General features: G+C 43.2%; 3 protein-coding genes across 3 annotated transcripts; all 3 read left to right on the forward strand.

The window, feature by feature from the left end:
• The first annotated feature begins 1330 nt into the window (after positions 1-1330).
• LOC115482061 (olfactory receptor class A-like protein 1) lies at positions 1331-2269 on the forward strand. The gene has a single exon (XM_030221623.1). The coding sequence runs from the start codon at positions 1331-1333 to the stop codon at positions 2267-2269; it is 939 nt and encodes a 312-aa protein (XP_030077483.1).
• A 20697-nt stretch (positions 2270-22966) lies between these two features.
• Positions 22967-23905, forward strand: LOC115482062 (olfactory receptor class A-like protein 1). Its single transcript, XM_030221624.1, has one exon. It carries the CDS (start codon positions 22967-22969, stop codon positions 23903-23905), a length of 939 nt encoding a protein of 312 aa, XP_030077484.1.
• Positions 23906-43541: 19636 nt separating this feature from the next.
• LOC115482063 (olfactory receptor class A-like protein 1) lies at positions 43542-44480 on the forward strand. Its single transcript, XM_030221625.1, has one exon. The coding sequence runs from the start codon at positions 43542-43544 to the stop codon at positions 44478-44480; it is 939 nt and encodes a 312-aa protein (XP_030077485.1).
• Positions 44481-72089: the final 27609 nt, after the last annotated feature.

Here is a 72089-nt window from a genome sequence, read left to right on the forward strand (position 1 = left end):
GTATGCAGGTTCCTGGAGCAGTTTTAGTGGGTGCAGTGCACTTCAGGCAGGTGGACCCAGCCCCATCCCCCCCTATCTGTTACGTTTGTGGAGGAAACAGCGAGCCCTCCAAAACCCACCACAAACTCACTGTACCCACATCTAGGTGCCCCCTTCACCTGTAAGGGCTATGGTAGTGGTGTACAGTTGTCGGTAGGGGTTTTTGGAGGGCTCAGTATACACGGTAAGGGAGCTATGAACCTGAGAGCTATTTCTGAAGTCCACTGCAGTGCCCCATAGGGTGTCTGGTTGGTGTCCTGGCATGTCAGGGGGACCAGTGCACTATGAATGCTGGCTCCTACCATGACCAAATGGCTTGGATTTGGTTATTTCTGAGATGGTCGTCCTTGGTTTTCATTATCTCCAAAAATCAGAAACGACCAAGTCTAGTGATGACTAAATTTCATGATTTGGACGTCCCTGACCGTATTATCAAAACAAAAGATGGACATCCATCTTGTTTCGATAATATGGGTTTCCACGCCCCTGGATGGGGACGTTCTGCGAGGACGTCCTCATGAAAACTTGGACGTCCCTTTCGATTATGCCCCTCTATATCTTTTTTAAGATGCAGTGACAAGAACTGTACACAGTATACAAAGCACAGTCACACCATGGAACGATACAAAGGCATTATGACATCTTCATTTTTGTTATCCGTTCCTTTCCTAATAATTCCTAACATTCTATTTGCTTTCTTAGCCACCACTGCACGGGGCAGAGGGTTTCAACATACCAACAATGATGAAACCTAGATCCTTTTCCTGGTCAGTTACTCATAATATGGAACCTTGCATCACGTAACTGTAGTTCGAGTTCCTCTTTTCAATATGCATCACTTTGCAGTTGCTCACCTGAAACATCATCTGCCATTTGGATGCCCAGTCTTCCAATCTCATAATGTTGTCCATGAACTAGCCCATTAGCGTGCAGTAATGTAGCTCCACTAACTAGTTGGCGCAGGACTAACACCTCTCCACTCCCCTTCCAAAACACCCCCTCAATAAGTATTTTTTAGCATGTGGATAGCGCATTCAGATTTGGAAGTTACTGCAGGACACCTGAGTGCTTCCTGCAATACTCCATATTAAGCTGCATTAGGCACACATGAACACTTAACATACCTTAGTAAAAAGGACCTCATAATTTACTAATTATCTTTATAAAAAGCTGGGAAAATAAACTTTTTTTCATTAGACAGGTCAGTTTTCTATGTTCTTTTTCTCTTTTAAAGGTATTTCTGCAGTCTAACTAATCGCTGTTACTCCTCAGTATCGGAGCTCAGCAGACCATGGATCTCAGCTCCACCGTCATGATCATCTTGTTCCTCTTACAGACCAGCATCGGTGCTCCAGCTAACATCTTCATCCTGATGGCTTATGCCCATATCAACCACACAGAAAAGACTCTCAAACCCGCAGATACAATTCTTTGTCACCTAGTCTTTGCCAACATGCTTGGACTCGTAACAAGGGTAATACCACAGATAATGAGTGATTTGGGGTTAAATAATATTCATAATGATGCCAGTTGTAAACTGATTATTTATATCTATAGGACTTCCCGTGGTGTTTCTATAGGTGTAACGAGTTTCCTCAGTGTACATCAGGCCATCACTCTTGCTCCATCTACTACTAAATGGCTGTCTCTTAAATCAAAAACAAAGAAATATCTTATCCCCTACATTATAAGTTTTTGGCTGTCTAACATGTTATTGAATCCATATGTTCTCATTCATATATATGCTCCAAGAAATGGGACCATTCCAGGAGCTCACTATAACCTGGGGTTCTGCTATTTCAAAACATCTGAATCCTCTCATGATCTATTTTACAAAATTATCATTAATGGTTATGATGTTTTCTTTGTGGGTCTCATGCTCACTAGTAGCGTTTATATCTTGTATGTTCTGAAGAGACACAGAGATCAGGTGCGGTACATTCACAGCACAAGACAGAACTCAAAAATGATGGCGGAGAGAACGGCAGCCAAGAACGTCACCACACTTGTCTCCCTCTATGTCTTCTGTTTCGGAGTCGACAGTGGCATCCTGGTTTACTCACAAACTCTGTTGATTGTTCCTCTCCTCCTCGACCACATCGGATTGTTTATCTCCTCCTGCTACGCCTTACTTAGTCCTTTTGTAATAATTAGTTTTAACAAGAAAATTCACAGAAGATTGAGATTTTCACACAAAGAGGAGAGGATAAAACATATTAATACTAACTGATGTTGCTCGGGAAATGCAAAATGTAATGACTAACATCAGGAAATGGTCAATCAAACTAAAATAAACCTTATAAATGAAAGATTTTGCTTTGTTTTGGTTTTTTTTTTAATTGAAATTTCTTTATTAATTTCAAATTAAACAAAGATACATCTCTTTGAATAGATACATCCATTTCAGACTTCAAAGAACATATAAAGATTATTATTACAAAGAAATTTTCTTAAGAAATGGAATTATAGTCCACTATTAGAAAATGGTGGATTCAAGACGGTATAAAGCCAAAGGAAGTTGGCATAAGAAATAAGTGAATTGAAGTATACTGATTTTGCTTTGTTTTTGAGTTGGGAGTAGACACGCATACACATTTTTTTGCAAGTCCTTCTTTTGAGGGTGCTACATAAAATTGCCCATGTAAACACAAGGGGTATTTTAATTAATACCTGCCAGTCTAAACAACCCTCTGTGCTTTATTGATGGGTGCAGTAGCCAGGCGATAGTTCCAATTAGGCAAGCCCTAGTAAAAGGGCCCCTGAATTTGGGAAGAGCAGGTAAAAACAACTCCACTTTTTCTGCAAGCAAGCATGGGAGCAGGAACACTTGCTCCCTAATTCTATTAACGTCACCAAACAATGAGTATACACCCAATTTGCGTGCACAATTTAATTAATGCCAATAATTGCCTTTTTAACAATCAATTATTGTCACTAATTAGATTTAATTGGCATTTATGTGCGCTTCTCCGGGGTCTTACTCCAGGGGCAGTGACGTCGAGGCGAGAGGAGGAGCTGCTGCAGAGACTGCATTTTAAGACTCGGGCATTTGCAAATGATTTGGGCTGGATTTAAAAACATTTATGGGTTTTTTTCTTTTTATACCGGCCGCTGCTGCTCAACAGGAGAAGCAGCAGCAGCCGGACAGCATTACCAGTGGCAGCTGCGGGTGGCAAGGGGGTTGATGTGCCCGAGGGGGGGGGGTGTTGATGTGCTTCAGGTGGGGAGGGGGTGTTTGATGTGCCGGGGGGTGGGTGATGCGCCGAAGGGGGGGGGGGGTTCTGTGGTGCCGCGTTTGTAGTATTTTGATGCGCCGCTCCCTGCCACTTGCCACTAAAAGGAGCGTGCAGGACACGAGGGGGAAGAGAGAGCAGAGCGGACAACACGGCGGCACTGAAGACCGGCGCTGGAGAATGCTTCAGGTGGCGTGAGTTGGGGGACCTCCACCAGTAAAACCAGGAGCCCAGAGGAAAGTTGTGTTTGTAATTATTGCCAATTAGTGCTGATGATTAGCTTGTTAAATCAATTAAATTACGCACGTTGTTATAGACTATGCTTGGATTTTGCTGCGAAACACAAGACATAATATATACTATATTATATACTACTACTACTACTTAACATTTCTAGAGCGCTACTAGGGTTACGCAGCGCTGTACAAATTAACAAATAAGGACGGTCCCTGCTCAGAAGAGCTTACAATCTAAAGGATGAAATGTCAAGTTGGGGTAGTTGAGTCCGGGGATAATCTACAGAACATCAGCATTATGGCAGCTGTAAATAATTATGCTTTAAATGTTAGGTGCGTTCAGGGGTGGACTGACCATTTAGGCAACCGAACAGTGCCAAGGGCCAGAGACTCTAGGGGTCCCAAAGGCTCTGCCCAGATTCCCGGTGCGCTGCTGGTGATCTAGTGGCCTCAGCATAGGGGAACATGCTCTTTCCTACCAGACGCTGGGCTGCTGCTATTCCGCCCTCCCCCCCAGGCGCCTGGCACCACCGTATTTAAAAATGGTGGCCGAGACCACCATGGGAAGTCTCAGCAACCATTTTGAAAACAAGTTGGCACCGGCAGGCAGGGGAAATAGTGGCAGCACAGCGGGCATGAAAGAACATGCCCCCCCTTCACCTGTAGTGGCCTCTTGACTACCAGGACCCCAAGGAGGGACTGGGGCAGCAGGGGCATCTGCTATGTGTGGCTGCCCTGTCTCTGTTTTCTTGGCTATTCATTGCCGCCAACATCAGAATGTAATCACTGCAAAAAATACATTTTATTTATCTATTAGGATTTGGGGAGGCAGCTATAAAGGCACAACAAAAGAGGAGCTTTTACCACACTTTGATGTACAAGGAAAGTCACTAATCTGCAGTAACTTTGTACTACAGGTGGTGAAACCCATGGCATAGTTGCAAGCAGTGTTAGTTCATCAGCCTAGGTGCATCAAGCCGCCAAGCCGCAGCCCAATGCTTCCAGGCCATCTAATCTTAAAGGGGCAGAACCTGTAGAAATAGTCCCCAGTGGAGGTTCCCTCCATCAACTTTCCCACCAATAGTGTCCCCTCAATAATGCTGCCAATACAACCCCCCCATATGCCCCTCACGAAGAAGGTTCACCCCCCCCCCCCCCCCCAGTTTATAAAGCTTCCTTCTCAAAGTGAAGATGGCAAGGGTTAATGATGTCACTGGAGTCAAACTCTGGTTATAAATATTTTTTTGTTGACCTGACACGACTGTGTTTCAGAAAATGCCAGCATCAAGGGTCCATGTTTTTCAATGTGAGCAAGAAACATGTGTTCACAAACCTCAGCCTCTCATATAATCAGTCTATCTAACAAAATACTGCTACGCCTTTCAAAAAAGAATTGAGACAGAAAATCCTCACTAATTCACTCCTTCATGGTCTGCCTAAACAAAGCAGACATTGGAAAAACAAGGCCCCCTGATGAGGCACTGGCTGAAACATGGCCATGTTGGGTCAACAGTAAAGTTTATAACCAGAGTGTGGTTCCAGTACATCATTATCGACCTAGTAGTCTCCACTTTTGGCTGATTATTGGGCTCATTTTCGAAAGAGAAGGATGCCCATCTTTCGACATAAATCTGAAGATGGACGTTCTTCTCTCAGAAACGTCCAAATTGGTATAGTCAAAACTCGATTTAGCACGTCTACAACTGCAGTCCGTCGCAAGGATGTCCAAAGTTCAAGGGGGTGTGTCGGAGGCATAGCAAAAGCGGGATTTGGGCGTGCCTAACACTTGGATGTCCTTGACCCATAATCGAAAAAAGCAAGGACGTCTCTGACAAACAATTGGACATTTTCACCTGGACGTGTTTTTCTTAAGAATAAAGCACGAAAAGGTGTCAGAAATGACCAGATGACCACCGGAGAGAATCAGGGATGACTTCCCGTTACTCCCCCAGTGGTCACTAACCCCCTCCCATCCTCAGAAAACATCTTTAAAAATATGTTGTGCCAGCCTCTATGCCAGCCTCAGATGTCATACTCAGGTCCATCACAGTAGTATGCAGGTCACTGGAGCAGTTTTAGTGGGTGCAGTGCACTTCAGACAGGCGGACACAGCCCCCATCCCCCCTACCTGATACATTTGTGGAGGAAACAGCGAGCACTCCAAAACCCACAACAAATCCACTGTACCCACATCTAGGTGCCCCCCTTCACTCGTAAGGGCTATGGTAGTGGTGTACAGTTGGGGGTAGTGGGTTTTGGAAGGGGTTTTGGGGGGCTCAGCACACAAGGTAAGGGAGCTATGTAGCTGGGAGCATTTTATGAAGTCCACTGCTGTGCCCCCTAGCGTGCCCGGTTGGTGACCTGGCATGTCAGGGGGACCTGTACACTACAAATGCTGGCTCCTCCCACAACCAATTGGCTTGCATTTGGTCATTTTTGACATGGACGTCTTTGGTTTCGAAAATTGCCGAAAGTCAAAAACATCCATATTTAGGGACGGCCAAATTTAAGGGTTTGGACGTCTCTGATGGTATGTTCGAAACGAAAAATGGGCATCCATCTTGTTTCGAAAATATGGGCTTCCCCACCCCTTGATTGGGACGTTTTGCAAGGGAGTCCAAAACAAAACTTGGACGTCCCTTTCGAAAATGCCCCTCCACATCAACCTGCCCATCCATATTGTTATATATTTTTGTATGTGAATTATAATAACGCCGGTCTATTGATCATCATAATACATGAACCAAAGAAAAGAAATGTGCGCCAGGGACATAACAGATGTTTCACAGATATAGATTATTTATGAAGACTCTCAGGAATTTCAGTAAAGTGCAATTAATGAAATAAAACTTCAGCACGTACCATGACACAAACCTGAGCTCTCCAGGGAAAACTCCCTAAAGTATAAATATAGTTCTAAGTTTGTGTATTACTAACAGAGAATCTAAAGTGCCTGAAGGTTCATTTTATGGAGCTGATGATCCGATTTCAGGTAAGGCTGGACCCTCTCACTTCTCTCTTCTACGGTCTTCTCAGAGGGGCAGTGGGAGTGGAATCCTTTGTGGGGGAGGACATTAATGGTGACTCAGCTCAGCCTCTAGTACTGATCGGGCCGATATGGGACTTGCAGTTCCTTAGACTTTTGTGGGGGTTTTTGACGTATCAAAATTGAAATGTAAAATATTGGCTTTCTGCAGCCAGAAGTGGCTTCAAATGATGTTAGATGTTGTCATGAGCTTTATGGGATGGTGGGTTACCATTTTATTTTTTTCATGAATAAGAATTTGGATTTCTCTCAAAGTGGAACAATAGTATGTCAGAAATACAGATGCAGCCACCTCTTGAGTGGAGATTTTAGAAGCTGTTCTCTAGTATTTAAAATTGTATTTGTTGCATTTGCATCCCACATTTTCCCACCTATTTGCAGGCTCAATGTGGCTTACATAGTACCGTAAAGGCGTTCGCCAATTCCGGTATAAACAAATCCACAGTGATGTTGAGGTAGAATGAAGTTCGTGTGGAACAGACTTATAGGGAATCGTAGAGAGGAAGAGTTATGCTATGTCCGTTACGTGCTTTGATATCGTAGTGTTGCCGGGTTCAGGCATTTAAGTTGGGGCGGGAGGGTATACCTTTATGAAGAAGTATGTTTTTAATGATTTCTGGAAGTTTAGGTGGTTATACGTTGTTTTCACAGCTTTTGGTAGCGTGTTCCATAGCTGTGTGCTTATGTAGGAAAAGCTGGATGCATAAGTTGATTTGTATTTGAGTCCTTTGCAGGAAAGTTTCTAAAAGACAGAAGACACAGGGAAGAGTTGAAATGTTACCCAGGAGAGGCAGAGGGGATGAAAACCTATGATAACAGTTTTAGAAAGTGATTTAAAACAGTATTGGAATTAATTGTTTATTTATTTAAAATACTTATACGCCCTGCCGGAAACCAAGTTATTGTTCTTTATCATCTGTACTGTTATCTTGAATTTATTTCATGATATCCAGCAACTGTTTATAAGCAGTGCCTTAGGAACTCACATGCTGCAGCTACGAAAGTTATTCTAAAGTTAATGGTAAATTGCTCAGGGTCCCTTTTACAAATGCGCGTAAGACACTACATCCAGCGTGCGCCAAATCAGCATTACCACCTGGCTACTGCATGCCCCGGGTGATAATTCTGAATTTGGCAAACGTCAAAAACACGCTGTAGAAAATATTTTCTATTTTCCACCGTGTGGCACTTACCCGTCAGGAAATGGTAGTGTGCATGAGCTGCACGCCTACTGCCTGGGTAGCGTATGAGACCTTACCGCTAAGTCAATAGGTGATGGTAAGGTCTCAGGCTGAATATGGACACACGCTGGTTTTTATTTTGCTGCACATCCATTTTACGGCCTCATAAAAAAATCAACAACTGGCCCGGCGCACACCCAAAAGATGTGCTCGCACTGTTGCAGGCCACTTCTGCTGCGGCTCAGTAAAAGGGACCCTCAGTGTACCAAACTGGGAGAGCAGAGAGAGATCTGAGAGTGTCACTGCCACCTTTCAGACATTATCCATTTACTGATCTCTCTGATAATATCTTTGCTCGGCTGTTCTACTTCTATGCAAAGACTTTGAAAGACGGTGAATATTATTGCTGCTCAGTTGCACATAGGGCTGATTTTTACAATCTCAGAAGGATGATAAATGCAACTGGTCATGTGAAAATATAAAACGCAGATTCTCCAGAGATCTTTATATCTATATTCAGGGCCGGTCTTAGGCAGGGACGACAGGGGCGGCTGTAGAGGGCCTCGCATTCCCAGGGGCCCCGCGTCCACAGCCTCAGCATTGGTCAGAGTCTTGTTTCGCAACCTCAGAACACCCACCACCACGCAGTGTTCTCCAGCCTCGCCTCGCCTAAGGTTTTACTTTAGATGCAGGGAGCCTGCCTCTGTCTTGCGCCTAAAAGGGCTCTTCTAATTGGCTGGGAGTGATGCCGCACCATAAATTAGTACTTTGCTGGACCACGGATGTCCATCTTGGGTGTGTTTCTTTTCAAAAGAGTTGCGGTTCTCCGACCCTTATGTCAGTGATTCTGCTGTAAGAAGTACCATTTGCTCTTTGCTGCTGTCTTAATCTGAGAACTGGACTAGGCAGCAGGGACAGTCCTTGTTCTCTTCCAACTGTCCAGGAGCTAATCTTGGGTATAATACAAAATCCAACTTCCACATTTAGGCCTAAGTGCACTAAAGGGTTTTTCTCATTTCGTGTTTATGAGGAAAAAAAGTTTGGTACAGTAACTTAGTAACATAGAGGGGCATAATCGACCAGAAACGCCTATCTCCATGGGCGTTTATCTCCGAGAACGGGTCCGTGAAGGGGCGGAGTGAACCGTATTTTCAAAAAAAATAGACGCCCATGTGTTATTCGCCAAGGTGTGAGCTGGGCGTTTTTGCTTTTCAGCGATAATGGAAAATGAAATCGCCCAGCTCAAAAACGAATAAATCCAAGGCATTTGTTCGTGGGAGGGGCCAGGATTCATAGTGCACTGGTCCCCCTCACATGCCAGGACACCAACCGGGCACCCTAGGGGGCACTTTTACAAAAACAAAAAAAAAGGTAAAAGAGCTCCCAGGTGCATAGCACCCTTCCCTTGGGTGTTGAGCCCCCCAAATCCCCCTCAAAACCTACTGCCCACAAGTTTACACCATTACTATAGCCCTAAGAGGTGAAGGGGGGCACCTACATGTGGGTACAGTGAGTTTGGGGGGGTTGGACGACTAAGCATTAAGCAGCACAATTGTAACAGGTAGGGGGGGGATGGGCCTGGGTCCACCTGCCTGACGTCCACTGCACCCCCTAACAACTGCTCCAGGGACCTGCATACTGCTGCTTGGGAGGAGGGTATGACATTTGAGGGTGAAAGTAAAAAGTTGTGAAACATCATTTTTTTGTGGTGGGAGGGGGTTAGTGACCACTGGGGGAGTCAGGGGAGGTCATCCCCGACTCCCTCTGGGGGTCATCTGGTCATTTAGGGCACTTTTTGGGGCCTTATTCGTGAAAAAACAGGGTCCAGGAAAAGTGCCCTAAATTCTAGCTACAAACGTATCCATTATCGGCGAAAGGCGCCCATCTCTGTTCGGGTGATAACCACGCCCCAGTTCCGCCTTCACCACGCCTCCGACACGCCCCCGTCAACTTTGTCCGCATCCGCGACGGAGTGCAGTTGAAAGCGTCCAAAGTTCGGCTTTCGATTATACCGCTTTATTTGTTTTTGTGAGAAAAACGCCCATCTCCCGATTTAGGTCGGAACTTGGGCGTTTTTCTCGTTCGATTATAAGCAGGATAGTAACATAGTAGATGAAGGCAGAACAAGACCTGCATAGTCCATCCAGTCTGCCCAACAAGATAAACTTCCCCAGCTGTAAAGGACTAAAATACAAGCTGATGCATGATACCACCTTCTCGTACATGAGCACGCAGTTATGGAATGCACTTCTTACAGACCTGAAAACAATCAACGAAATAACTATCTTTCGCAAATCTCTAAAGACATATTTCTTCAACAAGGTCTACAATGAGAACCGATAACCTCACTAACCCACCTCACCAACCCACTCAGTTATGAAAGCCCACCTTCTACACCTACCCTAATCACTCCCTTCTTTCTTCACTCCTCCCTTACTTAATCTCTACACCATACTAACTGTATCCGATATCCTGGTTTGACAATGCTAACAAAAATATGTAAGCCACATTGAGCCTGCAAATAGGTGGCAAAAATGTGGGATACAAATGCAATAAATAAATAAAAAGAGAAATAACTAAAGACCTAGGTTTGATGTTTGTGGAAACTAAATGGGATGAGTCTGGTGTTACATGGTTGATGCATTAAACTTAGGGAAAGTCTCAGAGGTGAGAAGAAAAATTGAGGAATATTATCCAATTATTTCAGGTAAAGTGTAATCTCTGATCAGTTACAGCAGCTAAACCTGTTTCCTGTGCTCTCATTTGTACTTCAGTGTGTTTGATCTGGGAATGAGTCCCTCTACTGAATTTGTGAATAAATTATGACTTACTAGTGGAGCCATGCCTGTTGCCTCAACAGGCTTTCCTGTAAGCTTTTTTTTTTCTGTCTCCCCTGCCCTCCTCTCCATGTCCAGTGATTCTTCCCTCCCTGTGGAGTGGTGGAGTATCCTAGTGGTTAGTGCAGTGGACTTTGATCCTGGGGAACTGTATCGGGCAATCAAGCCATTGTGACATCACTGATGAGGTTGGCTCTTATTGGTGGAATGAGTGGAGGAGTAGCCTAGTGGTTAGTGCAGTGGACTTTGATCCTGGGGAACTGTATCGGGCAATCAAGCCATTGTGACATCACTGATGAGGTTGGCTCTTATTGGTGGAATGAGTGGAGGAGTAGCCTAGTGGTTAGTGCAGTGGACTTTGATCCTGGGGAACTGAGTTTGATTCCCACAGCAGCTCCTTGTGACTCTGGGCAAGTCACTTAACCCTCCATTGCCCCTGGTACAAAAATAAGTACCTGAATCCCCTTTCCCTTCTCCTCCCCTCCATGTCCAACAATTCTTCTCTTCCCTGCCCTCCCATCCGTGTCCCACAATTCTCTCCTCCACTGTCCTCCCATCCCATCAATTCTGCCCTGCCCTGCCCTCCCCTTCCTTCCTCCCTCCCTCCCCTTGATGTCCAGCGATTCTCTCCTCCCCTCGATTTGTACCTGAACATTCTCTGGGTGGCTGGCGCTGGCTTCTGTTCCGTTTGTAACATCCCTCCTGACGTCAGCTCGCCTCCAGCATTTCCTTCCCTCTCATTGTTCCGCCCTGTGACATCATTACATTTTGATGCGAGGGTGGGGCAATGAGTGGGAATGGATGTTACGCACCCATCCATCCAGACATAGAATGTTGGAGGTGCAAATTATTATATAGGATAGGGTAGGGATTCTATTCTTGGCCTTTTACAGCTAATTGTATCTTTTTTGGTGGGGGCTGAGAACACAAAATAAATCTGTATTTATGGGTGTTTTTATGGCATAAATACTATTGATGGCTATCATTTCTGGTAGACCCCTGTCATTTACCCTGTGTTGTCCCCTGTTCTTACCCCTCTTGTCACTTTCTGATTCAGGGCCATCATTGTCTTGTTTTGTATCCGCTTGATTTATTGTAAGCCACATTGCGCCTGCTCATGTGGGGTAGAAATGTACTAAATAAATAAAATGTTTGAGTCACTTTATTTAGTTTTTTTTAGTTTAATGAATAATTTGCCATGCTGCCTTTTGGTAAGTTTTATGGAAAGGAGGACTCACCATAGATCTTAAATAAAAAAAAATTGGGGGGGGGGGGGAATCCTTGTTGTTGGGGTGGGGCTAGGTGGGGGACGTGGTTATGGTAATGGGCGGGGCTAGGCAAGGGGTCAGGGGAGCCCCACCGAACTGATCTGCACAGGGCCCCGCAATTGCTAATACCAGCCCTGTCTATATTCCTCCCTCTGTATATTTCCCCTTTTTAACCCACAAGCCCCGGTGACCCCTCTAACCTTACCTGCCTCTTGTGCTCAGCAGAGGTTTCTGCAGTCCTGGCAGCCACCTGCCCTCCATGCTCAATGGGGACAGTCACCTCCACTGTGCATATGGACCACGCTGGAACGTATGGGTTTAGGGATGTCTACAACCTCCATGGATAAAGAAGTGTGATGATCATCTTAGTCAACTTTGAAGGTTAATAAATAAAACTGAAACAGAAAATGGAAGTTAAGGTGATATTAAATTTGCAGAGGACACAAAGCTAGTCAAAGTTGTTAAAACACATGAAGGTTGAGGAGGGATCCAAGATGGCGGTGTAGTGTGTTAACTGCTCCAGACGCGCCAAGATGTTTGACCCGAGTCCTGCTGAGGAAGGCTCCAGGTCACCGTGGAAATGGGGAAAAGGAGAGGAAAGGTTTGGGAGAGTCCCTCAACCCCTACCGGGGCCAACCTTCAACATCAGGCTACTCTGGATCAATTCGGGGTATCGTCTGGTCCCAGACAGGCTTCTACCCTGGCTATTGGTGCTGGCGCATCAGCGTTAGCAGGCAGTGTAGACGGGGTTTCTCTGAGCCCCGTCGAATGTGCGGCTCCCCCTCAACCAGGAAGTAGCAGCGTGGAAACAAGTCCAGCGGTTCAGGCTCCGAAGGGAGGGGACCTGAACGTGCAGGGAGGGAACTTGCCCACGCCGGGAGAAACAACTAGCAATAACAGGCTGGAGGAATGGCTTGCAATACATACTTTACCATTGCAGATTGTGAGTACCCTGGAACAGTCTATGAATGCTCCTCTTCCTGTTTTTTTTCTGTGGGATCTATGATAAAACCTGCCGTAGTGGGACTTGACGTTCAATATACAGGTCTTCTTTACAAGTGTTGATAAATAAAAATGCTAAAGATATTAAAGCTATTGTCTGAGGCAGTCCTTATCCAGGCACAGGCCACTGCACAACAATCCTCAGAAGTGGAACGTTTAAAAGGAATTGGAACTTGAAAATTACCTTCTTTAGATCAAAAGATGGAAACTTTGAGTAAAGACAATGAAAATAACTCTAAAGCGATACAAAGTTGCCAACAGTTACAAATTAATTTGATCAAGGAAAATTTGTATTTACAAAATAAGGTTATCAATAGAAATCAAACAAAATAAAACATGGAAAAGAAAATAAGATGATACCTTTTTTATTGGACATAACTTAATACATTTCTTGATTAGCTTTCGAAGGTTGCCCTTCTTCGTCAGATCGGAAATAAGCAAATGTGCTAGCTGACAGTGTATATAAGTGAAAACATTCAAGCATTACTATGACAGTAAAATAGATACTATTGGAGATTCTACATGGAATGTTGCTATTCCACATTCCTGCGCAGGCTTCTGTTTCTGTGAGTCTGACGTCCTGCACGTACGTGCAGGACGTCAGACTCACAGAAGCAGAAGCCTGCGCGGCCACATTGGTGATCTGCAAGGGCCGACTTCTACATGGAATGTTGCTAGTGGAATAGCAACATTCCATGTAGAATCTATAGAAATCAAACAAAATAAAACATGGAAAAGAAAATAAGATGATACCTTTTTTATTGCACATAACTTAATACATTTCTTGATTAGCTTTCGAAGGTTGCCCTTCTTCCTCAGATCGGAAATAAGCAAATGTGCTAGCTGACAGTGTATATAAGTGAAAACATTCAAGCATTACTATGACAGTAAAATAGATACCATTGGAGATTCTACATGGAATGTTGCTACTATTGGAGATTCTACATGGAATGTTGCTATTCCACTAGCAACATTCCATGTAGAAGGCTGCGCAGGCTTCTGTTTCTGTGAGTCTGACGTCCTGCACGTACGTGCAGGACGTCAGACTCACAGAAGCAGAAGCCTGCGCGGCCACATTGCTGATCTACAAGGGCCGACTTCTACATGGAATGTTGCTAGTGGAATAGCAACATTCCATGTAGAATCTTAAGTAGAGGAGTGTGGTAGCCGTGTTAGTCCACTCTTAAGGTTATCAATAGAAATCAAACAAAATAAAACATGGAAAAGAAAATAAGATGATACCTTTTTTATTGGACATAACTTAATACATTTCTTGATTAGCTTTCGAAGGTTGCCCTTCTTCCTCAGATCGGAAATAAGCAAATGTGCTAGCTGACAGTGTATATAAGTGAAAACATTCAAGCATTACTATGACAGTCTGACAGGGTGGGAGGATGGGGGTGGGTCGGAGGTATGCATGGGGACATCAAAGCATATAAGGTTGAAATGCTTGAAAATTATCAACGTTCAAACACGCTTAGACTGTTGAATTTCCCAAAGCAGCCGTTAATACCACCTCTTATTACCTTTAAAAAGTATCTTACAGAAATATTGAAAGTACCTGAACAGTCATATCTTCCTATTTCAAAGATATTCTACATAACACCTTTCCTGAAAAGAGATCTTGAACAAGGAGAAAGAGTAATGCCCCCAGTAGAGACTGGAGACATAAATCTGACACAAATGATACGGCAGGCCTTACAGCAGCAACACTCAAAGTTACATTTATTCTGCATTTCCTACATAGAGAACAGGATTTCCTAGGTTATAAAATAAGAATGTACCCAGATGTCTCGAAGGCAACGCAGAAAAAAAGACAAGAATTTCTTAAACTTCGCCCCAAAGCATTGCAATTGGGCGCGTTGTTTTGGCTAAACTTTCCATGCAAATGTGTTATAAAATTAAATTCTGTTAAATATGTATTTTTTGATTCTAAACAACTGACCTCCTTTTTGGAATCTAAGTTAGCTGGCTCATCCGTTTCGCTACCAAGACCTGTGATAACTTCTACGCCGTAAAAGTTTAACACTTGGATCGTCTGCTTTGCCACCTTTTTCCTTAGCAAATATTAAGATCATTTCCTGTGGTATAGTTTTGTATTGCCTCCATATTGTGGACTAAAGATGAGCAATAGATCATGATGTGATTGAATTTAGATTGTTCTTTGTATTTCCTGTATACTGTTATGACTAATAGTCATCTTTACTGATCTCAAGATTGTACTTGATTTAAACTGTAAAAGTGATAAATAAATAAAATAAAATAAAAAAAAGGAATTGGAACTTGTGGGACAAACTTCAATTAAAGAGAAAAATTTTACTTGTCGGCGTCTGGAATACCTAGAAAATCAATCTAGGAGACTTAATTTGAGGATGACAAATTTTCCTAGGTCTCCTTTAATTTCACCGATACAGATGGTTAAAAAGTACTTGGTTGAAGTTTTAGGTATGTCAGGGGATTCATTGCCTCCTATAACAGAGTAATGTTAAAATGTTGCCTGGTTTTTCTCAACCCTAAGGAAAAGAAGCTATGAATCAATCTAACTTCTTTTTTGGAATCCTCATTAGAGGTGATCACCCAGAGAACCACTGTGGTGGTCTCTTTTGCACTGGAGATGGACCGAGATGCAGTACTAAAACTTTCCTTTCGTCATTTGGATTCTTTATTCTTGTGATCTAAAATAAGAATTTACCCAGACTTGTCTAGAGAGACACAGAAACGGCGTACAGCCTTTTTGCCCCTACGCCCAAGGACTTTGGCATTAGGTGCAAATTTTTTACTTAAATTTCCTTGTATATGTAGGATATTATTTCAATCTAAACAATTTCAATTCTTTGACCCCCAAGCATTTAGAAGATTTTTTGTTATCGAAAGAAGAGGATAATGTAATAGTCCAGTCACAGATGTAACACTGCATGATAGCTTGGAGCAGGGCTTTTTCTGAGGGGGCACTTGGAGGTACTGAGTACCGACACCTTTTCCATTGTCTGCTAAAATGGATCCATGGTCCACAAGTTTTAATGAAAGAGCTCAGGCTCTGCACAACAATTCTGCCTTGTCATAGATTGAGACTGACTGTAGGGGGCCTGGCTATTGTGGGGTGTCCCCCCGGGCTTCCTGATTACCCAATCTCAGATTGTTACAGAGAAAATGTTTGTTTCCCTTGACCCAGTGCATGTTCTTCTGAAGCACTTTAATCAGAGTATTCTTCATAGGTCCCCTTCTACCCGAACCTAGTTGTCCAACTACATGTATTATGCCACAGCTCAGGTTAAGAACATTTTGAGTCAGCTGCAGAAGGTGATGGTTCAGCCCTTACAAACCCAGAATTCTAGATCTAAACATTTTATACGTTTTGCTGCTCGTGGTATTATTTTTTTCTGTCCTTGGGTCACTTTTCTACAACCGGTGAGAGACCTTATTAAGGATTTATTTAATTAATTGTATACTAGTGTCAGTAATCTTATGTAAGCTCATATACCTACCTATTGTTTTCCCTATGATGTCTTTCGTGATGCTTTTGCTATAATTACCCATCTGCCAACTGAACCCTTTTAGATTCAGATTGCTTTTCATTTAGGTATTGCCATTTCATTATTTCAGTATCTAGAGCATATGGAAATTGCCTTTGTCCTAAATTTGCCTTTTATTTTGCCCGAGAATGTGTACCAGCTGAAACAAGTTATAAACATATGTACTTGGAATGGCAATTTGTACCTTAATGTTGAGACTCCCAAGTTTGTTGCTTTCCAATAGGATGATCCTCAACATGATCTGGTCCCTAATTTAGAACTTTGTCAAAAAAACAAGGATATTTATTTCTAATTCCGTGGAAAACCCTTTTTGAAAGATACCACTGAAGCTCTTTGTGGGTTGACCACCGAAAATGTTCAAGAGAAATGTAAGCTTACCATGACTATGTATGATGGTTTTTCAGATACTACTGTGGCTGTTGTTAATACTATGTGGTTAATTAGTACAGCCCTTACTGAACTCACTGTCACTTTCCATAAACATCATGTTATTAATTGTTTCTCTCTCCCTTGCAATGACTGTTTGATAGCTGTTTCCAAGAATTCAGTTGTTAATGTGGGTGGGGTTTCTCTGTTTTATCTTGACACAGATCCAGTTGTTACTGACATTGAAGCTCTGGATGTGTTTCGTGTTCCTATTGACTTTGCTGAGGACATTATGCCATTCTTACAGTTTAAAGCCTCTCACACAATTGAACTGGCTGTTAAACCAAGATGCACTTCAAAGTTGCAGACTACAAGCAGAATTACTCGTCTCATGTTTCAGTTAGTGACTTTAACACCCTTGTTGTCATCATTTGCAAGAGGTCTACTCCTGTGACCAAGAGATTGCAAGATTTTGTGGAGACCCATCATCAGTGGCGTACCAAGGGCGGTGCGGTGGGGACGGTCCACTCAGGATGCAAACCAAAGGGGGGTGCTCCGCTCCCGCTGCTCCAGTCCCATCGTTCTGGCTGTCATCCCTGACTCACTTCTTTCTAGTTCTGCGCCTTCCTTCTGCTCTACCCTTGCCAGACTGCTGCCGCTAATGCTTCTCCTCTGGCTGGATGGTCCTGTGCCTTCCTCCAACAGCCTCCAGCCCTGCCAAGCTGTCACCACTGCCACTGCTGCTTCTCATCCAGCAGACCAGCAGCTGTAGCAGTAAGCAAAAGCAGGAAGACTGCAGGAAGTATTTTTTCACCGAGAGAGTAGTGGATGTTTGGAATGCCCTCCCGCGGGAGGTGGTGAAAATGAAAACGGTAACGGAATTCAAACATGCGTGGGATAAGCATAAAGGAATCCTGTGCCGAAGGAATGGATCCTCAGGAGCTTAGTCAAGATCGGGAGGCGGGGCTGGTGGTTGGGAGGCGAGGATAGTGCTGGGCAGACTTATACGGTCTGTGCCAGAGCCGGTGGTTGGGAGGAGGGGCTGGTGGTTGGGAGGCGGGGATAGTGCTGGGCAGACTTATACGGTCTGTGCCCTGAAGAGCACAGGTACAAATCAAAGTAGGGTATACACAAAAAGCAGCAAATATGAGTTATCTTGTTGGGCAGACTGGATGGACCATGCAGGTCTTTTTCTGCCGTCATCTACTACAGGAAGACTGCAGGGTCTAAGCTATACGTGGCTGCCGATCCCCCCATTTGATGTCACTTCCAGTTCTGGAGTAGAGTCGGCAGCCACGAGTAGGTAAGGCCCCGCAAACTTGTTTTTTTTTTCTGATGATAGTTTGATGCGGGAGCAGCAGCATTGGGGAGGGGGGGGTGGTGAATGGATCCAGTAAAAAGCATAGAAAGGGAAGACATGGAAGAGGGGAGAGGGCAGACAGTGGACTGAAGAAGGGGCAGAGATAGAGAGGGCAGACAGTGGATGGAAGATGGGACAGAGAGAGGGGGAGAGAGGGAGGGCAGAACCTGGATGGTTGGAAGAGAGAAAGGGCAGATGGTGGATGGAAAGGGCAGAGAGAGAGAGAGTAGGCACTGGATGGAAGGGAAAGAGGGCAGACACTGGATGGAGGGGGCAGAAGGAGAGAGGGCAGACACTGGATTGAAGGGGCAGATGGTGGATGGAAGGGAGAGAGTGAAGAGAAAATGAGGAAAGCAGGAACCAGTGACAGCAAAGGTAGATAAAAGATTTTTTTTTATTTTTTCTGCTTTAGGCTAAAGTACTATTGTAGCTCTGTTAATAAATGTTTATAAATAGAAAATGGAAATAAGGTAATTTTTTATTGGACTAATTTTAATACATTTTGACTAAGGTTCAGAGACCAAAACCCCCTTCCTCAGGTAAGGATAGGATACTGTAATAGCAGTATACTGCGTTGACCTGAGGAAGGAGGTTTTGGCCTCTGAAAGCTAAAAGTATTAGTCTAATAAAATGGTATTATTTTATTTTCTATATTTGTTTTATTTCTATTTGTTAATTTGTAAAGTGGTGATTGGTATTTGTTAGTTTTTTCAAATTTACATCTGCTGTCTTTATATTTTGCACAGTACTAGGGGACATTTTCTGTTTCTGTGGTGTTGCATTGTATGCAGACTCTGGCTTCTTGGGGGTTCAGTTTAATTTTTGTCTAAATATTTCTATTGTTAGTTTATAGTTTATTTAAAATTTGCTATACTAGCAGGTCTTAGCAGGTTTCAGTGTTCACAATGATTAAAACCAGTTTGTAGTTACTTATTCTATAGTGAATTAGGGTGTATTTGTGTCTGTGAGAAAGACACGGTTTTCTGTTGGCATTGGCTGTGAAGGATCGACAATCTGTACTATTCTGGCTGGTTTAGTTTTACAATAGGTGTTTGATGTTCTACTACTCACTGCAATGTTTAAGATGCTGCCTTTTCCTAGGTACACTCTTGTGTGACTCGTACAAGTTCCTGCTTAAGATATGGTAGAATTGCTCTGTAGGACCTGAATGACATTTGTTGTGTTTCGTATTCTCAGTATGTATAATACTGGATTATGGAGGGGTGTGTTAAAAAATGATCAGCCCCGGGTGTCAAATACCCTAGGTACGCCACTGCCAACCATGGGTAATTCTCCACTGAGCTGTCTTTTTGTTTTCAGTATCACATTATGTACTCATTTTTGCTGATGCTTTTGCCAGGCATTACGTAGTATTATATGATTTGATTTTGATTATAGTTTCATGTGTTGACATTTTACTAACAGCCTATTATTTGTTCTAGTATTCAGTTATTTGCTGTTATTAGCATTCTTTGATGTGTTATATGATTGAATGCAATATTTGCTTCTAGTATTGTAACCAGGCGCCTCTCTTGTGCAGCCAGGGATAGAACAATCTCCTCTAACTACAGGCTCCCGCTACAATGAAGAAACAGATATCCACCAGTAACTTCAAACTCAAGGACTTTATTCCATGCAGGTTTCTAGTACACAGTTCCAACAGCAGCAATCACCTTCAATCCTAAGCACCTATAAGCCACCTGAAAGTGTGTGGCCAGTAGTCCCCTTTAAGCAGAAGGCTCTTAGCACAAGTCAGGATTCAATATAGGCTACAGTCAGCTTCAGTCTAGGCTCTTTATCCAGTGCACCATAAACATTAGTTCAATTCCAAACAGCAGCAGTCCATTCAATTCATCATCGTAGTTAAATCATAAAGCAGCAGTTATACTTTCTATTCTCTTCACCCTCATAATGAGCTCCATATTTTAGGGACTTCTCACACCCAAGGGATTCCCCCTGCAACACCTTCACTAGTAAGGTAGGGACTTCTTCTTACCCAAGGATTTTCAGCCTGCAAATACTTCCAAGACTTCAGTACTTTAGGGACCTCCCTGCCCAAGGGTTTTCAGCCTGCAAATACTTCTCAGACTTCAGTACTTTAGGGACCTTCCTGCCCAAGGGTTTTCCGCCTGCAACTGCCTCTCAGACTTCAGTACTTTAGGGACCTCCCTGCCCAAGGGTTTTCAGCCTGCAAATACTTCCAAGACTTCAGTACTTTAGGGACCTCCCTGCCCAAGGGTTTTCAGCCTGCAAATACTTCTCAGACTTCAGTACTTTAGGGACCTCCCTGCCCAAGGGTTTTCAGCCTGCAACTGCTTCTCGCCTTCCTTGCTGCTCTTCCTGAACTGAACTCCACTCCTTCCCACCTGCCTAATCAATCCCTGGCTCCTGCCTTCACAACCAATCATTCTCCACTCATTAGCTTCTCTACACACCCATACCAGCTGAGTTGAGCATTAGCCTAACGAGGAGCTCCTGCACACAGGGTTTCCTAGCTCTCTTTCCCCCTAGTGGCAGCCAATCTACACCTCCTGTTAGCTTACCCCCATGTCCTCCCTTAGTGCAGCTAGGAGTCCAGTCCGGGTTTTCCATCTCACCCCCTGGCTCCTTGCCTGCAATGCCTTCTGGGACTTGTAGTTCAGACTGAAACTGCCTTAACCCAACTATCCTGGATGTGACTTTATCACAGTATTCATTTTTCAAGTGTGTTAGTTATGGGTTTGACGATTTTTTTTTACATTTTTATGCATCTCTATTGTCTTGACCATGAGTTCTGGTTCTAACCTGTCTAGTTGTATTGTTAGGTAGGAGAAGGCATTTACCTGAGCGCTTCCTGCAATACTCCATATTAAGCTACATCAGACACACATGAGCACCTAACATACCCTAGTAAAAGGTCCTCATAATTTACTAATTATCCTTTTTATTTATAAAAAGCTGGGAAAATAAACTTGTTTCATTAGACAGGTCAGTTTTCTTTTTTATTTTATTTATTCAGTTTTTACATTTACATCAAGAATACATCTTGAATTCAGAAAAAGATGATTATAGTTAACACAGAAGAGAAAAAAAGGAAAAACATTTAATGCTTAATGAAAATTGTTATACTAATTATTCATCTTTAGACCACTATAACGGGGGTTTTCACAATGATTAAAGAAATTAAGTATTTTTTTTTATTGTTACATTTCTACCCCGTGCTTTTTCCCACTTATGGCAGGCTCAATGCGGCAGGCAATGGAGGGTTAAGTGACTTACCCAGAGTCACAAGGAGCTGCCTGTGCTGGGAATCGAACTTAGTTCCTCAGGACCAAAGTCCACCACTCTAACCACTAGGCCACTCCTCCACTGTTGCTACTATTTGAGATTCTACATGGAATGTTGCTATTCCACTAGCAACATTCCATGTAGAAGTCAGCCCTTGCAGATCACCAATGTGGCCGCTGCGCAGGCTTCTGCGAGTCTGACGTCCTGCAGGACGTCAGACTCACAGAAACAGAAGCCTGCGCAGCCTTCTACATGGAATAGCAACATTCCATGTAGAATCTCCAATAGTAGCAACATTCCATGTAGAATCTCCAATAGTATCTATTTTATTTTTGTTACATTTCTACCCTGCGCTTTCCCACTCATGGCAGGCTCAATGCGGCTTACATGGGGCAATGGAGGGTTAAGTGACTTGCCCGGAGTCACAAGGAGCTGCCTGTGCCTGAAGTGGGAATTGAACTCAGTTGTTCAGTTCCCCAGGACCAAAGTCCACCACCCTAACCACTAGGCCACTCCTCCAGTATATTAAATCACAATCAAATTTCTAATTCTAGAATATGACAGCTGATAGGAGCAATATAGACAAGAAAAAGCAACACTGGGCCTTCAAGAAAGAGACAATGGCAGTCCTTTATTGTGAAAAAGACCCGACCAGGGCCGTGTTGCGGCGCACAAGCGCCTGCCTCAGGGGTCTAACATAAAAACACAAAGATAATTATAAATACACATTTCACAAAAATTAACATCCATATCATAAAGTGATAAACAATTAAAATGTAAAAACATAAAAATAATAAGATATAAAATGCAATATTAAAAATAAATATATGAGGATCAAGATCTTGTCAGTGATAACCCAAAGTGTTTAAAATAAACTTCCATGAACCATTATGTACAATCATATACACATTAATAACACCATTTACAAAATCATAGAATGAATTAAAATAATATGATATATTAACCTATTGTGATATGACTCACTCTGTAAATATTATAGTATCATGAGTGTTATGGGGAATTGTATGTTGTGAGCAAGCAGTGATTTTGTAAATGATGTTATTAATGTGTATATGATTGTACATAATGGTTCATGGAAGTTTATTTTAGTTATTTCATTTTATTTTTCTTGTCTATATTGTATGCTTGTAAGCTGTATTACCCTCTGTTTTGTGATTATGTGAGCTGATAGGAGCAAGCCAGGTGACTATTTACTAATTACGGTGTTAAAGTTATTATATTCCTTGATGGTGGCAGCTGTGAGTCACTCAGTTTGGCTTCCAAGAAAGTGTTGAGTTGTTTCGCCTCAAAAAATACATATTTGATGGAATTTAAATTTATTACACACTTGCAGGGAAAGTTCAGCCAAAATAGTGCACCAAGTTGTAAAACTTTTGACCTCAATTTAAGAAATTCTTGTCTCTTCCTTTGAGTGGTTTTAGAGACATCAGGATACATCCTTATTTTGCAACTAAGGAAATTCAGGAAATATTGCTTGAATATGACAGGTCAGTTTTCCATGTTCTTTATCTCTGTTAAAGGTATTTCTACGTTCTAACTAATCGCTGTTACCCCTCAGTATCGGAGCTCAGCAGACCATGGATCTCAGCTCCACCGTCATGATCATCTTGTTCCTCTTACAGACCAGCATCGGTGCTCCAGCTAACATCTTCATCCTGATGGCTTACGCCCATATCAACCACAATGAAAAGGATCTCAAACCCACAGACGTAATTCTGTGCCACCTGGTCTTTGGCAACATGCTTGGACTCGTAACAAGGGTAGTACCACAGATAATGAGTGGCTTGGGGTTAAATAATATTCATAATGATGCCAGCTGTAAACTGTTGATTTATACCTATAGGATTTCCCGTGGTGTTTCTATAGGTGTAACGAGTTTCCTCAGTGTACATCAGGCCATCACTCTCGCTCCTTCTACTACTCAATGGCTGTTTCTTAAATCAAGAACAAAGAAATATCTTATCCCCTACATTATAAGCTTTTGGCTGTTTAACATGTTATTGAATCCATCTGTTCTCATTCATATGTATGCTCCAAGAAATGGGACCATTCCAGGAGTTCACTATAACCTGGGGTTCTGCTATTCAAAAAAGTCTGAATCCTCTCATAATCTATTTTACAAAATTATCATTAATGGTTATGATGTTTTCTTTGTGGGTCTCATGTTCGGTTGTAGTGTTTATATCTTGTATGTTCTGAAGAGACACAGAGATCAGGTGCGGTACATCCACAGCACAAGACAGAACTCAAAAATGATGGCTGAGAGAACGGCAGCCAAGAACGTCATCACACTTGTCTCCCTCTATGTCTTCTGTTTCGGAGTCGACAGTGGCATCTTGGTTTACTCACAAACTCTGTTGATTGTTCCTCTCCTCCTCGACCACATCGGATTGTTCATCTCCTCCTGCTATGCCTTACTTAGTCCTTTTGTAATAATTAGTTTTAACAAGAAAATTCACAGAAGATTGAGATTTTCACACAAAGAGGAGAGGATACAACATATTAATACTAACTGATGTTGCTCGGGAAATGCAAAATGTAATGACTAACATATCAGGAAATGGTCAATCAAACTGAAATAAACCTTATAAATGAAAGATTTTGCTTTGTTTTTGAGTTGGGAGTAGACACACATACACATTTTTTTGCAAGTCCTTCTTTTGAGGGTGCTACATAAAATTGCCCATGTAAATACAAGGGGTATTTTAATTAATACCTGCCAGTCTAAACAACTCTCTGTGCTCTATTGATGGACAATCACAGAGAGAGTGTATCTGTTCTCTACGTGTGTGTGTGTGTGTGTGTGTGTGTGTGTGTGTGTGTGTGTGTGTGTGTATTTCTCATAGAAAGGCAGAGATTGCATATTTGATTTCCTCACAGGAAAAGACAGAGTGTATGTTTATCAAAGAAACAGTCAAGTTGAAGCTTCTAGATCAGAGGAGACTGAACTTTTTCTGTCAAAAAGTTACCCCTGATCATCCTCTGGATAAAAGTCATCCTATATCACATTTGGTTGCATTTCCTTGAACAGTGTCAAAAATATTTTTAGAATTTTTTGAAAAAATATAGATTGGTATTGTGTGTGTTATCCAAAAGGTGATTTCCTCTTTAATTAAATATTATCTTACATAGGTATTAAGTCCTGTTTATTAAAATATTCTTCCTCACTGATTTATCTACTGCAAGCAGATCCTAACCCTTTCATCAATCTTCTTACAATGAACATTTCTTATATGTTATCGCTTGGTCTTTTCCCTCAGAGGGGAAAGGTTCTATTACGCTCTCACCCCAAAAAACTCACTGGCTTCAAGATGCGATGTGACTAATTACAGACCAGTTGCCTCCATCCCCTTATTGTTGAAGTTAATGGAAGGTTTAGTTGGGCATCAACTAACGGAATATCTTTCCACCTTTTCCCTTTTACACAGCTCACAATCAGGATTCAGACCATGTTACAGTACTGAATGTTTTTAACCCCTGTTGTGGCAAATTTGAGGAAAGTAATTAGCATAGAGGGAAGGACTTTTTTGACATGTCAAGTGCTTTTCATGTAGTTGACCATGCCATACTACTTCATTTGCTAGTTCGCTTCGGAATCTGTGGTGACGTCCTTAAGTGGTCCCAGGGTTTCCAAATGCTAGGTCCTTTCAGGTAAAATTCTCTGGTTCTATCTCATCTCTCTGGACTCCCTGACTGTGGAGTACCTGAGGGTTCCCCTCTGTCTCCCAATTTATTTAATGTCTTAATGGCACCTCTAGGTAGGCTGTTGGAGGTACAAGACCTAGATTAATCTATTGAACCCATCTACCTTACATATACCGAAGAGAAAACGGACATGACCCAGACTCTATCTCCCACCTTACCTTCCTCTCTATCACCTATCTCTACCTACCCATCCATCCTATTACTATGTTATACTTAATTTCCTACTTTACATAACAAAATTCTGTGTTACCTATTGAGCCTGCTTTTAGTGGGATACAAATGTAATAAATAAATTTATACAAATGATGTCATAATTCTCATCCCTTTTATATGAAATTTTCAAGACATTCTGTTAGTGGTTAGATCAGGTTTAGACCTGTTAGCATCTTGGGCATCTGAATAACAAAATTCCTGGCCCTACTAATCCTTTTCATCATACAACTTTAGACAGTTTTACAGTTTATTTATTTATTTCTTGGGATTTTGCCTTTTTGAACAGATTCACCCAAGGCGCTGTATTGTAGGCTCAGTTTTAAATCAAATTTACAACTTTCTTAACAGCATAATAACAGTAAAATAAACAAGTATAAACATAAATAGGATAAATGAGGTAAACTTGAAAACAGCAACATGAAAATAATAATAGGACTAACATTAAACAGGATCACAAATATACAGAATTAGCAGCACTGAAATTCAAATACTAGAGATATAATATGATGTAAGCATAATAGTGATGGAATATCTAATAAGCCCACGATTAGAGCATTCAAATAACATTGCCATGATACTAATGGTTTTTTACAATACAGCTTACCATACAGCCGAGGGATCAATAGCGGATATATAGATGGGAATAAGATGGTAGTAAAGAGTCAGTTGGGATAAATAGACGGGTGGCTAAACTCAACGCAAATTCTTTGTACAGTTAAACAAGATTTAAGGAACTGGTCTAAGTTACAGTGTGTGTAGCAAGCTAACCCAGGTGCAGAATGAGTGTATGTCAGTCACCCATCGTATTAAAGGCTTGGGAGAGGAGCCAGTCTTTCACCTGCTTCTTGATGTAGACGTAGTCTCCAGTTAGGCGTAGCCCCTCTGGGAGCAAATTCCAGAGTGTGGGGGCTAGTCCTCCTGAGAAGGTTCACTGGTGGGTATCACATCATACAATTTCCTTTGTTGAGGGAACAGATAATGATACTCCTTGAGAGGATCTTAGAAGTGTCAAAAGTGTTTAAAGAGCTACCACACTGCTTATCCGTTGGTGTCTACACTAACAGTATTAGGAGTGCCCCCCCCCCCCTTCAATCTCATTTCATGTCCTCTAGTTCTACCGCCTTCCCATCTCCGGAAAAGGTTAGTTTGCGGATTAATACCTTTCAAATATTTGAACCTCTGTATCATATCACCCCTGTTCCTCCTTTCCTCCAGGGTATACATGTTCGAGTCAGCAAGTCTCTCCTCATACGTCTTGTAGCGCAAATCCCATACCATTCTCGTAGCTTTTCTTTGCACCGCTTCAATTCTTTTTACATCCTTAGCAAGATGGCCTCCAAAACTGAACACCAGACTCCAGGTGGGGCCACACTAACGACTTATACAGGGGCATTAAAACCAGGCCCCCATAGCCCCTCGTATCTACGCCACTGCACCAAGGAAAACATAGCATAAATGCTGGCTCGTAGAATTAACACGGGGTATATTCTATAACAGTGAGAGTAAATTTTGGAAGCCTATGAAACACCCCTTTCTCCGCCTACAACCACACCCCTTCCACACCCCTTTTGGGCGTTCACACTGCATTTCAGAATATGCTTAGCAAGTTGTGTTTGAAAATTCTAACTATTGCCAATTAGTGCTCATTATTGTTCGTTAAGACCTGCTATCAAATGCTGATTAGCTTGTTAAATAAATTAAGTTACGTGCGTTGTTATTGACTATGCTTGCATTTTGGTGCAAAACACTATGCCTGATATATAGAGTTCAGGTATAATCTACAGAATAATGGAATTTACTTGCATTCTTTCAACACTTAGGTGCTAATACATCAGCATTATGGCAGCTGTAAGTAATTATGCTTTAAAATTATAGGTGCATTCAGGGGTGATCCAGTGGCCTCAGCGTTGAGGAACATGTTCTTTCTTGCCCAGCCCGCTGGGCTGCTGCTATTCCCCCACCTGGTACCACCGTATTTTAAAAATGGTGGCTGAGACTCCCTGCGGAAGTCTCGTGAGACTACGGTGGGAAGTCTCAGACGCCATATTTTAAAACATGGCAGCACCAGCCGACAGGAGAAAAGCAGCAGCGCAGCAGGCAGGAAAGAACATGCTCCCAAATCCTCCCCCCCCCCCCCCCCCCCCCGGCAGAGGCCACCAGACTACCAGGACCCCTCATGTAGGACTGGAGAAGCGGGGGCTTTGGCTGTGATAGCAGGGGCAGCAGGGTGGGTGTCAGGCAGAGGCTGGGCGGGGGGCTCAGACCACCCTCAACCCTCAGTCCATCCCTGGTGCGATAATAACTGATTACATTATAATGAATAAATTCACTCCTTCGTGGTCTGCCAAAACAAAGCACACATTGAAAAACAAGGACCCCTGATGAGGCGCTGGCTGAAACACAGCTGTGATGGGTCAACAATAAAGTTTATAACCAGAGTGTGGTTACAGTGACATCATTATCACCCTGTAGTGTCCACTTTTGGCTGATTATATCAAGCTGCCTATCCATACATTTTTGTATGTGAACTATATTAATGTCGGTCTCTTGATCATCATAATACATGAACCAAAGAAAGCAAATCTGCCCCAGGGACATAACAGATGTTTTACAGGTATAGATTATTTATGTAGACTCCCAGGAATTTCAGTAAAGTGTAATTAATGAAATAAAACTTCAGCACGTACCATGACACAATCCTGAGCTCTCCAGGGAAAACTCCCTAAAGTATAAATATACTTCTAAGTTTGTGTATTACTAACAGAGAATCTAAAGTGCCTGAAGGTTCATTTTATGGAGCTGATGATCCGATTTCAGGTAAGGCTGGACCCTCTCACTTCTCTCTTCTACGGTCTTCTCAGAGGGGCAGTGGAGGTGGAATTCTTTGTTGGGGAAGACATTGGACATTAATGGAGACTCAGATCAGCCTCTAGTACTGATTCTACCTAGTACATTGAATGTACATTGAGCCTGCAAATAGGTGGGAAAATGTGGGATACAAATGTTATAAATAAATAAATAAATAAATCTGACTGATATGGGACCTGCTGCTCCTAAGACCTTTGTTTGGATCGTTGACGTCTCAAAATTGAAAGGTCAAATATTGGCTTTCTGCAGCCAGAAGTGGCTTCAAATGATGTCAGAGATTGTCATGAGCTTTATGGAATGCTGGGTTATCATTTTATTTTTTCATGAATAAGAATTTGGATTTTTCGCTAAGTTGTGCTACCAGACGGTAAAAGGCATTCTACGCACATAGACCATTACCGCCTGATTAACACATGAAACCTTATAGCTAAGTCAATGGGTGGCGGTAAGGTCTCAGACCCAAAATGGGCGCGCACCCATTTAAATTTTGCCGCACGTCCATTTTCAGTCAAAATAAAAGGCATTTTTACAGGCGCACTGAAAAACGGATCTGCACGCATCCAAAACATGCGCTTACACTTGCACAGGCCATTTTTCAGCGCACCTTAGTAAAAAGACCCCTTAGTAAAAGTGGATTTGAAAATAATGTAGAGAAAAGAGTTAAGGATAGTGGGTGGCAGGTAAATTCAATACATTTCTTGAAATTTTAAGATTACCCTCTCAGATAGTGAAAGGAAACGTTTGTATAAACTATTGAGAATTTAATATAGAGTGCTCAAAGTTTTATCAGAGGTTAAAGAGTGATTGAAAACCCATTATTTGGAAATTGTTGATGTGAGAGAGAAATGTAATTGACTTTTTATTAATAGTCTCTCTCATAAAACTCTAAAAGATATTTCAGGATTCTAATACCTATAAGAAGAATCTATTTCTTGAAGAAAATGTGACATCTGTTTAAAATACTTCAGACATTTAGAAGACAATTTATTTAAAGTAGAGAAAGTGATATCTCTACCTTTTTTAAATGCACTTAAGAGACAAACGCCTGTGTTTACAAAGACGCACTATAGGCACGTTAGAGTTTTTAACATGCGTAAAACGCTAACACATGTCAAACGCTAACGCGCCAATAGGAATGTATTGGCATATTAATTTTAAAGGTGATAATTAAAGTGGTCTCTCAAATAAATATAACTATTATTTCTAGTTGTGGATATTGAAATTTTTCTGCTGACTGAAAAGAAGAAATTCTTTGAAGGATCCAAGGTCCAACAGAAGACAGATAGGGATTTTAAGTAAAAGATTAATTAGGAAAAATAGTTAAGGATCATAAAGTTACTTCACACACAGAGGGGTCCTTTTACAAAGGCGCGCTGAAAATGGCCTGCGGTAGTGTAGGCATGGGTTTTGGGTGCGCACAAAATCATTTTTCAGCTCACTTGTATAAAAGGCCTTTTTTTTTGCCGAAAATGGACATGCGTCAGATGCCACTTGGTGCTCGTCCGCTGCATGCGTCCGAAAATAAAAAATATTTTTCAGACACACGTAGTAGACGCACCCCAAAATTAAAATTACCACAAGGGCCATGCGGTAACTTCAATTTGGCATGCATTGGGCGTGTGTTGGCGCCTACGCCGCTTAGTAAAAGGGGCCCATAGTTAAGAAGATAGTTTTTTTCCTTTTATTTTATTTAAGAATACGTTTAGGTACAGAGCGTCATCTGAATATCATCCAGTGGTTTATCAAGGGCGGGGCGGTGGGGGCGTTCCGTCCCGGGAGCACACTGCAGGAGAAGTGCAGGCAACAGCCGCATGGCTGTCGGCTCCACTGGTTCCCTGCTCCCTCTGCTGTTACTTCCTGTTCAGCGAAGTCAATAGTTGGCGGTAAGGTCTCAGACTGAAAATGGACGCACGCTGGTTTTTACTTTGCTGCACATCCATTTTCCGGCCACTATAAAAAAGCACTTTTTCCAGGGCGCAGCAAAAACTGGCCCGGACACACCCAAAAGACGTGCTCGCACTGCAGCTTAGTAAAAGGGCCCCTCCGTGTGCTGATCTGGGGGAGCAGAGAGAGATCTGAGAGTGTCACTGCAGTGGCCTAGTGGTTAGGGTGGTGGACTTTGGTCCTGAGGAACTGAGTTCAATTCCCACTTCAGGCACAGGCAGCTCCTTGTGACTCTGGGCAAGTCACTTAACCCTCCATTGCCCCATGTAAGCCGCATTGAGCCTGCCATGAGTGGGAAAGCGCAGGGTACAAATGTAACAAAAACCTTTTGTAAGCCGCATTGAGCCTGCCATGAGTGGGAAAGCGCAGGGTACAAATATAACAAAAAACAAAACCTTTCAGACAACTCCAGACTGGGAAAGGATGGGTTTAGGGATGTCCACAAACTCCACGGATAAAGTACTGTGATAATCATCTTAGTCAACATCGAAGGTTAATAAATAAAACTGGAACAGAAAATGGAAGTTAAGGTGATATTAAATTTGCAGACGAAACAAAGCTATTCAAAGTGGTTAAAACACATGAAGTACTTTACTTGCCGCCCGGCTATTTCGTGCAGTAAAAGGGGACATCGGCGCACGTGTAAAACATGTGCTGACGCCAACGCAGGCCCCCTTTTTCTGCAACTTTTTTTTTTTTATTTGTACCCCGCGCTTTTCCCACTCATGGCAGGCTCAATGCGGCTGGGGCATAAATTTGCAGTAGACACAAAGCTAATCAAACTTGTTAAAACACATGAAGGTTGTTTAAAATTGCAGGAAGACTTCAGGTTATCAATAGAAATCAAACAAAATAAAACATGGAAAAGAAAATAAGATGATACCTTTTTTATTGGACATAATTTAAGACTTCAGGAAATTGGAAGACTGAGCATCCAATGGCAAATGAGATTTCATGTGCATAAGTTCAAACTGATGCACATTGGGAAGAATAATCCGAATCATAGTTACCTGAAGCTAAGGTCTACCCTAGGACTTAGCAATCAAGAAAAAGATCTAGATGTCAAAGTAGACAAGACGCCAAAATCTTCTGTTCAGTGTGTTTTGGCAGCCAAAACAGCAAACAGGTTGCTAGGAATGATTAGGAAAGGGATAGAAAATAAGACAAAGAATATTATGATGCCTCTGTATGTCTCCATGGTGTGACCACACCTTGAATATTGTCTGCAATTCTGGTTCCCATATCTTTAAAAAGATATAGCAGATGTAGAAAAGGTTCAAAGAAAGGTGACCAAAATTAAACTCTGGAATTCTTTGCCAGAGAATATGGTAAAAGCAGTTAGCTTAGCGGGCTTTAAAAAAAGTTTGCATAACTTCCTAAAAGAAAAGTCCTTAAGGGAAAGGGACTTGATATACCGCCTTTCTGTGGTTTTTCCAACTACATTCAAGTCATTATTAAGCTGAACTTGGGAAAAATCCACTGCTTATTTCTGGGATAAACAGCATAAAATGTACTATATTGTTTTGGGATTTGCCAGGTACTTGTGACCTGGATTGGCCACTGTTGGAAACAGGGTACTGGGCTTGATGGACCTTCGGTCTGTCCAATTATGGAAACAATTAGGGGTCCTTTTACTAGGGTGTGCTGAAAAATGGTCTGCAGTAGTGTAGGTGCGTGTTTTGGGCGCACGCAGAATAATTTTTCAGCGCACCTGCAAAAAATGCCTTTTTTTTTCATTTTTGCCGAAAATGGATCTGCGGCAAAATGAAAATTGCCATGCGTCCATTTTGAGTCTGAGATCTTACCACCAGCCATTGACCTAGCGGTAAAGTCTCACGTTGTAACTGGCCAGTAATGACCTACGCGCATCAAGTGCCACTTGTTTAGTTAAGGGATATGGAAAAACTTTATACTTATTCAGAAACATTTGAAAACTAGCTTCTTTTCTGATCTGTATTTTAAGAAGGATAAGTTTACACTACTGCTCCTTATTCTATTTTAGATGTATTGTTTTTGTATAATTATTTGTATAAATGCTGTAATCTGCTTATTGTCTACTAGGTTAATAACTTTCTAATGATTAACTAATTAGATGCAATGTAGATCAGTCTTTATTATGTATCAATCTCAAAAATAAAGTCTCAGCAATATACATGTAGGAGATCTTGTACTAAGCTGTGATAAAAAGTGTCCTCAGCGTGCCGTTACACTGATCTCTCCTGCTTACTAAGGCTACTTTTAACTGCAGCCATAAAAATAGTTTTTCCTATTTTTGTTTTGTATAAATGATCATGCACTAATGTTAAAAAACATAAGAACATAAATATTGCCATACTGGGACAGACTAAAGGTCCATCAAGCCCAGTATCCTGTTTCTAACAGGTCACAAATACCTGGCAAGATCCCAGAAAAGTGCAATACATTTTATGTTGCTTATCCTAGAAATAAGCAGTGGATATTCCAAAGTCCATCTTAATAATGACTTATGGACTTTTCTTTTAGGAAGTTAGCAAAACCTTTTTAAAACTCTGCTAAGCTAACTGCTTTTACCACATTCTCTGGCAACAAATTCCAGAGTTGATTACTTGTTGAGTGAAGAAATACTTAGTAGTTTAAGTGCATGCCCCATAGTCCTAGTATTTTTGGAAAGCGTAAGCAGTTAGCTTAGCTGGGTTTAAAAAACGGTTTGGATGGAATCCTAAAAGAAAAGTCCATAAGCCATTGTTAAGATGGACTTGGGAAAATTCACTGCTTATTTCTTGGATAAACATCATAAAATGTATGGTACTGTTTTGAGATCTTGCTAGGTACTTGTGACCTGGATTGGCCACTGTTGGAAACAGGATGCTGGGCATGATGGACCTTCGGTCTGTCCCAGTATGGCAATATTTATGTACCTATATATGTGATTCACATCTACCTGTTTCAATCCACTGAGTATTTTATAAACCTCTATAATATCTCCCCTCAGCCATCTCTTCTCCAAGCTGAAGAGCACTAACCACTTTAGCCTTTCCTCATAGGGAAGTTATCCCATCCCTTTTATCATTTTTTGTCACCCTTTTCTGTACCTTTTCTAGTTCCAAAGAGAATCCACAAATGTGGATTACTCAAGAGATCCCACTATATCTTCTTTGAGATGCGATGACCAGAACTGCACATGGTATTCGAGCCACAGTCATACCATGGAACGATAGAAAGGCATTATAACGTCTTCATTTTTGTTATCCGTTCCTTTCCTAATAATACCTATATTCTATTTGCTTTATTAGCCACTGCTGCACTGAGCAGACAGTTTCAACAACGATGAAACCTAGATCCCTTTCCTGATCGGTGACTCAGGCAATGCTGAGTGTACAGACACAGGAGATGGCTAAGTTTCAGTCCCTTTACAAAGAACTGAAACACAGGTCTGAGGGTTGATACCCGTGCTTCTTATGAAAGAGATTCTTGCTGCAAGGCCTTGCGTAATTATAAGGGGGAGCTTAATGCTGTAAGCAATGAATTATTCAGTGTACTTCAGGAACACCTATGGACTCTAATGACAGTTCTGGTTCCCGGTCACCTAGCCCTCCTCCTCCTAGGGACTTTCCTTTCACTGGGGCCTCAGCTCCACAGGCTTCTGCCTCAGAGGGTTTGCATTTTCAGCACTCTCGGCCTGTCCCCTCTGAATGGGTTTCTGCTCACCAGCAGCTCAGATTTTCTGATCTTTGCCGGAGACAAGAGCAGTTTTAAGTTACCTTCTAGGGATTATACAGCATCAGCACCTCTATAACCCTCTGTCCAGCCCAGCTCTGTAGTTCCTGATGACATCAGCAGTAAACCTGATCATATGCACCGCCCATTCAGGCCTCAGTTCCCTGCACCATCTGATGATGTCAGCAGTAAACTTGGTCATCTGCTCCGCCCATGCAGGTCTCAGCCCTCTGCACTCCCTGATGACATCGGCAGCACTCAAGCACCACTGCTTTCTTCTCCTGCTGGTGAGCAGCGGTATTCCACCCAGACACACAAAGGAACTTCACTCTCAATGGAAAACCAATCACAAAGAATGAAGTTACTTTGCACTATGATTGTGCAATTCAGAGAGTCTTCAAAGTGTCCTTTCAAGTTCACCTCGATTCAGTGCATGACCTCTTTCAGTCCCTACAAGTCCATTCTGATACAAAGGGCTTTACTTAATTGGACGTTTCATGAAGATTGCCAAAGTTCTTAAAAGGCTATCATGGCAGATAACCTTGACCTGTTTACTATGGAACAGGCTTTAAAGAAACATAGAAACATGACAGCAGATAAGGGCCATATGACCCATCCAGTCTGCCCATCCTCTGTAACCCCTAATTCTTCCTGTTCCTAAGCGATCCCACATGCTTATCCAATGCCTTTTTAAATTCTGGAACAGTCATCGACTCCACCACCTCCACCGGGAGGCCATTCCACGCCTCCACCACCCTTTCTGTAAAATAATACTTCCTTAGGTTACTCCTAAGTAGGGTTACCATATGGCTCCAGAAAAAGGAGGACGGATTGAGCCAGCCGGGTTTTACTTCCATTGCTTTCAATGGAAGTAATTGAGCCAGCCGGGCTTTACTTCCATTGTAGCAATGGAAGTAAAACCCGGCTGGCTCAATCCGTCTTCCTTTTTCTGGAGCCATATGGTAACCCTACTCCTAAGCCTATTCTCTCTTAACTAGAAGCAGTATGGTCTCTTTGCAGATTCCACGGAAGCTAAACATGCAGCATATAATATGTGAGTGGTCCAAATGAGAGTCCCCGTGAATGGTCCTACTGCCTGAAGCAAGCATTCTACTAGGGGAAAGACAGCCCCAGTGCTGGTGAAGAATTTTTGATTAGAAATGATCTTTTCAAGAGATGTCAACCTATTTTGGATTATGTCCAGGAAGTTGTCTGGTCCCAAGACAACCGCCCATTTCCTTATGGGAGAGTGAAGCACTTGAGCAGAGTTGGTGAGTCCAGCTCCAACGAGCTTAGGGACACTTCTAATTTCCAGCATTCAGCAGACCCTCACATCCTGGAGCTCTGGTTGAATGATACTCCGAAGGGGTGGGGGAGGAGCATGGTGAAGTAATCAGAGTCCAGAAAGCTCAGATAGCTGACATTGTTCTACATGCTGACAACTTAGAGATTATTTTGCATGACTCGCCTGTTGCATGTGACTCGCCAGATATTGCTGCTGACATACCCCAGGCATGGAGGAGTAGCTCAATAATAGTCCAGTGGACTTTGATCCTGGGGAACTGGGTTCAATTCCCACTGCAGATCCTTGTGACTGTAGGTAAGTCACTTAACCCTCCATTGTCCCAGGTACAAAAACTTAGATTGAGAGCCCTCTAGGGACAGAGAAAGTACCTATATACAGTATAATGTGTACAGTGCTGCATACATCTAGTAGCACTATAGAAATGAGTAGTAGTAGCCTCTTCTACTTCCAGTCCCAATACTCTGCATCCTTGCATGTTGACTGCCATTCAACAGAAGGATGATGCCTTCACAGTCCAGATAGTTGGCACTTTATTGTTGCCTAGGGATGTTTCCTTCATCAGTGACACCCTTTATAGCCATCTTCTCAAGTCTGTGCAACTACATGCAGCTAAACTGACTCTTGCAAATGGACAATGGTGCAGGAAATCGCTGAATTACCTAGGGTACGAAATTTCTGCTGAGGGTCTGTGACCTTAAAAGAAAAGAGTACAGGCCTTGCAACAACTGAAATGACCCACCAATCTCACAGAATTTCGTTCATAGATGAGTATGTAAAGATCACCCAACCCTTGGTCAAGTTATTGAAGAAAGATGTGCCCTGAGCTTGGGGTCCAGAACAGGAAACTGCTATGCAGGAGCTGAAGGATCAGCTCAGTCACTTTCCATGTCTTGCGTACCCTGAAAGGGGTCATGAGTTCTACGTAAACTTAGGATACTCCAAGCACTCCATGAGCGCTGTTTTATATCAGATATATGATTCTAATAAGCAGGTCGTGGCCTATGCCAGTAAAGGCCTGTCCAATGTGGAAAAGAAGTATTCAGACTGTTAGAAAGCACTTTTGTCTACTGTTTGGGCTCTGCAACATTTTAGGAGTTATATCAAAAGTGAGAAGCTGATTGTGGAGACCTGTCATCAACCTATCAGTTTCTTGGCTAGCAACCGAATCAAGTCCGGTCTTGTGTCCAACAGCAGGATAGTCTCCTGGACTTTGGCTCTCCAATGATGACCTCTAGAGGTAAAGTATGCTCAAAAACATCATAATGCTTTAGCCCAAGGGATGACTGACGTCCTGACTGTGCAGAAAATGATTCCCTTGCAGGTATTCCTGAAACAGATGTGACACCACAAGAGGAGGAACCCCATCGTCACCATCTTTATGATGAGAAGATCTGTGCTACAATGCCTAAGGTCTACGTGGATGGTTGCACCTTCCACCGTGACACAGACCATGAGTTGGTTGCAAGTGTTGGAGTGTTATGGAATCCAACTATTCCTGAAGAGACTTTGAAGCACAGTTTGGGTTCCAAGACTAATCAATATGCTGAGATAGTTGCAGCTTTGGTGCAATGATGTCCTATCATTTGATCTTGTAACTGCTCAGAAAGAACATCCAACTGTCTGAATATTTCATGATTACATCCGGAACCCTCAGGAGCATCCTGTGTCAGAAGAAGAGTGTCAAGCTGAAGAAGAGCTGAGCCAATTCTATGCATTCCGAGAGAAATTTAAGCTCCATCAGGACCTGCTTACTCGGACAAGTAAGCATGGCATTGAGAAATAGGTAGTGCCTCAGGCATATCGTGGCATTATGTTACAACATGCTCACGATGAACCATGTGCAGGTCATCGAGGTGAAGAAGTCACCTATGAGACCTTGAAGCAAGTGGCTTTTTGGCCCCACATGCATCAGAATGTGCAGTTGTACACTCAAGGTTGTTTAACCTATTGTTGATTCCAGCCATCTTCACCATCACATCGAGCAGCACTAAGGAAAAGGGGTATCGCAATGTCCTGGTCAGATATACAGATTGATTGGATTGGCCCTGTGGTCCAATCTGCCCGTGGCAATACGTATATGCTTACTGTCAACTGCTTGTTTACCAAGTGGGTGTAGTGCGTACCTGCACCCAATTGCACAGCAGAAACCACGTCTACTTCACTACTGAATCATGTGTTCAATCTTTCTCCTCTCCAATCTGTCCAGAATTCTGCAGCTCAACTTATTTTCTGCCAGAATTGTTATGCCCACACTAGCCCACTTTTTAAGTCTCTTCACTGGCTACCTGTCCGCTTCCGTATACAATTCAAACTTCTCTTACTGACCTTTGAATGCATCCACTCTATGACCCCTCATTATCTCTCCTCTCTCATTTCTCCCTACATTCCTCCCCGTGAACTCCGCTCTCTGAGCAAGTCTCTCTTGTCGTCCCCCTTCTCCTCCACCGCTAACTCTAGACTTTGTTCCTTTTATCTTGCTGCACCTTATGCCTGGAACCGTCTTCCCGAGCCCATACGTCTAGCTCCATCTCTACCTGTTTTCTTAAACCTATGCTGAAGGCTCACCTTTTCACTGCTGCCTTTGGCTCCTAGCCACTACTCATTGCCCTCCTCCTCCCCTGTTCCTCTTTACCCTGTAATTCCCTTGCCCGTAATGTCTTGTCTGTCTGTTTTACCTGTCTCTCTATGTCAAATGTTCAGCGCTGCATGCGACTGGTAGCGCGTATATAAATGCTATTAGTAGTAGTAGTAGTAGTGGAGTCAGACCAAGGATCCCAGTTCACTACAAAAGTAATCCAACACATCTGGAATGTGCTCGGAGTGAACTGCACAATGCCTACAGGCCTCAGTCTTCAGGACAATTGGAAAGAGCCAATCGCACCATCATTACAATTCTGAATAAGAATGTGTCAACTTCGGATAAGAATTGGGACAGAAGTTACCATTGGTCCTCATGGCTATTCACATCACACCAGAGATGATGTTAACAATTCATTTCCTGTACAGGACTAATGATGTGAACTTGTCCAGTGCTACTACCTCCCATGAATATGTCACCCATTTACACCAGCATTTACAAAGTGCATTTCCCTTTGCCCAAAAGAACTTGGAAAGTAACACTAGAAGTAGAAAGGCCTAATATGATCAAGAGACTCCTCCAAGGAATACCAAATTTATGACAACGTATTCTATTTCAATTTTGCCAGTAACAATGCTAAAGAAAATAATTTTTTGCCCAGTTGACATGGTCCATTCCCTATTGTGGAAAAGGCTTCACCTGTGGCTTACTAAATTTGCCTCAAGAAAAATTCTCAAGGTGAAGATGCCCTTAAATGGGTCCACATCAATCAGGTGAGACCGCGCCATCCCAGTTATTTTGCCTTGGATGCGTGCATTGCTGATATGAACTGAACTAACCCAATGACAGTGTAGTCTGTTCTCTTTTTGTTTTTCAGATGCAGAAATGAACGTTGAAGACTTTGTTCCTGATTTCTTTGCTGATCAGATCTGTGGCCAAGATGATTGAACCTGGTACCATGTCTAGAGTTTTCCTACAAGATACACTGGGCTTCCTGGTTAGCCAATCTCAGATTGTTACACAGAAAATTTTTGTTTCCCTTGACCCAAAGCACTTTAATCAGAGTATTCTTCATAGGTCCCCTTCTACCCTAACCTGGTTGTCCAACTACATGCATTATGCCACTGCTCAGGTTAAGAACATTTTAGATGATGGTTCAATCCTTACAACCCAAGAATTCTAGATTTAAACATTTTATATGTCTTGCTGTTCGTGGTATCATTTTTTTCTGTCCTTGGTTCACTTTTGTACAACCTGTGAGAGACCTTATTCGGGATTTTGTTAGGGAATTGTATACTAGTGTTAATAATCTTATGCAAGATCATATATCTACAGTTTGGTTCAATTTGATGCCATCTGTGATGCTTTTACTATAATTACCCATCTGCCAATTGAACACTGTCATATTCAGACTGCTTTTTATTTAGGTATTGCCATTCCATTATTTTTGGATCTAGAGCATATGGAAGTTGCCTTTGAAATGAATTTGCCTTTTATTTTGCCCGAGAATGTGTCCCTGCGGAAACAAGTTATAAACATGAGTACTTGACATGACAATTTGTACTTTCATGTTGAGATTCCCAAGTATGTTGCTTTCTAACAGGAAGATCCTGAACATTATCAGGTCCCTAATTTAGAGCTTTGTCAAAAAAACAAGGATATTCATTGATTATACCACTGAAGCTTTTTGTGGGTTGTCCACCGAAAATGTTCAAGAAAAATGTAAGCTTACCTGGACTAAGTATAATGATGAATTTTCAGATACTGCTGTGGTCGTTGTCAATACTATGTGGTTAATTAGTACAGCCCTTACTGAACTCACTGTCACTTTCCATAAGCATGATGTTACTAATCGTTTCTCTCTCCCTTGCAATGACTGTTTGATAGGTGTTTCAAAGAATTCAGTTGGTGGAGTTTCTCTGTTTTATCTTGACACAGATCCAGTTGTTACTGACATTGAAGTTCTGGATGTGTTTCGTGGGCATTCTATTGACTTTGCTGAGGACATTATGCCATTCTTACAATTTAAAGACTCTCACACAATTGAACTGGCTGTTAACCAAGATGCACTTCAAAGTTGCCGACTACAAGCAGCATTCCTCATCTGATGTTTCAATTAGCGACTTTAACACCCTTCTTGTCCTCCCACTATTCACCACCTTGTAAACAATCAGATTCCTGATTACTGTACTTTTGTTGTGAGAAGTTCCTGTGAGCATGAGATTGCAAGATTTTGTGGAGACTAACCATGAGTAATTTTCCACTGAGCTATCTTTTTTTTTCAGTATCACATTATGTAATAATTTTTCCTGATGCTTTTGCCATGCATTACGTAGTATTATTATTTTGATTATAGTTTCATGTATTGACATTTTACTAACCTCATATTCTTCTAGTATTCAGTTATTTGCTGTATTAGCATTATTGAATTGTTATATGATTGAATGCAGTATTTGCTTCTAGTTTTCATTTTTCAAGTGTGTTAGTTATGAGTTTGTTGGCATTTACATGGTTCTAACCTGTCTAGCTGTATTGTTACTTAGGTTGGAGAAGGCATTTACTCCCTTGTAGTAATTTCCATCTCCAAGGGGGGGAGCTGTAGGAATATTTTCCTGCTATCTCACCTTTTCTGGTCTGGGGCCTATACAAGCCTGAACGGTTCTTTTATAATCAACTAGTAAAAAAGCCCCGTTTCTGATGCAAATGAAACGGGGGCTAGCAAGGTTTTCTTCAGAGTGTGCATGTGGGAGTGTGTGTCCCTGCCCTCTGCCCTCTCTCCCTCCCCCTCCCCCCTCCGAGTCCAGTCCTTCAGTGTTAAGTTTCCTGCTGTTCTGTGTTTGTGTTAGAGAGAGAGTGAGGGCATCTGTCTCCCCTCCCCCTCTGAGTCCTTCACTGTTACAGAGAGAGGGATTTCCTGCTGTGCTGTTTTCCTTCACTCATGGGGAAACCGGATATCTCTGGAGCTTCACACTTCCGGCTGGAGGCTTCATAGAACGTTGGTGGTGCCTTTTATATATAGAGATATGGATTTTACAGCCTGTGCCCTGAATAGATCAGTAACCATCAGAAACCAACTTTTCACAAAGGAAAAGCTGGGCATCCCATGATGACCTCATCCAGAGACACGTTGTTTACTGCAAACTAGCCTCCAGTTGTCTTCTAGGAAGAGCGGAGGAGCGTACCTTAGAGGGACAGATGGCTCCAGGAGTAAATGAGAATTAAGAGGGAGGGTTGCTGCCGTCTGATAACAGTTTCTCTGATAATGACAAGGACTCCCTTAATCACCTTGAATTCTTCTGGACAGAATCACACCATTTGGGATTGGTCATACATAGGTACATAAGTGTTGCCATACTGGGAAAGACCAAAGGTCCATGAAGCCCAGCATCCTGTTTCCAACAGTGGCCAATCCAAGTCACAAATACCTGGCAAGATCCCAAAAATGTACAAAACATTTTATACTGCTTATCCCAGAAATAGTGGATTTTCCCCAAGTTCATTTAATAACGGTCTATGGACTTTTCCTTTAGGAAGCCGTCCAAACTTTTTTAAAACTCTGTTAAGCTAACCGCCTTTACCACATTCTCTGGCAACGAATTCCAGAGTTTAATTACATGTTGAGTGAAGAAAAATGTTCTCTGATTCATTTTAAATGTACTACATTGTAGCTTCATCGCATGCCCCCTAGTCCTAGTATTTTTGGAAGGCGTGAACAGACGCTTCACATCTACCCGTTCAACTCCACTCATTATTTTATAGACCTCTATCATATCTCCCCTCAGCCGCCTTTTCTTCAAGCTGAAGAGCCCTAGCCACTTTAGCCTTTCCTCATAGGGAAGCCGTCCCATCCCCTTTATCATTTTTGTCGCCCTTCTCTGCACCTTTTCTAATTCCACTATATCTTTTTTGAGATGCGGCAACCAGATATCATCTGAGCCAGAAAGATACCAATATTGGACTGAAGAGGAAGAAGAGAAGGGGGAAGACCAGAAGACTTGTTGGTAGACAGGAGTGTAGCCAGACCTTATGGTGGGAGGGGCCAGAACCGGAGGTTGGGGGCATATTTTGAGTGCCGCAACCCCCCCTACTGCCACGCCTTGCGTCTTCTCGCACCCCCCCTCGCCTCCTCACACCCCCCTTCGCCTCGTAAATACCTTTGCTGGCGGGGCACCCCAACCCCTGCCAGACGAAGCCTTCCTTCAGCGCTGTCTCCATTCCTGCCCTGCTCTTCTTGCTCCTCCAGTCCTGTGCATGCTGACGCTCCTCAGTTTTCAGAGACAGCGCTGAAGAAGGCTTTGGTTGGCGGGAGTTGGGGACCCCTGCCAGCCAAACCAGGGGCCCGGACATAATTTGCCCCCCCCCCCCCCCCCGTAGCTAAGCCCCTGTTGGTGGATAGATGGCTCTGAGAGGAGTGAGAGACTAATTTCCTAAAAACACCAGTGAACAGTAGACCTTGTAACAAACTGACTAGGCCTCACCCAAAAGACGGTGCTATCTGGATCCAGAATACAGACCTTGGACTTTATTCCTGGTCTGGAAGAGACTCGCAGTGGATTCTGCTAGAGTCTCAAGGAGAAATCTGATTCTACATCACTGGAAGTCTGCCATACGGATGTCTAGGTGAGAGAACAGAATTTATTACCTATATTCAGGATAGATAGTACATGGTTTTATCTGTGAAAGACTGGTTTTTCAGTGTGTAGTTTGCACAAGACATGTTAGTTGTGTAAGTTCTCATAATTACCTTAGGATATCAGTGTTGTGAGTAGTTGTATTACCACTAATTCAGATAGTTTACTTGGCTAATCGTATTGAACTGTTTTGGGATCTTGTCAGGTACTTGTAAGCTGGATTGGTCACTGTTGGAAACAGGATGCTGGGCTTGATGGACCTTCGGTCTGTCCCAGTGTGGCAATACTTATGTACTTATATAAGCGATTCACATCTACCTGTTTCACTCCACTCAGTATTTTATAAACCTCTATAATATCTCCCCTCAGCCATCTCTTCTCCACGCTGAAGGGCACTAACCACTTTAGCCTTTCCTCATAGGGAAGTCGTCCTATCCCATGTATCGTTTTTCATTGCCTTTCTCTGTACCTTTTCTAGTTCCACTAGATCTTTTTTGAGATGTACTGACCAGAACTGTACACAGTATTCAAGGCACAGTCACACCATGGAACGATACAAAGGCATTATAACATCTTCAATTTTGTTATCCATTCCTTTCCCAATAATACCTACATTCTATTTGCTTTATTAGCCACTGCTGCACTGAGCAGAGGGTTTCAACAACGATGAAACCTAGATCCCTTTCCTGGTCGGTGACTCATAATATGGAACCTTGCATCACGTAGCTATAGTTCAGGTTCCTCTTTCCCACATGCATCACTTTGCACTTGCTCACATGAAACATCATCTGCCATTTGGATGCCCAGTTTCCCAATCTCGTAATGTTGTCCATGCATTAGCCCATTAGCGTGCAGTAATGTGGCCACACTAACTGGCTGGTGCAGGACTAACACCTCTCCATCCCCCCGATATACCCCCTCAAAAATATTTTTTAGCATGTGGATAGTGCTTGCAAATATGGAAGTTACCGCAGGACACTTGAGCGCTTCCTGCAATACTCCATATTAAGTTGCATTAGGCACACTTGAGCACCTAACATACCTTAGTAAAAAGACCCCATAATTTACTAATTATCCGTTTTTATAAACAGCTGGGAATATAATCTTGCCTCAATAGACAGGTTAGTTTTCTATGTTCTTTTTTTCTTTTAAAGGTATTTCTACGTTCTAACTAATCGCTGTTACCCTTCAGTATCGGAGCTCAGCAGACCATGGATTTCAGCTCCACCATCATGATCATCTTGTTCCTCTTACAGACCAGCATCGGTGCTCCAACTAACATCTTCATCCTGATGGCTTATGCCCATATCAGCCACGCTGAAAAGGATCTCAAACCCATAGACGTAATTCTGTGCCACCTGGTCTTTGCCAACATGCTTGGACTCGTAACAAGGGGACTACCACAGATAATGAGTGATTTGGGGTTAAATAATATACGTAATGATGCCAGCTGTAAACTGTTGATTTATACCTATAGGACTTCCCGTGGTGTTTCTATATGTGTAACGAGTTTCCTCAGTGTATATCAGGCCATCACTCTCGCTCCTTCTACTACTCAATGGCTGTTTCTTAAATCAAGAGCAAAGAAATATCTTATCCCTAACATTGTAGGTTCTTGGCTGTTTAATATGTTATTGAATGCATATACTCTCCGTATTTTACATGCTCAAGGAAATGGTACCATTCCAGAAGCTCAATATAACGTGGGGTTCTGCTATTCAAAAATAACGGTTCCTTCTCTTGCTCTATGTTTCAACATTATCATGAATGGTCATGATGTTTTCTTTGTGGGTCTCATGCTCAGTTGCAGTGTTTATATCTTGTATGTTCTGAAGAGACACAGAGACCAGGTTCAGTATATCCACAGCACAAGACAGAACTCAAAAGTGACGGCGGAGAGAACGGCAGCCAAGAACGTCATCACACTGGTCTCCCTCTATGTCCTCTGTTTCGGAGTTGACACTGGCTTCCTGGTTTACTCAGGAACACTGTTGATTGTCCCTCCCCTCCTGTCCCAGATCAGAGTGTTCATCTCCTCCTGCTATGCTTTACTTAGTCCTTTTGTAATAATTAGTTTTAACAAGAAAATTTATAGAAGATTGAGATATTCCCAAAAAGAGGAGAGGATGGAACATATTAATACTAACTGATATTGCTCGGGAAATCCAAAATGTAATGACTAACATATTAACAAATGGTTAAACAAACTAAAATAAACCTTATAAATGAAAGATTGTGCTTTGTTTTTGAGTTGGGAGTGGACACACATACACATTGTTTTACAAGTCCTTCTCTTGAGGGTGCTAAATAAAATTACCCATATAAACACAAGGAGTGTTTTAATTAATACCTGCCACTCTAAGTAACTCTCTGTGCTTTATTGATGGACAATCATAGAGAGAGTGTGTCAATTCTCTAGAGAGAGAGAGATTCTGTCTGTTTCTCATAGAAAGGCAGAAATTTGATTAGGGAGGAGTGGCCTAGTGGTTAGGGTGGTGGACTTTGGTCCTGGGGAACTGAGGAACTGAGTTTGATTCCCACTTCAGGCACAGGCAGCTCCTTGTGACTCTGGTCAAGTCACTTAACCCTCCATTGCCCCATGTAAGCCGCATTGAGCCTGCCATGAGTGGGAAAGCACGGGGTACAAATGTAACAAAAATAAATAAAATTTCCTCACAGGAAAAGACAGAGTGTGTGTGTTTTTCATAGTAACATAGTAGATGACAGCAGAAAAAGACCTGCACGGTCCATCCAGTCTGCCCAACAAGATAAACTCATATGTGCTACTTTTTGTGTATACCCTACCTTGATTTGTACCTGTCCTCTTCAGGGCATAGACCGTACAAGTCTGCCTAGCACTATCCCCGCCTCCCAACTACCAGCCCCGCCTCCCACCACCAGCTCTGGCACAGACCGTATAAGTCTGCCCAGCATTTTCCCCGCCTCCCAACCACCAGCCCCGGCACAGACCGGGGCTGGTGGTTGGGAGTCAAGTTGAAGCCTCTAGCTTAGAGGAGACTGGACATTTCATGTCAGCCCATGACCATCCTCTGCATAAAAGTCATCCTATGTCACATTTGGTTACATTTCCTCAAACAGTGTGAAAAATATTTTTGAAAAAATATAGGTTGGTATTGTGTGTGCCGTCCAAAAGCTGATTTCCCCTTTAATTATCTTGTTACATGGGTATTATTTCAGTTACCCACATCTGACAGTGTTAAGTCCCGCTTATTCAAATATTTTACCCACAATGCTCTCTGCTTGATTTATCTACTGCAAGCAGCTCCTAACCCTTTTATCAATCTTCTTACAATGAACTTTTCTTATATGTTGTCACATGGTCTTTTCCCTGAGGGGTTGGGTTCTATTATGCTCTCATCCCCAAAAAACTCGCTGACTTCAAGAAACGATGTCACTAATTACAGACCAGTTGCTTCCATCCTCTTATTGACAGAGGTAATGTAAGGTTTTTGTGTTGAGTATGCCATCAAAATACAAATACATTTTAGAACTCCAACAAATGAGGCCTGTGTGGTTCGGACCAGAGAGGGAAAACCAGCATAGCAGGAAGAGAAGGAAGACCAGCTGCAAGACAGGTGCAATTATTTGCGTGTACGTTAATGGGACCAACTCAAAATACCCCGTAAGGAGTGCATTAACCTTCAATAAGGAAGACAAATTGGAGGAAAGAAATTTACAGATAAATAACAAGCATGAGCAGCTATTTTTCCATAGATGCAAGATTTTAAAAATATTGTGGGAGACTCTGACAAGTAACTTGGACGCCTACTGCTCAATCACTTTTAAGAACATAAGCATTATACAGAGCAAATATCGATCAAGCCCTGAATTCTGCTTCCAACAGTGGTCAATCCAGATGCTGGTTGCCGAATTACTCAAGGTCTCAATTTCCCTTCTTGGCATTCACTTCAAACTGCTTTGCTTGCTGTCCCTTTTTCATGGTACTTATTATTTTATTTATTTATTTGTAGCATTTGTATCCCACATTTTCCCACCAATTTTTTTTTTGTTACATTTGTACCCCGCGCTTTTCCCACTCATGGCAGGCTCAATGCGGCTTACATGGGGCAATGGAGGATTAAGTGACTTGCCCAGAGTCACAAGGAGCTGCCTGTGCCTGAAGTGGGAATCCAACTCAGTTCCTCAGTTCCCCAGGACCAAAGTCCACCACCCTAACCACTAGGCCACTCCTCCACTGTTGCTACTATTTGAGATTCTACATGGAATGTTGCTATTCCACTAGCAACATTCCATGTAGAAGTCGGCCCTTGCAGATTAGCAATGTGGCCACGCAGGCTTCTGCGAGTCTGACGTCCTGCACGTACGTGCAGGACGTCAGACTCACAGAAACAGAAGCCTGCGCAGCCTTCTACATGGAATGTTGCTAGTGGAATAGCAACATTCCATGTAGAATCTCCAATAGTATCTATTTTATTTTTGTTACATTTTGTACCCTGCGCTTTCCCACTCATGGCAGGCTCAATGCGGCTTACATGGGGCAATGGAGGGTTAAGTGACTTGCCCAGAGTCACAAGGAGCTGCCTGTGCCTGAAGTGGGAATTGAACTCAGTTCCCCAGGACCAAACCACTAGGCCACTCCTCCACTGTTGCTACTATTTGAGATTCTACATGGAATGTTGCTATTCCACTAGCAACATTCCATGTAGAAGTCGGCCCTTGCAGATCACCAATGTGGCCGCGCAGGCTTCTGCTTCTGTGAGTCTGACATCCTGCACGTACGTGCAGGACGTCAGACTCACAGAAACAGAAGCCTGCGCAGCCTTCTACATGGAATGTTGCTAGTGGAATATCAACATTCCATGTAGAATCTCCAACAGTAGCAACATTCCATGTAGAATCTCCAATAGTATCTATTTTATTTTTGTTACATTTGTACCCTACGCTTTCCCACTCATGGCAGGCTCAATTCGGCTTACATGGGGCAATGGAGGGTTAAGTGACTTGCCCAGAGTCACAAGGAGCTGCCTGTGCCTGAAGTGGGAATCCAACTCAGTTCCTCAGTTCCCCAGGACCAAAGTCCACCACCCTAACCACTAGGCCACTCCTCCACTCAATTTGCAGGCTCAATGTGGCTTACATTTGCCGTAACGGCGGTTGCCATTTCCGGGTAGCAGCATTACAAATGGTATTACGTTATGAGTTATGAGTTCTTTTTCTATATTTAAAATACTTTAGATACACCGGGGCTGTTCAAGAATCTAGAATTCACAAAAACGTCTTTCCGAATGCATGAATGTGTGTTCGAATGAGTGCGCAGGACGGGGTAAATGAACACACACTGCGTGTGCAGTATTGTAGCACAGGGTCTAGCTAGAGAAGTGAGTCACCATTACTCTACTAGTCCATCTCCCTCCCCCCAGGGCCCAGCTTCTGTACTGCCAGGGAAGGTGTAGCATCACTCCAGTGCTCTGCTTTCCACTCTTGCAAAGCCTTTTCTCACCCTAGTGTCAGTGGTGCCACAGCTCCGTCAGAAGACGTCACCATCAAGAGCTAGATTCTATATATGTGTGGAGTGGAGGAGTGGTCTAGTGGTTAGAGCACTGGATATGTGTGGAGTGGAGGAGTGGCCTAGTGGTCTTGCAATCCAGCGGTGGCCAGTTCAAATCCCACTGCTGCTCCTTGTGATCTTGGGCAAGTCACTTTACCTTCCATTGCCTCAGGTACAAACTTAGATTGTGAACCCTCCTGGGACAGAGAAATATCCAGAGTACCTGAATGTGACTCATCTTGAGCTACTACTGAAAGGTGTGAGCAAAATCTAAATAAAGATTCCATTCAGAATCTCAAACAATAGCAGCATTCCATGTAGAACCCCAAAGAATATCAAGATTCTGGAATCCTAAAGAGTGACAAGATTCCATGTAGAATCTCAAACAGTAGCAATATTCCATGTAGAACCCTAAAGAATAACAAGTGGAGGAGTGGCCTAGTGGTTAGAGCACTGGTCTTGCAATCTAGAGGTGGCCGGTTCACATCCCACTGCTGCTCCTTGTGATCGTGGACAAGTCACTTAACCCTCCATTGCCTCAGGTACAAAATCTTAGATTGTGAGCCCTCCTGGGACAGAGAAATATCCAGAGTACCTGAATGTAACTCACCTTGAGCTATTACTGAAAAAGGTGTTAGCAAAATCTAAATAAATAAATATTTGGAATGTTGCTAATATTGAAGATTCTATGTGGAATGTTGCCACGTTTTGAGATTCTGGAATGTTGCTACTACTTGAGATTCTAGATGGAATGTTGCTAGTGGAGGAGTGGCCTAGCGGTTAGAACACCAGTCTTGCAATCCAGAGGTGGCCAGTTCAAATCCCACTGCTGCTCCTTGTGATCTGGGGCAAGTCATTTAACCCTTGAGCACTGGTCTTGCAATCCAGAGTGGCCAGTTCAAATCCCACTGCTGCTCCTTGTGATCTTGGGCAAGTCACTTAACCCTCTATTGCCTCAGGTACAAACTTAGATTGTGAGCCCTCCTGGGACAGAGAAATATCCAGAGTACCTGAATGTGACTCACCTTGAGCTACTACTGAAAAAAGTGTGAGCAAAATCTAAATAAATAAATATGGCACCAAAAAGATCAGCCCCAAAAAACTTGTTATTCTATAAGCTGCACTGAAACGGATCCTTTTATTCAGCTGCGGCAAAAGGTGCTCTGTGCTAGTGAAGGGGGCCATTTTTACTGCACGCTGAGGCCCTTTTTACCACAGCTGGTAAAAAGGCTAAAGATTGCATTTACTGCATGGCCAGGGGGGGGGGGGGGGAACACATACCACTACCCATTGAAATGGCATTAAGGGCTCCCTGGCGGTAATCGGGCATCGCTGGGGGTGGAAGTACCATCGGCACCCACATTGGTCCAGCACTAGATCCAGATTGCCATGTGGTAAGCAGGGGCGTAGCCAGACCTCACTAGGTGGGGGGGCACTGTTTAGCCACCCCCCGCCGTCGCCCCCCTAGCCACTGCAGCTGCAGCATTGGACCCCCTTCCCGCACCACCACCCCCGTCATCGCTCGCTCCGCTGCCGCATCAGATACCTCATTTGCTGCAGCCGAAGAGAGTCTTCTTTAGTTCAGCGCCGGAGTAGCGCCTTCGTTCAAGGAAGTTCCTGCTGTGATCAGCTGTTTCTGACGCCTTACGTGCAGGACGTAAGGCATCAGAAACAGCTGATCACAGCAGGAACTTCCTTGAACGAAGGCGCTACTCCGGCGCTGAACTAAACAAGATTCTCTTTGGCTGCAGCAAACGAGGTATCTGATGTGGCGGCGGGACGGGCGGCGGCAGCGGGGGAGGGTTGGTGGCGGGAGGGGGGTTCAAGGGGATCATCGCCAGGGGGGCCAGGGCCAAATCTATGGGGGCCCAGGCCCCCTCAGGCCCCACGTAGCTACGCCACTGGTGGTAAGCCCACGGTAAGCTTACCACTGCTTAATAAAAGGGCACCAAAGTTAGGCCCAGTTTATAGAAAAACGCTTACTCCCAGGAATCAAGCTTAACTTTATGTGCGGCCATTTGTTTACTAAGCAGCTCACTAAAAAGGAAATGCCACCAGGCTACTGCAGCAGCCCAGCGATAGTTCCCACCCCCAGCGCCACGTGCTGCCCAGTTACTGCCGGGTTAGCGCAGGAGCCCTTACCACCATCTCAATGGCTGCGTGGCAAGTGCTTCACTTGCCGCACAGCCATTAAAAAAAAAAAATAAAACTCTTCCCTTTTACATGCTGCGGTAAAAGGGAGCCTTGGCGCAAGTCAAAAACACGTGTCAACACCAGCGCAGGCCCCCCTTTTCCCACAGCTTGGTAAAAGGGTCCTAAATTAGGTGCATATCCCCATTATTCTATAACAACCTATGTTAATTCTAGGAACAACCCCTTCCACCCAAGCAGGGGTGTATCTGTAATGGGGCCAAGGGGGCTAGGGCCCCTGTAGATTTGGCCCTGGACCCCCCTACCGACGGCCCTCACAACCCCCCCTCCCGCCGCCAACCTGCCGTCGCCTACCTTTGCTCAACCCTCGCCAGCCGAAGCCATCGTCCTTCGTTGTTTGATTCTTCTTTCTGAGTCTGACTCTGACGTCCTGCACGTTGTGTACGTGCAGGATGTCAGAGTCAGACTCAGAAAGAAGAAACAATGAAGGAAGACGACTTCGGCTGGTGGGGTTGGGATCCCCCGCCAGCAAAGGTAGGCGACAGCGGGCAGAGGGTCGGCGGCGGTCGAGACAGTCGTCGGGTGGGCCATGGAGGTGGTTCTGGCGGCAGCGGGGGGGCGGCGCAGGGGGGGGGGGCTAAAATGTGCCCCCTCACCTCGGCTCTGGACCCCCCTACCAGCGAAGTCCAGACACGCCCCTGCACCGAAGCATCTCCCATTTCGGTACCCCCTTTTTCAGGTCACGTGAAAATTTTAGGCATGGATTCTATGCCTAAATTAACACACTTAAATGCCAATTACATCTAATTAGTGGCAATAATTGATTGTTTAAAGCCAATTACTGGCATTAATTAGTTCATTATTCAATTAACTTGTACACGCAAATTTTGTGTACACTCATTGTTTGGTGACTTTAATAGAATTAGGGAGCAAGTGTGCCTGCATCTCCCCTGCTTGCTTGCAGAGAAAGCGGAGTTGCTTTGATCTGCCCTTCTCAAATTCAGGGGCCCTTTTACTAAGGCACATGTGGCACCTATGCGAATCCAACACACACCGCGTGCCCCAGGTGGTAATTCCATTCTTGACGTGCGCCCACAACATGCGGTTGAACATATTTTCTATTTTCTACCATGTGGCGCTTACCCCGTTGTAATAGGCAGTTTACGTGCAGTTGCCGTCTGGTTAGTGCATGAGATCTTACCTCAATCGGTGGCGGTAAGGTCTCAGGCCGAAAAATGACGCACATGGGTTTTAATTTTGCCGCATGTCCATTTTCAGCCACAAAATTAAAAATGCCTGTTTTTTCTAGGTTCGCTGAAAAATTGACCTGCGCGTATCCAAAACACACGCCTACACCAGCGCAGGCCACTTTTAGGGGCACCTTAGTAAAAGGACCCCTCAAATGGTTATGCACTTTGTACGTGAATTGCAATCATGCTGGTCCCTAGACCGTCATAATATATGAACAGAAGAAAGCAAGTCTGCCCCTGGGACATTACACACATTTTGTAGTTAGAGGGACACCATTTATGTAGACGCTCGGGAATTTCAATAAAAGTGCAATTAATGAAGTAAAAAGTCAGCTCTTAGCATCACAAAAACCTGAACCCTCCAGGGGAAATTTTCAAAAGTATAAATACATCTCTAAGTTTATGTATTATTAACAGAGAATCTCAAGTACCTGAAGGTTCATTTTAAGGAGATAGTGTTCCTGTTTCAGGTAAGGCAAGACCCTCTCATGTCTTTCTTCTACCTCTTCTCAGGGGGGTAGGGAGGGTGTTTTTCTCTGAATAGTATCCTAATCTGATTTCCAAGATAGTAAGCCAGAAATACAGATGCAGCCACCCCTGGGGTGGGCGGTTTAGAAGCAAATCTTTGGTATATAAATTGCAGGAAAGATTCTAAAGGGTAGCAAAAGAACGGAGCAGTTGAATTGTCACCCAAAGGACATGAAAATCTGTGATAAAAGATTTAAAGGAATTGGAGAAAGTGCAGAAGGGCGACAAAAATGATAAAAGGAATGGGACAACTACCCTATGAGGACAGGTTAAGACGGCTAGGACTCTTTAGCCTGGAGAAAAGGCGGCTGAGGGGCGATATGATAGAGGTCTACAAAATAATGAGTGGGGTAGAGCGGACAGATGTGAAGCATTTGTTTACGCTTTCTAACAATAATAGAACCAGGGGACACAAGATGAAATTAGAATGTGGTAGGTTTAAAACAAATCGGAGAAAGTTTTTCTTTACTCAGCGCGTAGTTAGATTCTGGAACTCATTGCCGGAGAAGGTAGTGACGGCAGCTGGCCTTGCTGAGTTTAAAGGGGGTCTGGACAGATTCCTGAAGGAAAAGTCCATTGATCGTTATTAAGTTTGGGGTTTTTTGCCAGGTTCTTGGGGCCTGGATTGGCTGCTGTCAGAGACAGAGTGCTGGGCTTGATGGACCTTTGGTCTTTTCCCAGCGTGGTGGTGCTTATGTTTTAGAGAGTAATCATATAGTTTATGATCTCTGATTTATTTTTAGTACATTTGTACCCTGTGCTTTCCCACTCATGGCAGGCTCAACGCAGTAGGCAATGGAGGGTTAAGTGACTTCAGTGGTGTGCTGGAGCCGGCTCGCACTGGCTCGCAAGAGCCGGTTGTTAAATTTTCTTCCGGCTTGCGAGCCGGTTGTTGAAAATAGCGAGCCGGCTCTGGCTCTCCTCCCTCCCTCCCTCCTCCCTCCCTCCGGATCCGCCTCACCGCCCGCTTGTTTTTTGAATTCTTCGGGGCAGGCAGTCTTGCCTGCCCGCTTCCAGCGCTAACTGTCCTCCCTTGCCGATTCGCCCTTTAAAAATGGCCGCCGAGACTTCCAGAGGCAGCCTCGCGAGACTTCGGCTGAAGTCTCGGCGGCCATTTTGAAGCGTGAGTCGGCAAGGGAGGACAGTCGGTGCTGGAAGCGGGCAGGCTTGCCTGCCCCGAAGAATTCAAAAAACAAGCGGGCGGTGAGGGACCGGATTGGGAGGGAGGGTGGGAGGCAGGAGAAGAATTCACGAAACAACTCGGGAGGGGGTGGCAGGGGGGAAAAGGGAGTCGCTGCTGGGCATGGGTGGATGGAGGTGGTCCCTGGGTATGGGTGCATGCAGGGCAGGGGAGAGGAGGGTACACTGCTGGACATGGGTGCATGCAGGGCAGGGGAAAGGAGGGTCACTGCTGGACATGGGTGCATGCAGGGGAGAGGAGGGTCACTGCTGGACATCTGGGTGCATGCAGGGCAGGGCAGAGGAGGTTCACTGGGTATGAGTGCATGCAGGGCAGGGGAGAGGAGGGTACACTGCTGGACATGGGTGCATGCAGGGCAGGGGAAAGGAGGGTCACTGCTGGACATCTGGGTGCATGCAGGGCAGAGGAGGGTCACTGGGTATGGGTGCATGCAGGGCAGGGGAGAGGAGGGTACACTGCTGGACATGGGTGCATGCAGGGCAGGGGAAAGGAGGGTCACTGCTGGACATCTGGGTGCATGCAGGGCAGAGGAGGGTCACTGCTGGACATATGGGTGCATGCAGGGCAGAGGAGGGTCGCTGGGTATGGGTGCATGCAGGGCAGGGGAGTGGAGGGTCACTGCTGGACATGGGTGCATGCAGGGGAGAGAAGGGTCACTGCTGGACATCTGAGTGCATGCAGGGCAGGGCAGAGGAGGATCGCTGGGTATGGGTGCATGCAGGGCAGGGGAGAGAGAAGAAATGCTGGACATGGATGGAGGGGAGAGAAGAGTGAGGAAGGAGATGAGATGAGGGAAAAGAAAGAGAGGAGAAAAACTGCACATGGATGAAGAAAATAGGCAGAAGCTGAGGACCAGAAATGAAGAAGAAAGGAGGAAAGGAAAGAAATAAATGGAAAGGAAGCCCTGGAAACGGAGTTAAGAGGACAGATAGCAGCAGAATCGGATACTGGGCCAGCATGATCAGAAAAACAAAGTCACCAGACAACAAAGGTAGAAAAAAATCATTTTATTTTCATTATAGTGTTTGGAATATGTTCACTTTGAGAATCAGGTGCTCAACATTAAAAGTTTATATTTATTTACTTATTTATGGCATTTTATCCCACATTAAACATGAATTAGATTGGAACCTGGGATCATTTAAATTTTTTTCCTGGAGAGAGTAATGCATTGCCCCCCCCCCCCCCCCCATAGCCAGCTCTGCAATTTTGGGGGGGGCGCCGAGGTGGACGGGGGGGGGGGGGGGGGCGCCAAGGTGGACTGAGGAGAGAGCCTGTTGTTAAAAATTTACCAGCACACCACTGAGTGACTTGCCCAGAGTCAAAAGGAGCTGCTTGTGCCGGGAATCGAACTCAGCTCCTCAGGACCAAAGTCCACCACCCTAACCACTAGGCCACTCCTCCAGATGTTTTCTTGAATTTATTTCATGGTAATGAACATGTGAAACTCTTTAATGGGAGCCAAAGTTTTTCAGCAGTGCCCTGGGAGATGATGCTTAGATTCAGAGTGCTGGAGATGGGAGAGCAAAGAGAAACCTATGAGGAAGGTTAAAGCATTTGATATTCTGCCTTTCTGTTGCGCAACCAATGCGGTTTATATATAATATATACAGATACTTTCTCTATCCCTAGGTGGCTCACAGCCTAGAACAAGAGGAAAAAACAAAAGTGGAAGATTTAACATTATCCAGGTCTTGGCTTCCTGAAGCAGCGATTTATAGCATGAAATGCTGGCAGTCATTGTTGGAAATGAACAGGTAGTTTTATGAACAGGCAAGCGGAGAATGACATAAAAGTTAACCCCCAGATTCTATGTAGCACACGTGGAGGGGCATAATTGAACGAAAATGTCTATCTCCATGGGCGTTTATCTCCGAGAACGGGTCCGTGAAGGGGCGGACCAAACCGTATTTTCGAAAAAAATAGACGTCCATGTTTTATTCGACAATTTGTGAGCTGGGCGTTTTTGTTTTTCAGCGATAATGGAAAATGAAAGCACCCAGCTCAAAAACGAATAAATCCAAGGCATTTGTTCGTGGGAGGGGCCAGGAGTCGTAGTGCACTGGTCCCCCTCACATGCCAGGACACCAACCGGGCACCCTAGGGGGCACTTTTACAAAAAAAAAAAAAAAAGTAAAAGACCTCCCAGGTGCATAGCACCCTTCCCTTGGGTGTTGAGCCCCCCAAATCCCCCTCAAAATCCACCGCCCAAAGTCTACACCATTACTATAGCCCTAAGGGGTGAAGGGGGGGCACCTACATGTGGGTACAGTGGGTTTGGGGGGCGGTTTGGAGGGCTCCCATTTACCAGCACAAGTGTAACAGGTGGGGGGGGGGGATGGGCCTGGGTCCACCTGCCTGAAGTCCACTGCACCCCCTAACAACTGCTCCAGGGACCTGCATACTGCTGCCAGGGAGGTGGGTATGACATTTGAGGGTGAAAATAAAAAGTTGTGAAACATCATGTTTTGTGGTGGGAGGGGCTTAGTGACCACTGGGGGAGTCAGGGGAGGTCATCCCCGATTCCCTCTGGTGGTAATCTGGTCATTTAGGGCACTTTTTGGGGCCTTATTCGTGAAAAAACAGGGTCCAGGAAAAGTGCCCTAAATTCTAGCTACAAACACATACTTTTTTTCCATTATCGGCGAAAGGCGCCCATCTCTCCTCGGCCAATAACCACGCCCCAGTTGCACCTTCGCCACGCCTCCGACATGCCCCCGTCAACTTTGTACGCTTCCGCGATGGAGTGCAGTTGAAAACGTCCAAAATCGGCTTTCCATTATACCGATTTATTTGTTTTTGTGAGATAAACGTCTATCTACCGATTTGGGTCGAAATCTAGGCGTTTTTCTCTTTCAATTATAAGGTGGATAGCGTTCTGCGCTAAAATCCACGCAGCTTAATTGGCATTCTTAACAGCTTAATAAGCAATAATGAGCACTAATTGGCCATAATTACAATTTAAACGCATAACTTGCTAAGCTTATTCTGTAATGCACTGCACCTAAATTCTAATGTATACAGGCAAAAAGGGGTGTGGTTATGGGCGGAGAAATGGGCATGCCAAAATGTACCCATGTAGTTATGGAATATGGCCCAATGTGCCTAGGTCTTCATGCCATGATTTACGCCAGGTTTTCATTGGTGTAAATGGAGGTAATAGAATACACTTAAGCTGAAGTGTTTTTCACGTGGATTTTCTATGCGCCATAAATGCTTAGGGCCCCTTTTACAAAGTGGCGGTAAGCTGAACGCGGAAGTACCACCTAAATATAGAATATGGGGCAGTAAGCTCAACGTGGGCTTACCACTCACTAACCAGGAAGTACCACCAGGCCACCCCAGCAGCCCAGCCCAAACAGACTTTTAGAAAAAATGGCACCTATGCACCGCCGCCACATGCCAATATCGTTCTCTACCTCCGCCCTCTTCCCTCCCTTGCAAGCTTCTCCTGTCTCTTCTGCCTCTCCCATCTGCGTGGCCGTTTTTACAGCCCTGAAGCGTTCTCCGTCCGGCACCGGTGATTCAGATAGTCAGCCTTCTTGCCAGCGTCGGGGCCTCGCCTCAGGCGCATCCCACCTCTGCGGAAAACAGGACGTTGCATTACAGTAGGTGGGACGCGCCTGAGGAGAGGCCCCGATGCTGGTATGAAGGCTGACTATCTGAATCGCCGGTGCCGGACGGAGAACGCTTCAGGGCACTGAAAATGACCACGTGGAGTGTAGAGAGGCTGTGGGCGAAACGCAAAAGATGTAAGACTCGGGGAGGGGGTGGAGAAGGGAGAAAGAGCTGCCCAAGGAGGTTTTAGTAGACAGGAGTGGAAGTGAGCCTACCTAGTCCATTGTAAGCAAGGAAGCCGGTTTGGTTAATCTGTTTCCATTCCCCCGCGCAACCGTCATTGCCGTTCACTTGAAACAAAGCAATCAAACGTATCAGCCGCTGCATCCACGTTGCCATTTTTTTTATTGTTGGTCCATCTGTAGCAAGTCTAAAGCTGTTTCAGTTAGATAGGCAGTAAAAGCGGGAGGAGAAAAGAAATAACAATTGAAGATCACTAAAACAGCTTCAAAAAATATTGGAGCCGGTAGAAACCGCAATTATAAACTCTATAGGTTGAGCTCATTTTTCTTCACTGTTCTTGTTCTATACAATACAGATGTTCAGATTTCAGTGAGGATCCTTCCTGATGGGTTCATCTTAACTGTCATTGTAATCAGCCTTGGGAAGCCTGGTGTTTTAAAGGTGATAGAATATATTGAAATTAAATGACAGTAGAATTAAACTTTCCTTTCATTGGGGCACATGGAATCACATCATCTATTTTGTAGAACTTTCTTTTAGTTCTACAAAACTATGTAACACCGATTTTTAAAAAGGGTTCCAGAGGAGATCCGGGAAATTATAGACCGGTAAGTCTGACGTCGGTGCCGGGAAAAATGGTGGAGGCTATTATTAAGAATAAAATTACGGAGCACGTACAAAAGCATGGGCTGCTGAGACAAAGTCAGCACGGATTTAGTGAAGGGAAGTCTTGCCTCACAAATGTACTGCATTTTTTCGAGGGGGTGAACAAGCATATGGACAAAGGGGAGCCGGTGGATATTGTATATCTAGATTTTCAGAAGGCGTTTGACAAAGTGCCTCATAAAAGACTCCAAAGGAAACTGGAGAGTCATGGGATCGGAGGCAGTGTATTATTATGGATTAAGAGCTGGTTAAAAGACAGGAAGCAGAGAGTACGGTTGAATGGTCAGTATTCTCGATGGAGAAGGGTAGTTAGTGGGGTCCCTCAGGGGTCTGTGCTGGGACCGCTGCTTTTTAACATATTTATAAATGACCTTGAGATGGGAGTAACTAGTGAGGTAATTAAATTCGCAGATGACACAAAGTTATCCAGGGTCATCTCATCGCGGGAGGAGTGTGAAAGATTACAAGAGGACCTCGTGAGACTGGGGGATTGGGCGTCCAAATGGCAGATGAAGTTCAACGTTGACAAGTGCAAAGTGATGCACGTGGGAAGGAGGAACCCGAATTACGGCTATGTCATGCAAGGTTCCGCTTTAGGAGTTACGGACCGAGAAAGGGATCTGGGAGTCATCGTGGATAGAACGTTGAAATCTTCCGCTCAATGTGCTGCGGCGGCTAAGAATGCGAACAGAATGTTGAGTATTATTAGAAAAGGGATGGAAAACAAGTATGAGGATGTTATAATGCCGTTATATCGCTCCATGGTGCGACTGCACCTGGAGTATTGTGTTCAGTTCTGGTCGCCTCATCTCAAAAAAGATATAAAGGAATTGGAGAAGGTGCAGAGCAGGGTGACGAAAATGATAAAAGGGATGGGACGACTACCTTATGAGGAGAGGTTAAGACGGCTAGGACTCTTTAGCCTGGAGAAAAGGCAGCTGAGGGGCGATATGATAGAGGTCTACAAAATAATGAGTGGGGTAGAGCGGACAGATGTGAAGCGTTTGTTTACGCTTTCTAACAATAATAGAACCAGGGGACACAAGATGAAATTAGAATGTGGTAGGTTTAAAACAAATCGGAGAAAGTTTTTCTTTACTCAGCGCGTAGTTAGATTCTGGAACTCATTGCCGGACAAGGTAGTGACGGCAGCTGGCCTTGCTGAGTTTAAAGGGGGTCTGGACAGATTCCTGAAGGAAAAGTCCATTGATCGTTATTAAGTTTGGGTTTTTTTGCCAGGTTCTTGGGGCCTGGATTGGCTGCTGTCAGAGACAGAGTGCTGGGCTTGATGGACCTTTGGTCTTTTCCCAGCGTGGCAGTGCTTATGTACTTATATACACTAATGGATTATTCTGTTTTGAATGTGTTTCAGGGGCAAGTGGTTTTATAAGTCAAAATAAAAAGAAATATTTCGTTTCATCAGATCTTTTTTGTTTAAACATAAATGGGCTATAAGCCCCTAATGCAGTCCATTGGTTTTCTTATATATTTTTTTGCTTGTGATGACTGTGCCAAAACTCTTATCTCTATCTGGTCGATAATAGAAGGAACACTATCCACCCTAAAATGTTGTTTTGTGGCTGTGCATGACGAATTGTGATACTGAATAAATAAATGTATATTTGTGTCCCTAGTCTTGCATCCTACTTTTATATAATCCTTTCAAGAAATCCAGTTAATCATTTAACATTAGTGGAACATAGCCACAGAGGCGTGGTATGGTCGCGTTTTTAATAATGGTAATACTAGGGCCCATCTAAGGAACAGGTTATTTTGAGTTAGTCTTCACTGGACCAAACTTGCTTTCCTTATCCCATCACTATCCAGCAGGATTAGGCAGTGTCTTAAAAAGTGGAGGATAAAGGATTTTTGTTTACACATTTATATCACACATTATCCCAAGCAAAGTCGGATTAAATGTGGCTTACATTTGAAAATACAAATACCTGTTTTGTAAAAGGTACATTTTTTTCAATTTTTATTTTGCAAAGTACAGGAGAAAATGCATTTCTGTTTCTTTTCTACCAGTATTGCACTGTGTATATAGAGCCTGGCTTCCTTGGGCAGACAGGAGGGGGTCTCTATTTCAATTTTTGTTGTTTTCTTTTTTCTTTTGTGGCTCCCTATTCTGTATTAGATTTTTATCGTGGAATGTTGTCACAATTTGAGTTTCTGCCAAGTGCTTGTGACCTGGGTTGGCCATTGTTGGAAAGAGGATAATGGGCTAGATGGACCATTGGTCTGACCCAGTATGGCTACTCTAATGTTAACAAGGGGTCTAGCAGTGGAATAAATGTGTATGCTAGGTAGTTAAGAAGACAGGTTGCCTGCTCTGGACAGTCCAGGGACCTCTTCTGCATCCTGCCTCCTGATGTAACTTACTGTTTCCTTGTAGGCAGGACACAACAGAGACAGCCTGTATTAATCAGCGCCCGCAACAGCCCTTGAACAACAACACAGTCACTGCTGTCTAGCTGACCTCAACCGGCGCCTATTTCATAAAAGTCTGCTTCCCCTGAGATCTGTAGATCAAAACCTGGCTACGCCTCTGGTGCATTTTGTTGGAATGTATTGTATCTTACATGCATTGCCTGTCAGAAATGTTTTTTTTCTCTGTGATTACTCTGTGACCTCTGATGTGAATTACTTAGAGAGGTCACAGCTATGCAACTTCCTGTGGGGGTCAGCATAGCACATGGAGCTCATGGTCTCTCCTAACCTGAGAGGATCTATGGTGGTATGAGCATCCATTACCATCTAAGCACATGGAAAGAGCTGATAATCCAAATGTATAGTATTATGTATATATAAGCCTGTCTGAATATAATCTAACTACAAACTGTGAGTAAACAGATGTTTTGTTACTTCAACTTTAAAGTGACTCAGCAGTGAATTATTCTAGGGTGTATGAGAGAGATGAAGAAAAGAAATTAACATTTCTAAAGCTGAAGCTGTGTGTATAAAAATCTGCTAATTATTTACTACAAATAATCCAACAAAAGGGTTATGGGCCCAGGGCCAGGAATTGAAAAGAAGAGAAATATTACCAGGCAGTAAAAAAGCCACATTTTTTCTCTTAAGTTTTAAAAGAAAGATTCAGTCTGTCTCTCTCTCCCCCCACACAGCAGACAGAAGGCTAAGAAAATGGCTGAGGGAGGAAATTCACCATTTTTCTACTCTCTCAAGGTGCCTAAATTAACTGAATTTAATTATCAGCAGTGGGAACTAAGATTCAGATGTCTCCTTCAAGCAAAGAAATTAAATATATGCTTAGACCAAAACAGAACAGCTGAAAATATGGCTGAATGGGACAATGCAAACTATTATGTGAAGTGCATGTTTTTGGAAGCTCTCTCAGAGAAACAAGCCATATTAGTGGAGGGAAAAGATACACCAAAGGACATCTTATATAAACTGAGAACTATGTATGCAACTACATATGCAAAACAGCAACCAATTTGGTTGGCAGAGTTGAATGAAACCAAATTAAGGGATAAAAGTAAGTGTAATGATCACATTATGCATCTTATGTCTTCATTTCAAAAGTTAGAACTTTCTGGAATTCCCATGTGTGATGCATTGAAAAGAGCATTTCTTTTTACCTCACTATCAAAGAAGTTTGATGTTTTTAGGTCTGTAAATGAAGCCATTGAAGGGCAATCTTTTGAACAGGCAGCATCAAAACTGAGGCAGGAATGCATAATTAATGATTCTGAGGAGATGTGTTCTCAAAGTCAGTCAGAGAGAAATGAAACAAATTTCTTGGCAAAGAACAGAGGAAGGCGGAGCTATGGGAAAACTCCACCCAAGGGCAAGCTGATTTGCTACTCATGTGGAAAGGAGGGACATGTATCTAAATGGTGTAAGGAAATACAAAACACTCCCTCTAGCTCACCTAAGCCAATGGAACAAAAGAATTCTCCAACCAGGAAATGTATGAAGGACAATAATAAACATAAGAGCTTTCTAATGGCAGAAAAATCTTTGACTATGGTAAATAATAATTCAAATGAAAGTACTTGGATTTTGGATTCGGGGAGCACATGCCATTTAACCAATTGTAAGGATTTCTTTCAGGAAATGAGTCCAGAAGAAGGTATTCTTAAAACTGCAAACGCAGGGACTACTCAGATCCAAGCAAAAGGCATTGGATTCTTAAAATGCAAAGTGTCTAATGAAGTTAAAGAAATTCCTGTAAGTGATGTCTTGTATATTCCCCAAGCAGTTTGCAATATGCTTAGTGTATCTACATTAGATAAGAAGGGATTTGTGATTCATTTTGAAAACAGTAAGTGCACAATCTCTAAAAATGATGAAGTGTATGCTGAAGCTTTTATGCATAATGATGTTTATAAACTGAGCATTTCAGGTGAAGCCTCACATCTGGCGCAAGTAAGGAAGAATGATGGTAAATGTAGTCTGGAAATCTGGCACCGCCGCCTGGGACATCGTGATTTTAAGGTGATCCAGGATCTTCACAGTGGGCAACTAGCCACCGGCATTCAGATACGTGCAGATACTGGTAAAATGGAGAAATGCATAGACTGTGTTACTCAAAAAGGTGTGAGACCCTCATTTCCTGCATACACAGGAAATAGGAGTAATAAAGTACTGGACTTAATACACAGTGACTTATGTGGACCGTTTAATATCCCATCATTGGGAAATAACAGATTTGTGCTAATATTCTTGGATGATTTTTCTAGATACTGTGTGGCCTATTTGCTGAAAGAAAAAAGTCAAGTCACAGACATGCTGAAGAAATACGTAGCCATGGTGAGCAATAAATTTGAAAGAAAACCAAAGGTTCTTCAGACCGACAATGGTGGTGAGTTCACTTCACAAAGCATGCGCACATTTCTAGAACAAGAAGGCATTCAGCATATCACAACAGTAGCTTATACACCAGAGCAAAATTCTGTTGCAGAGAGAAAATTTAGGTCACTTGTGGAAATGACCAGATGTATGCTGTCAGATAGCAATCTCCCTAAAAGACTATGGGGGGAAGCCATTCTCACAGCAGTGTACCTACAAAACAGAATGCCAACTAAAGGCGCTGAGCGCACACCACATGAGACATGGCATGGTAGGAAGCCAAACCTGTCACACATAAGAACATTTGGAAGTACAGCATATGCTCATATACCAAAGCAAAGAAGGCATAAGCTGGATTCCACAACAGAAAGGGGCATTTTAGTTGGCTATGCTCCAGGACACAAAGGATATAGAATTTGAATCTGAAAACTGGCATTGTTGGCATAAGACATGTTACATATTTTGATGAAAACAAAAGGGTTGATAAAGGCTGGATTATCCCAGATGAGCCTTATCATCCAGAATATGAAACTAGAACCATAATAGACATGCCAGTGTATATAAATGCCATACCAAGGCAGATGTCTGAAAGCAACTCATCTGTATCTAACGAGGAACAGGCAGAGGAAGCAGACACAGAAAGGATCATTGAAGCAGACAGTACAGTTGGAGAAGGGGAATCAATTGGAGAAGTACTCTCAGATTTAGAGGATGCGGAAAGGTCAGACCAACCTGTTGTCAGACGCTCATCCAGGGAAAACAAAGGTGTTCCACCCCCAAGACTGTCTTACCTAACAAAGTCAGCAGAAGCTCAAGAGCCCTTAACATGGGATGAGATTGAGAAAATGCCAGCAGAAGAAGCTGCTGAATGGCATAAAGCAGCACAAGAAGAAATTGATGCATTGCATAAAAATAATACTTGGATTCTTACAAAATTACCTCCTGGCAAGAAAGCTATAGGATGCAAATGGGTATTCAAGTTAAAAAGGAATGCACAAGGAAAAGTGGAAAGGTATAAAGCCAGATTAGTCGCAAAGGGATATCTTCAAAAATATGGAGAAGATTTTGATGAAGTGTTTGCACCTGTAGTGAAACACACGACAATTAGAACACTTCTGAGCATTGCAGTCTCAAAAGGCATGTAAGTCAACCACATTGATGTGAAAACAGCATTTTTTCATGGAGATATAACTGAAGACTTGTACATGGAACAGCCAACAGGTTTCATAAATACAAAACAAAGATTTCATAAATACAAAACAAAGACAGCTAGTGTGTAAATTAAACAAAGGTCTTTATGGATTAAAGCAAAGTGCAAAATGTTGGAATGACAAATTGCATGAAATATTGACAAATTTAGGATTTAAGCAAGGTGAAGCAGATAAATGTTTGTACACTAGGTGCAGAAATGGACAATATGCATACATTTTAGCTTTTGTTGATGATCTGCTCATTGCAAGCGAAAGTGAGCAAGAGTACAAGGACATTGTAAAATATTTAAACCTGAATGTTGAGATAAAAGAACTTGGTAATGTGTCATACTATCTTGGTATAGAAATTGAGAAACAAAATGATGGTTCTTATCTTCTAAGCCAGAAGCAGAAAATAAATGAGCTTATTGAAAGTTTAGGTATGCAAGATGCCCAAGTTGTAAGCACTCCCATGATCACTGATTTTCTGAAGGATGAAACAGTAAGAGAACCTTTACCAGATAACATCCAATATAGATCAGCCATAGGTAAGCTTTTATATCTGACTACCACATACAGGGCTGATATAGCAAATGCAGTAGGAATTTTGAGCAGAAGGGTCAGCTCACCTACCAAATCAGATTGGACTGCAGTTAAAAGGATGGTAAGGTATTTAAAAGGTACCATTGATTGTAAATTAAAGATTTCAGCCAATAGTAATCCAAAACTAATATGTTACTGTGATTCAGATTGGACAGGGGATCATTCTGATTATAAATCCACAAGTGGATATGTGTTTATGTATGGAAATGTACAAATTTCATGGGCCAGTCATAAACAAAGTATTGTGAGTCTGTCTTCTACAGAAGCTGAATATGTGGCTGTATCAGAAGCATGCAGAGAACTGATGTGGATTGAAAAACTTTTGCTGGATTTTGGAATAGCTGAAAAAAGACCAATCCAGATTATGGAAGATAATCAGAGCTGCATCCGACTGTCACAGAATGACAAGGTTCAGTCACGCACCAAGCACATCGCAACGAAATACCACAACGTGCGAGAGCTGGCGAAAGAAGGGGTCATCAGTCTAGACTATTGTCACACCAGTGAGATGACAGCTGACATCATGACCAAACCGTTACCCAGAGAACGTTTTGAGAATCTGCGTATAAAGCTTGGACTTTGTATGAATTAATAATTGCATGACAGTTATGCATGAGAAGGGGTTTGTTGGAATGTATTGTATCTTACATGCATTGCCTGTCAGAAATGTTTTTTTTTCTCTGTGATTACTCTGTGACCTCTGATGTGAATTACTTAGAGAGGTCACAGCTATGCAACTTCCTGTGGGGGTCAGACACAGCACATGGAGCTCATGGTCTCTCCTAACCTGAGAGGATCTATGGTGGTGTGAGCATCCATTACCATCTAAGCACATGGAAAGAGCTGATAATCCAAATGTATAGTATTATGTATATATAAGCCTGTCTGAATATAATCTAACTACAAACTGTGAGTAAACAGATGTTTTGTTACTTCAACTTTAAAGTGACTCAGCAGTGAATTATTCTGGGGTGTATGAGAGAGATGAAGAAAAGAAATTAACATGTATAAAAATCTGCTAATTATTTACTACAAATAATCCAACACATTTAAGGCAGGCGGACCCAGGTCCATCCCCCCCACCTGTTACGTTTGTGGAGGAAACAGCGAGCTCTCCAAAACCCACTACAAACCCACTGTGCCCACATCTAGGTGCCCCCCTTCGCTATGGTAGTGGTGTACACTTGTGGGTTTTGGGAGGGGTTTGGGGGGCTCAGCACACAAGGTAAGGGAGCTATGTACCTGGGAGCAATTTATGAAGTCCACTGCAGTGCCACCTAGGGTGCCCAGTTGGTGTCCTGGCATTCAGGGGGACCAGTGCACTACAAAAACAGAAACGACCAAGTCTAGGGACGACCAAATCTAGGGACGACCAAATTTAAGGATTTGGACGTCCCTGGCGGTATTTTCGAAACGAAAGATGGACGTCCATTTTGTTTCGTAAATACAGGTTTCCCTGCCCCTAGATCGGGACATTTTGCGAGGACATCCATATCAAAACATGGATGTCCCTTTCGAAAATGCCCCTCCACGTTTTCAGCGTCTTTTACTGGGGTTGTAGCACTCAACATTGGTCTGAAAAACCTTGTGATATGTATTTTATATTTATTTTATTTTTTAATATTTATGATAATTGCTTTATTACTTATTAATCCTTTGTTTTTAAAAAAAACCTTTTCTTTCTTATCTTTCAAAATAATATGAATGTCCAGAACAGAACAAAATCCAATGTCAACAGCAGTACGACTATCTTCTTATCTTCCAAAAATTATGAGAAGAAGAGCAATTAACTGACACCGGAAGGCAGCCAGATCCGTTTCATTCAGACGGCTTCTTCGGGGGTTGTGCTTCGACATTGGAACAGCAAAGAAATGATAACAATGACCAGACACGATTCACTGAAATGGTTTCTTCAAAATTGTGCCTCCCAACAAAGGATGGTATCATTCATAAATCTTCATGCTGATTGTGTGTCCTGCAGATGATCAAAAAGATCTTTTTTTCTGTTCAGAATCTCTAAGTTTTTGCACCTGGGACAATGGAAGAGCTGCAGTAGGAACTGAATTCAGTCTCCCTGGTTCTCAGACCACTGCCCTAACCGTTAGGCTACTCCTCCACTCATATCTGTTATTGAAAGCAGGGGATAAAATCAAACTGCAGTACACATTAGATCAATTCACCACATTCTTTTCCTCTTTTCAAGGTAATTTTAGGCTCAAAATGATCACTGTTACCCTTCTGTTACCCCTCAGTATCAGAGCTCAGCAGACCATGGATTTCAGCTCCACCATCATGATCATCTTGTTCCTCTTACAGACCAGCATCGGTGCTCCAACTAACATCTTCATCCTGATGGCTTACGCCCATATCAACCACAAAGAAAAGAATCTCAAACCAGTTGACATAATTCTGTGCCACCTGGTCTTTGCCAACATGCTTGGACTCGTAACAAGGGTAGTACCACAGATAATGAGTGATTTAGGGTTAAATAATATTCATAATGATGCCAGCTGTAAACTGTTGATTTATACCTATAGGACATCCCGTGGTGTTTCTATATGTGTAACGAGTTTCCTCAGTGTATATCAGGCCATCACTCTCGCTCCTTCTACTACTCAATGGCTGTTTCTTAAATCAAGAGCAAAGAAATATCTTATCCCTTACATTGTAGGTTCTTGGCTGTTTAGCATGTTATTCTACCCACATGCTCTAATCCTTGTATTTGCTCAAAGAAATGGTACATTCCCTGGATCTGTCTATAATCTTGAATTTTGCAATTCAGAACGCCCAGTCCCTTGGCTTATGCTAAGTTTAAACCTTATCATGAATGGCCATGATGTTTTCTTTGTGGGTCTCATGCTCATTTGCAGTGTTTATATCTTGTATGTTCTGAAGAGACACAGAGACCAGGTGCGGTACATCCACAACATGAGACAGAATTCAAAAATGATGGCTGAGAGAACAGCAGCCAAGAACGTCATCACACTGGTCTCCCTCTATGTGTTCTCTTTTGGTGTCGACACCAGCTTCATGGTTTACTCAACCACTTTGTTGATTGTGCCTCCCCTCCTTTCCAAGATCAGAGTGTTCATGTCCTCCTGCTATGCCTTACTTAGTCCTTTTGTAATAATTAGTTTTAACAAGAAAATGTATAGAAGATTGAGATGTTCCCACAAAGAGGAGAGGATAAAACATATTAATACTAACTGATGTTGCTCAGGAAATCCAAAACGTAATGACTAACATATTAGAAAATGGTCAAACAAACTGAAATAAACCTTGTAAACGAAAGATTGTGCTTTGTTTTTGAGTTGGGAGTGGACACACATACACATTGTTTTGCAAGTCCTTCTCTTGAGGGTGCTACATAAAATTGTCCATGTAAACACAAGGGGTATTTTAATTAATACCTCCCAGTCTAAGTAACTCTCTGTGCTTTATTGATAGACAATCATAGAGAAAGTGTATCTGTTCTCTACGGGAGAGAGTGTGTGTGTGTGTGTGTGTGTGTTTCTCAGAGAAAGGCAGAGATTGCGCATTTGATTTCCTCACAGGAAAAGACAGAGTGTGTGTGTTTTTCATAGAAACAGTCAAGTTGAAGCTTCTAGCTCAGAGGAGACTGGACTTTTCCTGTCAAAACGTTAACCCTGATCATCCTCTGGATAAAAGTCATCCCATGTCACATTTGGTTGCATTTTCTTAAACAGTGTCAAAAATATTTTTAAAAGCTCTTGAAAAAATGTAGGGGTCCTTTGTGATAGAAAATATTAAAAATTGTTTTTCAGTCTTGCTCTAATCGATAACACATTTTTAAAATCTTCTGTCTTTGATCAAAAGTGACTTTCCTTGTATATCTCAAAGAACAGGCTGGAATGTAAGGCACATCTCAAGAACAATGTATGAGATAAGGCACATCTCAAGAACAGGTTGGAATGCCTCTGAAGCCAGCTTGTGCAGGAGGGAGGCGGGCTATGCTTGAGGTTCGGGAGATAAGCCACCTGGCCAGTGGTTTGTTTTACCTGAACTGAGAGCATATGACTGAAATCTCATGTACATTCCTGTATAAGTTTTAGCTTAATAAAAAGGGGGCTTTTTGCAGCAGAGCCTTGGGGCTCATTCTGTGGATGGACGCATCATGCAGAAAAGACTTGTTCCTGGTCATATGGAGACTTCAGGCTTTCGCTGCAACGGGTCCCCCCAGCTGATGAGGTAGAGGCCTGAATGATGTCATTCCTGACCAGTGATGTTGTATGTATATAGATATATATATCTTTCTTATTTTACTTTTCTATAGCCTTCCTTTAGTAATGTACTCAATTAGTGTGTTTATTTCTTAATCATTGTGATGCAGTAACAGTAATGACTTATACACTCTCCAATTAAAGCGCAAATAAAGAGTTTCATTTACCCAATATGAATCTAAAAGAATCTGTAGTATTTTAGTCTTTGAGCAGTCTGTGGTGATCAAGTGAGCAGGCTCTAATACCAAAGCAATACATCCTTTTATTAAGGTGTGCTGAAAAATGGCCTGCGCTAGTGTAGGCGTGTTTTTTGGGCATGTGCAGATCCATTTTTCAGCTCACCTGTAAAAAATGGCTTTTTTCTTTTGACCGAAAATGGATTTGCGGCAAAATAACAATTGGTGTGTATCCATTTTGGGTCTGAGACCTTACCGCCAACCATTCACTTAGCAGTAAGGTCTCATGTGTTAACCGGGCGGTAATCGTCTACGCGTGTACAATCCTAATTACTGCCCAGTTAGCACCACATAGCAGACGTGCGTAAAAAATGAAATTACCGCCCGGGTATGTGGTAGCCGAGCAGTAGTTACAAATTGACATGCGTTCTGTGTATAGTCGCCAAAACGGCTTAGTACAAGAGTCCAATAGGCCGGTATTGCGTGTGTCATCCAAAAGCTGATTTCACCTTTAATTAAAAATCTTCTTACATAGGTATTATTTCAGTTACCCACGTCTGACAATGTTAAGCCCTGTTTATTAAAACATTCCTCACAATGCTCTTTAGATGCTTGCCTGATTTATCTACTGGACGCAGTTCCTAACCCTTTTATCAATCTTCTCACAATGAACATTTATTTATCCAAAACACGTGTCTACACCAGAGCAGGCCACTTTTAGGGGCACCTTAGTAAAAGGACCCCTGAAATGGTTATGCACTTTGTATGTGAATTTTAATCATGCCGGTCCCTAGACCATCATAATATATGAACAGAAGAAAGCAAGTCTGCCCCTGGGACATTACAGATATTTTGTACTTATAGGAAGATCATTTATGTAGACGCTCGGGAATTTCAGTAAAAGTGCAATTAATGAAGTAAAAATTCAGCATTACAAAAACCTGAACCCTCCAGGTGAGATTTTCAAAAGTATAAATACATCTCTAAGTTTATGTATTATTAACAGAGAATCTCAAGTACCTGAAGGTTCATTTTAAGGAGATGATGTTCCTGTTTCAGGTAAGACAAGTCCCTCTCTTCTACCTCTTCTCAGTGGGGGTGTTTTTCTCTGAATAGTATCCTAATCTGATTTGCAAGATAATAGGCCAGAAATACAGAAGCAGCCAATCCTGGGGTGGGTTGGTTTAGAAGTAGATCTCTGCTATTTAAATTGCAGGAAAGAGTCTAAAATGCAGGGAAAGAAAGGAACAGTTGAATTGTCACCCAAGGGGCATGAAAATCTGCGATAAAAACAGTTTAGAGAGTAATCATATAGTTTATGATCTCAGATGTTTTCTTGAATTTATTTCATGGTAACAAACGTTCAAAATTCTTTAATGGGACCCAAAGTTTTTCAGCAGTGCCCTGGGAGATGATACTTAGATTCAGAGTGCTGGAGATGGGAGAGCAAAGAGAAACCTAAGACCAGCCCTTGTAGGAAATGAACAGGTAGTTTTATTAACGGGGAAATAACACCGGGCCCCCCGCAGCAGCCCGGGAGTACTTCCTCCTACCCCTGGCACACCATCATATCAAGTGCTACAAATGGGTGGCGGTGAGGGCTCCCACTGAAATGGATGCGTGGCAAGTTTACAATTGCGCTTTGTGCACTGGGGCCCTTTTACCAAGCAGCGCTAAAACGTGGCCTGTGGCAGCCTCTACGTGGATCTTTCCTGCGTGCTGAGGCCACTTTTAGCACTGCCAGCAAAATACAGATTTTTCTATTAATAGTCATGCACTGATTTCTCCATTGTCACATTTGTCAGCGAACAACAAGGCAGTCGGTCTGCCAAATCCAAATCCAGGAGCTACACGTGTACAGTGCTGTGTATATATGGCAGCAGTAATAATTTATGCATGAAAGAAGGGGACACATGAGGAACTGAGTTTAGATATGAGGCAGGCAAGAAAAGTATAGGGGTTAAAGGAGAAATACAGTCTATTAGTGAATTAAAAGCTCCCAGAGGTTCAACATAAAATGCTCGATGTGGCCATGTTTCGCCGGAATGACCTGCTGTGTCAGGGGCAGTAAGTGACCAGCTGATGTTGCACCTCAAAATCAGCCTGGCTGGTGCAGCTGTTAAAAGGTAGCAAACATAGTAACATAGTAGATGACGGCAGAAAAAGACCTGCACGGTCCACCCAGTCTGCCCAACAAGACAAACTCATATTTGCTACTTTTTGTGTATACCCTACTTTGATTTGTACCTGTGCTCTTCAGGGCACAGACCATATAAGTCTGCCCAGCACTATCCCCGCCTCCCAACCACCAGCCCCACCTCCCAACCACTGGCTCTGGCACAGACCATATAAGTCTGCCCCGCACTATCCCCGCCTCCTAACCTCCAGCCCCGCCTCCCAACCACCAGCCTCTTGATTTGTAACTGTCATTTTCAGGGCACAGACCGTATAAGTCTGCCCAGCACTATCCCCGCCTTATAACCTCCAGCCCCGCCTCCCAACCACCAGCCTCTTGATTTGTAACTGTCATTTTCAGGGCACAGACCGTATAAGTCTGCCCAGCACTATCCCCGCCTCCTAACCTCCAGCCCCGCCTCCCAACCACCAGCCTCTTGATTTGTAACTGTCATTTTCAGGGCACAGACCGTATAAGTCTGCCCAGCACTATCCCCGCCTCCTAACCTCCAGCCCCGCCTCCCAACCACCAGCCACTTGATTTGTAACTGTCATTTTCAGGGCACAGACCGTATAAGTCTGCCCAGCACTATCCCCGCCTCCTAACCTCCAGCCCCGCCTCCCAACCACCAGCCTCTTGATTTGTAACTGTCATTTTCAGGGCACAGACCGTATAAGTCTGCCCAGCACTATCCCCGCCTCCTAACCTCCAGCCCCGCCTCCCAACCACCAGCCTCTTGATTTGTAACTGTCATTTTCAGGGCACAGACCGTATAAGTCTGCCCAGCACTAGCCCCGCCTCCCAACCACCAGCCCCTTGATTTGTATCTGTCTTTTTCAGGGCACAGACCGTATAAGTCTGCCCAGCACTAGCCCCGCCTCCCAACCACCAGCCCTGCCTCCCAACCACCGGCTCTGGCACAGACCGTATAAGTCTGCCCCACGCTATCCCCGCCTCCTAACCTCCAGCCCTGCCTCCCACTACCGGCTCTGCTATCCAATCTTGGTTAAGCTCGTAGTGGGAGGCGGGGCTGGAGGTTGGGAGGCGGGGATAGCGCGGGGCAGACTTATACGGTCTGTGCCCTGAAGAGCACAGGTACAAATCAAAGTAGGGTATACACAAAAAGTAGCAAATATGAGTTTGTCTTGTTGGGCAGACTGGGTGGACCGTGCAGGTCTTTTTCTGCCGTCATCTACTATGTTACTATGTTTGCTACCTTTTAACAGCTGCACCTGCCAGGCTGATTTTGAGGTGCAACATCAGCTGGTCACTTACTGCCCCTGACACAGCAGGTCATTCCGGCGAAACATGGCCACATCGAGCATTTTATGTTGAACCTCTGGGAGCTTTTAATTCACTAATAGACTGTATTTCTCCTTTAACCCCTATACTTTTCTTGCCTGCCTCATATCTAAACTCAGTTCCTCATGT

Source organism: Microcaecilia unicolor, chromosome 12 (assembly GCF_901765095.1).
Source record: "Microcaecilia unicolor chromosome 12, aMicUni1.1, whole genome shotgun sequence".
NCBI lineage: Eukaryota > Metazoa > Chordata > Amphibia > Gymnophiona > Siphonopidae > Microcaecilia > Microcaecilia unicolor.

Bases quoted from the DNA above. Each gene is read 5' to 3' on its own strand.
- LOC115482061 (XM_030221623.1), top strand. From the start codon at position 1,331: ATGGATCTCAGCTCCACCGTCATGATCATCTTGTTCCTCTTACAGACC.
- LOC115482063 (XM_030221625.1), top strand. From the start codon at position 43,542: ATGGATTTCAGCTCCACCATCATGATCATCTTGTTCCTCTTACAGACC.
- LOC115482062 (XM_030221624.1), top strand. From the start codon at position 22,967: ATGGATCTCAGCTCCACCGTCATGATCATCTTGTTCCTCTTACAGACC.